Below are 60,948 nucleotides of genomic sequence, written 5' to 3'. Positions count from 1 at the left end.
CATCCCATTTTCCTTCCCTTCGTAAAAATAACATTAATTGGAGTAAAGTATTATAGCTTAAAGTGCCATTCACCGGCCATTTCTCTTTATCTTCTAACTTATACAGAGGCCACCATTGATTGCAATATTTAACCAATACCTTCTTACTTTCCGTTCCTTTCGTCGATCCTACTATATCCTTCCAATGCACAATACCTTCTTACTTTCTGTTCCTTTCGCCGATCCTACTATATCCTTCCAATGCACAATACCTTCTTACTTTCTGTTCCTTTCGCCGATCCTACTATATCCTTCCAATGCACAAGAATACATTTCAAAGGGGCTTCTTTGTGGGATTTCCACTGAGGCCCGCCCACCCATTTTCCAAATGTTGTGGTAACCGAGCTCTGGTTAACACACAACCCAAAAGGTATTTTACTTTATCAAATACCCCCAAATACAAAAGCACAAAAGCACAATTTCTTTTGTGCACCAAATAACCGGTTATACCCAAAAATAAAGAATATACTCACTTTACAACAATGGGGTCCTTGTCTGTCCCCGCAGTGATCCGGTGAGTTGAGGAGTCCCTCCGGGAAATCCCGGGGGTACCCTAGGGAGTCCTATCCATAGATAGCTATGGTTATATGCCTGGGTTTTTTTTGAAAGGCAAATCTATTGTTTTATTGTCAGTATGGGATGTTCTCAGCCGGTAAGAGCCGGCTTAGGTTGGGTCTTCAGGTCACATCGGTCCTGAGGTAAAAGCTCATAGTCTCAGATAGTGTTCATTCTTCTGAGCAAGTCATATTGCAGTTAGCACCTAGCCTTTCATACTAACCATCACAAAACAGCATTAGACTCATTGGACTCCCTGTTAGTGTATGATCAAACAATTGGACGGAGCTGTAGATTATTTTAAACGTGTGCGTGGAGGAGCAGAGCTGCCGACTCAGCGTGGCTTATCAGTGTTAGGGTCTAGTACCGAAACAGGCATTTCTCCATACACTCTGGACCCCCCCAGCGATATCCCGATATCGCAGGGAGGCAGCAGCGGGCAGCAGCCCGCAGGAGCCCACCAGCGGCTCCAAGCTCCCTGCTCTGCGTCCTCACAGGGCGCGACCACGCGCTTGCCGCTGCAGCGCCCCACAACGGCCACCGCGTGCCGCAATAACCGCGCTGCCGCAGCCTCCACAGCGCCTGTTCCGGGTCTCCCACCCTAAGCACATCTCGATGATGGCAGTAGCACATCCCGGTGGCAACTTCCCTCCGCTCCTCCCGCTGCTATGTGCAACCCTCAGCTACTCCCCACCTCTAGAGACGGAGTCGCGGCAGAAGACGATTTTTCCTTGCGATAGGGCGCAAATCCACACAGGCAATGAAATCTCAGCGCCTTCCGGGCGCTTTCTAGCATCTCTTCTGCATGACAAGCACCAATACCAGAGCGGTGGCCGACCCTTTAAACCCCATACGTGACGCGCCGCGTCCAGAACCAGGTGCGCCAGAGCTCCTCCACTAAGCGCCCAAACGGCGAAACAAAAACGTGCGCCAAGCTAGAGCGGACGAACAAGCCGTCCCCTGCTCGCCCGCCCGCCCTGGCAGGCCAATCAACAGCCAGGCTGTGCCTCCTCAGAGGAAATGAGTTATAGTGAGGCAAAACACTCCCAACAGTCCACCAGCCCAGTCAGTTTCGAATTCTACCAGTCGGCACCTGGCCAATAGAGCGGCAGAAGTGAAGCCGAGTTCCGCTCTGTCCCCTCCCACAGGGCAAAGTGGTTGGTGAGCGGGAACTGTTGCTCCATGATGTCAGCGCCTGGTTCGGTGATTGGTTACGCCCAGGCGCGAAATGTAACGCGGGAAAATATCGGGTTCGGCCTGGGTTGTGCAACAGTAGCTCTTCCTCAGGAGTCACCAGGACTGGGACTACAAGCGGGGACCAGCGCCGCTTCAGAAAGGTGTGGGGAGACTGTAGCCGTCGCAGATTTTGCGACAGTGGTAGCTAGGAAAGGGGGGTGAAGCCCTGAGAGGAGCCGCCGTCTCTGGCGATGAACAGCTAAAGCAGACCTGGGGGGTGACAAGCGGTGGTGGTTGCAGGCTTTCTATGCCTTCCCCGCCCTGGGACGTAGACTGGGAAAGGGGAGCTGAGCCGTTGTGGAGCTTCCCCATTCCCTCTTCCCTTTTCTGCGCTGGTGTCTGCGAGGGGGTGGCGATGGTGGAGAGGCCACCGCCGGGTCCCCCGGTGACTTTTTGCCAGGACTCCTCGAAGCGCGTCCTGGTTTCCGTTATCAAAACCACCTCGATCAAACCGCTCTCCCGAGGGAGAGGTGATGAGCCAGCACTCCCCCCGCCCGTCCCCATCAGCCCTGGCTTCAGCGACTTCATGGTTTACCCCTGGCGCTGGGGGGAGAACGCCCACAATGTGACCTTTAGCCCAGGTGGCTCTGCCGCCCCTTCATTCGTCCAACAGCCCCGTGGGGGGCCAGCCAGAGCCTGCAGCGGGGAAGAAGAGGAGGCGGGTAGCCCAGGCAGCAGTAGCAGCGGCAGCCACCTCAAGGTGAGTGTGGCCGGGACAGGCCAAGCAGCCGGGCGCGATGGGGTGAACTCCGCTGCCCCTGTGCGTGCAGCCCGGAGTCGGTGGGGTGGTAAGGTGCCTCACTACGGAAGGGCAGAGAAGCAAAATTAAAGGGTGACGCGCCGAGCACTCCTTCCCTATTCTCGGTGTCTAGCTCCTCCCGGCCACTTGAAGTGAAGTCACTTCCGATGACACCACGGCGCGCCCAACCGCATCGAGGGGGAGGGGAAAGAGGCGAGCCGCCCTTAACGGTCCCCGAGGGGTGGGATGGGGGCCGAGCCAGCTGCAGAGGGATGACAACCCGCCAACGGCCGGGCATCTACGCGCTGACCAACCCTCCAAACCCCTCGAAACATCAAAACCGCCCACACCCTAAAAGCTCCATGCCCCCAAAACAAAAAACCCGAACCCCCAACCCCTCAAAAAAACCCCAAACCCTGAAACCTTCCAATCCATAGAACCCCCCACAAATCCCAACCACCAAACCAAAAAAAGCCCTCCATGACCCCCAAACTTCGTGAATCCCACTCCCCCAAAGTACCCCAAAGCAGAACCCCTCAAAAACCCACCCCAAACAAACCCCCCTAAACTCCTAAATACAAGAAACCCTGAAACCTCCCCCCCCCTCCCCGAATGCTCACACTCCCTCCAAAAGCCCCAACCATGCACAATGTCCCAAACCCCAGAAGCCCCCACACCCAAAACCACCCCAAAACCCTGGACATCCCTCCCCCCGCAAAAAAAAAAAAAAAAAGCCCCAAATGCAAAAAAAAAAAAATCAAAAACCAAAACCAAAGCCCACAACCCCTCCATGAACCCTCCAAACCCAACCCCCTGCCTCCCAAAAACTTCAGAACTCCCAAAACTGGTAAACCATACCTTATACCCAAAAAACCCACAAATTACAACTGCCCCAACCCCTCCTGCCCAAAACACTTTAACCCTGCCAAAACCCCAACAAAACATCCCAACCTCCTGTAAAAAGCTCAAACCAATAACCCCCCCCCCCCCCAAAACTTAGACCCACCCAATATACCCCCCAACCCAATAAACCCACCCCTCTAAACACAAAAGCTTCCCTCAACCACAGAACCAGAAAATCCCCAAAATGAGCTGAAAGTAAAATGCTCCAACCCAGCCCCCCGAACCGGGAGAAGGCAACCCCCTCAAAACACACCACACAAAAAAGCATGCCAAACTCTGAACCCTGAGGAGGCAACTACGCTCCCCAAAACACACCACATGGAAAAAGCACACACACACCAGCCCCCTCAATCCCAAGAAGGCAAACACTCTCCCCAAACTGTGCCACATGAAAAAGCGTGCCACTCCCACCTCTTCTTCCCCCCCATCCTTGTGTTGGTATTCCGCCCCCCAAATGTGCAACATGAAAAAGTACACCAACCCAAGACCCCAAACACCAAGAAGGTACCCCCATCAAAATGTGCCACACTAAAAAAAAAAACGTACCAAACGAAGTTCTCCAAACCCTGAACATCAAACCCTCTCCCCAAAACGTATCATGCGAAAAGACGTTCCAAACCCAGCCCCTAAAACCCCAAGGCAACAACCTCCCTCCCCAAAAAGCACCATGAAAAAAATGCTCCAGCTCACCCCAAAATGTGCTGCACAAAAAAAGTGCCAAACCTAGCCCTCCCCAACCCCAAAAAGGCACCCTCATCACTAGAATGTGCCACACAAAAAGGTGCCAACCCCAGTCCCCTGAACCTTGAGAAGGCAACCTCCACAAAACTCCCCACAGGAAAAAGCATGCCAAACCCAGCTCCCCCCCCAAACCCCAAGAAGGTGACCACCTGTGCCATAACACACTACCCAAAAAAGTGCAGCAAATACAGCCCCCCAAAATCTCAGGAAGGCACGCTCACCCCCAGAACATGTCACATGAAAAAGTGCACCAACCCCAGCCCACCAAACCCTTAAAAGGCAATCCCCCCCAACTGAAAAAACATGCAACAGGAAAAAGTGCTCTAAACGCAGCCCCCAAACCCCAAGAAGGCAACCACCCCCAAAAACGCACCACAGGAAAAGGCGCTCTAAACGCAGCCCCCCAAACCCTGAGAAGGCAACCTCCTGCCCAAAAACGTGCCACATGAAAAAGTATGCCAAACCCTGCCCTCCGAACTCCAAGAAAGCAACCCCCCAACATGCGCCACACGAAAAGATGCGCCCAGCCCCCCGAAAACAGAAAAGGCAGCACGTCTCCCTAAAACACACTATAAGAAAAGACACGCCAACCTCAGCCTCTCAAACACCAAGAAGGCACTTTAACCCCACAAAACGCACCACGGGAAAAAGCATGCCAAACCCAGCCCCCGGAACCCCAAGAAGGCAACCTCCAGCCCAAAAATGCACCACAGGAAAAGATGCTCTAAATATAGCCCCCCAAATCCTGAGAAGGCAACTTCCTGCCCCAAAATGCACCACACAAAAAAGTGCGCCAAACCCTGCTCTCCAAACCACAGGAAGGCGACCCCCCCAAAACACACCGCGTGAAAAGGTGCACCAAGCCCAGCCCCCCCGAACCCCGTGAAGGCAACCTTCCGCCCCAAAACACGTCACATAAATAGTGTGCTAAACCAAGTTCCCCAAACCCCCTAGAAAGCAACCCCTATCCAAAATGCACCACACAAGAAAGCGCACCAAACATAGCCCCCCAAAATCTGGGAAGGAGTCCCCCCCCGCCAAATCAAGCCACACAAAAAAGCACCAGTCCTAGCCCATCAAACCCTGAGATGGCAACCCCACCACTGAAAACGCATCACATGAAAAAGTGTGCCAACCCCAGCTCCCCGAACCCTGAGAAGGCAACCTCCCACCCCAAAATGAGCCACAGGAAAAAGCATGCCAACCCCAGCCCCCCAAACCCCAAGAAGGTACCCCCCCCCAAACGTGCCAAATGAAAGTGTGACAAACCAAGCCCACCAAATCCTGAGAAGGCAACCTCCTACCCCAAAATGTGCCACAATAAAAAGCGTGCCAAAACCAGTGCCCCAAATCACCAAAATGAAAAAAAAAAACCCTAAAATGTGGCAAATGAAAAGACTAGCCACACCTAGCTCCCCAAGCCCCAAGAAGGCAAGCCCCCCCCCCCAAATGTGCCACACTAAACAACGCACCAAACCCAGTCCTCGGAATCCTGAAAAGGAATCCCTCTCCCCAAAACATGTCACACAAAAAGATGCTCCAAACCCAGCCCCTTGAACACTGAGAAGGCAACACCCCCACTCCACCCCCAAAACAAAAACTTGCCATGAATAAAGATGCCAACCCCAGCCCCCCAAATCCCGAGTAGGTAACTCGCCCTGCCAAAACACTCCACACAAAAAGACACACCAAACCCAGCCCCCGCTGAACCCTGAGAAGACAACCACACTCCCCAAAATGCGCCATGTGAAAAAGCATGCCAAGTCCAGCCCCCCAAACCCTGAGAAGGTAATACCTCTCCCCAAAATGTGCCACATGAGAAAGCGTGCCAAATCTAGCCCCCCAAACTTTGGGAAGAACTCCTTTCCCCCCCCCCAACAAACCACATGAAAAAAGCGCCAAACCCAGCCTCCTGAACCTCGAGAAGGCCAACACCCTTCTAAAACGTGCCACACAAAAAGACGCGCCAAACCCAGCCCCTCGAACACCAAGAAGGCAACCTCCTGCCCCAAAACACACTACATGAAAAAGCACACCAACCCAGCCCCCGAACCCCAGAAAAATCTCCCAAAACATGCCAAATTAAAAGACGTGTTAAACCGAGCCACCCAGTGCACCAAACATTAAAAAAACCCAAAACACCTAAAATGTGCCAAATGAAAAACATGCCAAACCTAGCCCCTCAAAATGCACCAAATGAAGAACACACTAACACCAGCCTCCCCAACCAAGAAATGTCCCAAAACACGCCAAAACTACAACATGCCAAACCCCGCTACATTCAACAAGCAAACCGAAAATCCCCCAAAATGTGCCAAAACAAAACCATACCAAACCTAGCCCCCCCAAACCACTGAACCAAAACAAAACCCCAAAGCATACCAAAAGAAAAATGTGCCAAATCTATCTCCCTCAACCACATAACCCCCAAAAAAATCCCAAGCCATGTCAAAAGTAAAAAGTGCCAAAACAAGTCCTCTGAGCCATTGAACCATAAAAAAACCCCTAAAACTCATGAAAAACCCTGAAAACCTCCCAAATTTGTACCAAACCCCCAAAAACTGCACCAAAAAAATTAGCCAAAACAAAAATGTGCCAAACCTAGCCCCTGAACTACTGAACCAAAAAAACCCCAAGACATACCAAAACAAAAACACGCCAAACCCCACCCCCAACCACCAGAGCAAAAAAAACCAAACCTCAACCCTTCAAAACCCCTAAACCCAATATTAACCCCCCAAAACATGCCAAATCCAGCCCCCTCAACCACCAAACCAAAAAGGCCCCCAAAACCATGCCAGAAGTGTGCCAAACCCATCCCCTCAACCATTAAACAAAAGAACCCCAATCCACGCCAAAACAAAGCCACGCCAAAACAAAGCCATGCCAAACAGCCCCCCAACCACTGAACCAAAAAAAACCCCAAATGCACCGAAACGAAAATGTGCCAAAACAAAAACCACCAAACCCAGCACCTCAAACCACTGAACCAAAAAAACCCCAAAACATGCCAAAACAAAAACACGCCAAACCAAGCCCACTGAACCACCAAACAAAAAAATCCCTAAGACATGCAACCCCCTCCCAAAACATGTTAAACCCAGCCCCCCCCAACCACTGAAACAAAAAACTCCCAAAACTTGCCAAAATAAAAGCACACCAAACCCAACTAGGTGGTTGGGGGGAACCACCAAACCAAAAACAGCCCCCAGAATGCACCAAAACAAAAATGGGACAAAACAAAATGTGCCAAAACAAGAACGTGCAAAACTCAGTCCTGCCAAACCCAGAACCAAAAAACCACCCAAAACATGCTGAAAGAGAAACAGCCTAAACTAAGCCAATCACCGAACCAAAAAATACCCCACAGCACGCAGAAAATGCTGAAAACATGGCAAAACACGCTAAGCCTCCCAAAACCACACCAAAACAAAAACGTGCCAAATCCAGCCCTCCAACCATCAAACAAAAAAAAACCCCAAACCCTAATGCTGAGTCCCGCAAACACAATATTAATCCCCCCAAACATGCCAAAACAAAACTGCGCCTAACCCAGCACTCCCAACCACCGATCTAAAAAACCCCCCAAAATGTACCAAAACAAAAACCATGCCAAACCTAGCACCTCCAGCCACCAAACCAAAAAACTCCCAAAACATGCTGAAATTCATACAAACCCAGCCCTCAATCACAAAACCCCCAAAAAAACCCAAACCCAACAAAATCACGCCAAACCAAAGACATGCCAAACCCAGCCCGCGCAACAACCCAACCACCCCCCCAAAACACGCCAAAATAAATAAAAAAAGCCAAACCCAGTACTCCCCATTAACAAACAAACAAAAATCCCCAAAAAGTGCCAAAACAGAAATGGGCCCAAAAAAATGCACCAAACCCAGCCTCCTGAACCAAACCAAACCAAAACAAGCCACCAAAACATGCCAAAAAAACACGGCTGCCAAAATAATAAAAAAACCAAACACCAACCGTTCAAAACCCCGAAACCCAATATTAACCCCCCAAAACATGCCAAACCCAGCCCCCCAACAACTGAAACAAAAAGCCCTGAAATCACGCCAAATATAAAAATACCCCAAACCCAGTCCTCCCATCCACTGAAAAAAACCCCAAATCACGCAAAAACTAAAATCCACCAATCACCAACTAAATAACCCCCCATAAAGTGCTAGAAGAAAAATGTGCTAAAACTATGCCAAACCCAGCTCCTCAAATCACTGAACCACAAAAAAACTAATGTGCCAAAAGAAAAATGCGCCAAAACAAAACCTAGCCAAACCGATCCCCCTCAACAAGAACCCCCCCAAAAGCCAAAAACATGCTGAAACAAAAATGTGCCCAAATAAATCCCCCAGAACCACTGAACCAAAAAACCCTCCAAAACACTGTCACCCGACACTAAGAGGACAGACAGGTTCTTTTAGGGATCCTTGGCAGAATGATGACAGCACTAAATCATAGTTACAATTAAAGCTTTATTTTCTTAACAGGATATTATTATTATAGCACAGAATTTATGATTAGAATGGCACAGGATTTCTACAAGCAGAATCAATATAGTACAATCTATAAGTAGCATAATACATACTTTATAATACAACTTAAATTATAATTTCTAATCACCTGGACCCTCTGCAGATCGGGTCGGATCTTAATACATGGTTTGCTGTCTCAATATAACAATCATAATCTAGACTTGAAAATCATATAAAAGAATACGAGTCACTCAGTCCTTGGAGGAAGCAGACGACGGTGGAGGCATCCCTGGCCACCAGGGGGTCATGGGTCTCACTGTCCAGCAGCAGTTCCGGTCCAAGTTCCCACATAGGACTTGTAACTGCTTGATTTTATAGACAGTGCTCTGTGTGCTGTTGCGCTTCCCTGTTCTGTGATGGGATCATCAACACCACCTGGTTGGCCGGGTGCCTGGGACCTTCAAGGCCAGTAAGGAAGGGAGTAATTGGCCTGGCGCCCAGGAATCTTGAGGCCGGTAGGGAGGGGAAGAAGAAATCTGTTTGGTTTGTCTACTTGGTTCACAGGACCTTCAGGGCCTGATAATGAGGGGAAAGGGAATGAATATGTGACTCGCTCGGTCACAGAGAATGTCTGCTTGCCTTATAAAATGGCGTTAGTTATGCTAACCACGTTACCAGGGGTCAGGAGCAGGGGGTACCGGTCACAAACACATGAAAAAAACCCAAAACACGCCACCCCACCCCAAACGACACAAAAAAATCCCTGTGCCAAACCTAGCCCTGCCAACCAGAGAACCACCCACCCCCAAAACAAGCCAAACCAAGACCACGCCAAACATAGCTCCCTGAACCACTGAACAAAAAACCCCACCCAAAATACACCAAAACTGTGTCAAACCCAGCCCCACGAACCACTGAATGGAAAAAAAAATGCAAAAAATCACCCAAAACATGCCAAATGCAGCCCCCCCCAAATACCAAACAACAAAAAAACCCCAAAACAAATGTGCCAAAACAAAAACATGCCAAACCCAGCCCCCCAAAAGCCCAGAACCAAAGAAAAACAGATAACCAATATCCTGGAACCAAAGAGAACGAGATATCTGATAGCCCAGAACCAAAATAAACCAAACCACCCAAATGCTCTGAACTGAAAAAACAGCGACGAACCCAAAGCTCGGAACGAAAAAGACCCAGATGATCCAAAAGCCTAGAACCCAAAATCCCAGACAAACCAAAAGCCCAGAAATAGGAGCACACAAACAACCAAGCCAGATGATCCAAAAGCCCAGAACCATAAAAAAAAAAAAAAGTGGACCCAAAAGCCCCAAACCAAGAAAAACACAAAATCCCAAAAGCCCAGATCCAAAAAAAACCCCAAATGACCCAAAAGCCTGGAAACAAAGAAAAAACCCCAACGCAAAACAAACGCTCCAAAAGGCTGAAAGTGACACCCCCCCCCCCCCCTCCAAACAGACGACCCAAAAGCCCAGAACCAAAAAAAAAAGTAGAAAAAATGCCCAAAGCCCTCAGGACCAAAAAATATTCCCAAACCTTCCCGGATCAAAAAAAATTCTCTAAACCCACTAGGATAAAAAAAAAAATCCCCAGAATACCCCCCAGCACCAAAAACAATCCCCAGAACAACCCCCAGGACTAAAAAAAACCCACCCCAGAACCCACAAAGCCCTAGAAATCCAAACCCCAGAACCCAAAAACTAAAAGCCCGGAACCAAACAAAAAACCCAGATGACCCAAAAGCCCGAACAAAAAAAAAAAAATCCCAGATGACTCAAAAGCCCAGAACCCCAAAATCCCAAAACTCCAGAATCCGAAAATCCCCAAACTAGAGAACCCAAAACCCTCGGAATCCAAAACCCTCAAAATTCAAGATCCAGAAGAAACCCCTGCAAAACTCCCAGACCCAAAATAAACCCCAACCCCATGCCGGAGCAGGTGGATATGCCCTAAAGGAAGCTGCAGCCCATGGAGAGCCTATGCTGGAGAAGCTCCTTGCAGGAACTGTGGCCTGTGGAGAGGAGCCCACACAGGAGGAAGTTTTCTGGCAGGACCTGTGGCCCCACGGGGGACCCATGCTGGAGCAGTCTGTTCCCGATGGACTGTACCCCATGGAAAGGACCCATGCTGGAGCAGCTCTTGAAGAGCTGCAGCCTGTGGGAAGGACCCATGTTGGAGAATCAGAGAATCATAGAACAGCCCAGGTTGGAAGGAACCCCGAAAGATCATCTGGTCCAACCTTTTGTGGGAAAGGGAGCCTAGATGAAATTATCTAGCACCCTGTCCAATCGCATCTTGAATACCTCCAGTGATGGGGACTCTGCCACGTCCCTGGGGAAGTTGTTCCAGTGTGTCGTGGTTTAACTAAGCACCACGCAGCCGCTCGCTCACTCCCCCCCACCCGGTGGGATGGGGGAGAGAATTGGAAGAGCACAAGTGAGAAAAACTTGTGGGTTGAGATAAAAACAGTTTAATAATTGAAATAAAATGATAATAATAATAATATGATAATAATAATAATACACAAAGCAAGTGATGCATAGTACAATTGCTCACCACCCGCCGACCGATGCCCAGCCAGTCCCCGAGCAGCGGCCCCCCCGGCCAGCTTTCCCCAGTTTATGTACTGAGCATGACATCACATGGTATGGAATGTCCCTTTGGCCAGTTTGGCTGTGCCCCCTCCCAGCTTCTTGTGCACCCCCAGCCTTCTTAGTCGGTAGAGCATGGGAAGCTGAAAAGTCCTTGGCTAGTGTAAGCATTACCTAGCAACAACTAAAACATCGGTGCGTTATCAACTTTGTTCTCATCCTAAATCCAAAACACAGCACTGTACCAGCTACTAGGAAGGAAACCAACTCTATCCCTGCCGAAACCAGGAAACAGTGATTGATTTTTCTCACTGTGAAAAATTTCTTTTTTAATATCAATATGAAACCTCTCCTGGTGCAACTTGTACCTGTTGCCCCTTGTCTATGGGGCTCCTTGTGAGGAGAGAGCCTCTGTCCTCTTTGTAGCTGCCCCTTAAGTACTGGAATACTGTGATGAGGTTCCCCCTGAGCCTTCTCTTCTCCAGGGAGAAAAGACCTAACTCCTTCAGTCTTTCTTCATAGGGCAGGTTCTCCAGCCCTTTGATGATCTTTGTGGCCCTCCTTTGGACTCTCTCCAGTCTGTCCGCATCTTTCTTGAATTGTGGGGACCAGAACTGGACACAGTACTCCAGGTGCGGCCTGACAAGTGCTGAGTAGAGTGGGATGATCACGTCTCTATCTCTCCTAGTAATGCCCCTGTGGATGCAGCCCGGGATCTGATTTGCCTTTGTTGCTGCAGCGGTGCACCACTGACTCACGTTCAGCTTGTCCACCAGGACCCCCAGGTCCCTTTAAACAAAGCTGCTCCCCAGACACACAAATCCTAGCCTGTACTGGGGTCTTTGGTTATTCTGGCCCAGGTGCAGGATTCTGCATTTGTCTTTGTTAAACTTCATACTGTTCTTGCTAGTCCACTCTTCCAGCCTGTCCAGGTCTCTCTGTAAGATGGCTCTCCCTTCTGACGTGTTCACCTTACCACCCAGTTTGGTGTCATCAACAAACTTGGTGAGGGTGCTTTCAATCCTATTGTCCAGATCATTTATGAAGATGTTGAACAGCATGGGGCTCAGTATCAACCCCTGGGGGACCCCACTTGTGACAGGCTGCCAGCCTGAGTAAAAACCGTTGATCACCACCCTCTGAGGGCGGCCTGTTAACCAATTTCCTACCCATCTCACAGACACCCATCCAATCTGTATCTTGCCAGTTTGTCCAGGAGAAGGCTGTGGGAAACACTGTCGAACACTGCTGAAGTCCAGGTAAACAACACCCACTGCTCTCCCCGTGTTGACAAAAGATGTTATTTTGTTGTAGAAGGTGATCAGGTTAGTCTGGCAAGATTTGCCTTTGGTAAATCCACGTTGGCTTTTCCCAATCACCTGCTTCATTAGGTTTGTGATAGTTTCTAGGAGGACTCGTTCCATTACTTTCCCAGGGATTTCCACGACTTTTCAAAGATTATAGACAGTGGCCTTGCAACAATGTCAGCCACTTCTCCTAACACCCTGGGGTGGATTCCATCCAGGCCCATAGATTTATGTGGGTTGAGCCCTTGCAAGAGGCTGCAGACCAGCCCTTCCTCCACTGCTGGTGGGTCGACACATGCGTTGTCGTAGCTACTTGATCTTGTGATCTGGGGTCCAGCTACACCAGTAAAGACAGAGGTAAAGAAGGTATTGAGAACCTCTGCCTTGTCAGCATTATTAGTAACTAGTTTCCCTGCCCTGTTTAGCAATGGGCCTATGTCTTCCCTGTGTAGTAGTAGTCCTTGATGGCTATTTGGCTGCCTTTCCATAGCCGGTATGCTTCTTTTTTGCCTTTAAGCACAGCCAAAAGCTCATTGTTAAGCCAGGGTGGCCTCTTGTTCTGCCTTCTTCCTTTCCCTTTGTAGGGGATGGACTGTTCTTGTGCTTCCAGGAGGCTGTTCTTGAATAACTCCCAGCACTCGCAAGCTCCTTTGCCCTCCATGGATGCTTCCCATGGAATCCCTTGCAGCTGGGCTCTGAATGTATTGAAGTTAGCTCTTCAGAAATCCAGGGTCTTTGTCCTACTACTGGTCTTCAGCGTGCTCAGCAGGATCTTAAACTCCACAATGTTGTGATTGCTGTATCCAAGGCTACCATTGGTAGTTATGTTGTCAAGTAAGTCTTCTTGGTTTGCGAGCATTAAATGTAGCAATGTGCTGTTCCTAGTCGGCATGTCCAGCATCTGTAGCAGGAGGCAGTCCTCAATGCATTCCAGGAACCTGATGGACGACTTGTGCACTGCTGTGTTGTTTTCCCAACAAACGTCCGGGTAATTGAAGTCACCCATGAGGACCAGGTTCTGTTGGCCCAAGACTTCCTTGAGCAGTAAGGTTTCGTCAGCCTCGTCATCCTCATTGGGAGATCAGTAACAGATACCTAACATAAGATTCCCCCTTGGTGATGATCCCTCCAATCTTGATCCAAAGGCATTTGATAGAACTTCTGTGGTCTCCAGAGCTCACCTCCATACACTCAAATTTCTCTTTTACATAAAGTGCAACTCCAGCTCCTCGTCTTCCCTTCCTATCTTTCCGAAAGAGCTTGTAGCCATCCATTGTGGTCTTCCAGTCGTGTGAGTTTGTGATGGGTTGACCTTGGCTGGATGCCAGGTGCTTACCAACCTGCTCTATCACTCCCCCTCCTCAGCAGGACACGGCAGGAGAAAATAAGATGGAAAAGAACTTGTGGGTCAAGATAAAGGCAGTTTAATAAAGCAAAAGCAAAGGCCGCGCACGGAAGCAAAGGAAAACAAAAGATTTATTCTCTGCTTCCCATCAGCAGGCGATGTCCAGCCACTTCCCAGGAAGTAGGGCTTCAGTACGCGTAGTGGTTGCTCCGGAAGACAAACGTCATAATAACGAATGCCCCCCCACTCCTCCTCCTTTCTCTTAGCTTTTATTTCTGAGCAGACGTCATATGGTATGGAATATCCATTTGGTCAGTTTGGGTTAGCTGTCCTGGCTATGTCCCCTCCCAAGATCCCAGCCTTCTGGCCTTTGGGAGTGAGGGGGGGAATGTTGGAGAGAGCCTTGATGCTGTGGGAGCACTGCTCAGCAGTAGCCAAAACACTGGTGTGTTATCAACACTTTTCTAGCTACCAATACAAAGCACAGCACTGAGGGCTGCTATGGGGAAAATTAACTCCATCTCAGCCAGACCCAATACAATCTCCACCCCTTATTCCATACCATTTGCATCATGCTCTGGTCTCACATAATTTAATACATTTATATATCTTCTAACCATCCCATTGTATTTAATTCTCATTACTGAAATCCCTTCTTACCAATACTTACAACTTATACTACATACTTAAACCATCTGTATAACCAACATACAGATTTATACAGTCTCATTATCTATTATCCCCTGTCCTTTAACAGATAGATATTATTCTCCCATTCCATGGGCTTCCTCCACTCCTCCAAATGTTCATAAGAACTGGCTATGACTTGGGCCCCATCTGTCAAGATGGGCGCTCAGGACAGGAGAAGCAGTATGTTCGATTGTTGGGCACCAACACCAGCTTGGTTTTGGGTCATCGTTGTACTCGCCCAGTTCCTTGTGAAACTTGCTCTTCGTCGGTTCAGGTCGTTCCTGCTACATTACTTCCTACAACATACAACTCGCATCACAGATTATTTTTCCCCCAAGGTTAAATCTCCTTGAGACACACACTGGGTCTCCCCATCCTTCCGCATTACCCACCAAGTACACCCAGGTCCTTGAGCAAAGACAATCCCACGAATGGGTTTGCCTTTTCCCATGGGAGGAGCAACCCACACTGCCTTCCCCAGCCACTTCCCTATGTCCATGCACTACGGGGACCTTATCTCCTCCCACAGTATGTAGGGGCTGTGTTTGGGCAGGACCAGGACAGTTAGCAGATCTTCTGGTGTTAACCAGCCAAGTGGCTTCTGCTAAATTTATATCCCAGTGCTTCCATGCCCCAGTGCCCAACACTCTCAACATAGTCTTTAGCAGTCCGTTATATCTCTCAGTCTTATCAGAGGATTGTGGGTGATAGGGGATGTGATACACCCACTCAATGCCGTGTTTCTTGGCCCAGGAGTTTATGAGGTTAATTTGGCAATGAGTCCCATTGTCTGATTCAATTCTTTCTGGGGTACCATGTCGCCACAAAATTTGCCTTTTAAGGCCTAAGATGGTATTTCGGGCAGTGGCATGGTTTACAGGGTATGTTTCTAGCTAACCGGTAGTTGCTTCCACCATGGTGAGTATGTAGCGCTTGCCTTGGCGTGTTCATGGCAGTGGTCCAACATAGTTGATCTGCTTGAGGGTAGGAAGGCTCTACAGAGGGATCTGGACAGGCTGGATCGATGGGCCGAGGCCAACTGTATGAGGTTCAACAAGGCCAAGTGCCGGGTCCTGCACTTGGGTCACAACAACCCCATGCAGCGCTACAGGCTTGGGGAAGAGTGGCTGGAAAGCTGCCTGGCGGAAAAGGACCTGGGGGTGCTGGTCGACAGCCGGCTGAATATGAGCCGGCAGTGTGCCCAGGCGGCCAAGAAGGCCAATGGCATCCTGGCTTGTATCAGAAAGAGTGTGGCCAGCAGGACTAGGGAAGTGATTGTCCCTTTGTACTCGGCACTGGTGAGGCCGCACCTGGAATACTGTGTTCGGTTTTGGGCCCCTCACTGCAAGAAAGACATTGAGGTGCTGGAGCGTGTCCAAAGAAGAGCAACGAAGCTGGTGAAGGGTCTAGAGCACAAGTCTTATGAGGAGCGGCTGAGGGAACTGGGACTGTTTAGTCTGGAGAAAAGGAGGCTGAGGGGAGACCTTTTCGCTCTCTACAACTACCTGAAAGGAGGTTGTAGCGAGGTGGGTGTCGGTCTCTTCTCCCAAGTAACGAGAGGAAACGGCCTCAAGTTGCCCCTGGGGATGTTTAGATTGGATATTAGGAAAAATGTCTTCACCGAAAGGGTTGTCAAGCACTGGAACAGGCTGCCCAGGGAAGTGGTTGAGTCACCATCCCTGGAGGTATTTAAAAGACGTGTAGACGTGGTGCTTAGGGCCATGGTTTAGTGGTGGACTTGGCAGTGCTAGGTTTGTGGTTGGACTCGATGATCTTAGAGGTCTTTTCCAACCTAAACGATTCTATGATTCTATGATAGTCAATTTGCCAGGCCTCGCCATATCAAAAACCCAGCCACCGCCCTCTATTCCAGGGAGACTTTACTCGTGTGGCTCGCTTCATTGCGGCACATGTTTCACATTCATGAGTGACCTGTGTGATGGCCTCCATGGTCGGGTCCACCCCTCGATCACGAGCCCATCTGTATGTTGCATCTCTCCCTAGATGTCCCAATGTTTCATGGGCCCATCAAGCTACAAATAGCTCACCCTTACTTTCCCAGTCCAGGTCCACCTGAGCCACTTCAATTTTGACAGCCTTGTCTACCTGTTCGTTGTTTCGATGTTCTTCAGTGGGGTGGTTTTTGGGCATGTGAGCATCTACATGGCGTACCTTTAGAACGATGTTTTCTACCCAGGCAGCGATGTTCTGCCACAATGCAGCAGCCCAGATGGGTTTACCCCTGCGCTGCCAATTGGTCATCTTCCAGTGCTGTAGCCACCCCCATAGGGCATTAGCCACCATCCGTGAATCAGTATAGAGATAAGAGTACTGGCCACTTTTCTCATTCAGCAATCTCCAGAGCTAGTTGGATGGCTTTCACTTCTGCAAACTGACTTGACTCACCTTCTCCTTCAGTGGCTTCAACGACTTGTCATGTGGGACTCCACACAGCAGCTTTCCCCTTCCAATGGTTTCCTACCACATGACAGGATCCATCAGTAAACAAAGCATAACACCTTTCATCTTCTGATAATTCATTATATGGTGGTGCCTCTTGGGCACGAGCCACCTCCTCAGGCAGTGCTCCAAAATCTCTGCCTTCTGGCCAGTCCATGATCTCTTCCAGGATTCCTGGGCGGTTGGGTTTCCCCAGTCGAGCCCATTGCGTGATCAACGCTACCCACTTACTCCATGTAGCGCTGGTTGCGTGATGCGTAGAGGGGATGTTTCCTTTGAACATCCAGTGTAGCACAGGCAATTGTGGTGCCAAGAGAAGGTGTGTTTCTGTACCAACAACTTCTGAAGCAGCTCGAACCCCCTCATATGCTGCTAGTATCTCATTTTCAGTTGGGGTGTAGTGGGCTTCTGACACTCGATACCCCCAGCTCCAAAACCCTAGAGGTTGATCTCAGGTTTCTCCTGGTGTTTTCTGCCAGAGGCTCCAGGTGAGACCATGCTCCCCAGCTGCAGTGTAGAGCACATTTTGCACAGCTGGTCCCATCCGGACACGCCCAAGAGCTACCTTACAAGCTATCTCCTGTTTGATCTGCTCAAAAGCTTGCTGTTGCTCAAGGCCCCACTCAAAATAGTCCTTCTTTCAGGTCACTCGATAGAGAGGGCTCACAAGCTGACTACAACCTGGAATATGCATTCTCCAGAATCCCACAAGGCCTAGGAAAGCTTGTTGAGCTCTCTCTAGCCCAGCTAGCTCAGTTGGTAGAGCATGAGACTCTTAATCTCAGGGTCGTGGGTTTGTGCCCCATATTGGGTGCCAAAAATTACTGTGGTGGGTTGACCCTGGCTGGATGCCAGGTGCCCACCAAGCTGCTCTATCATTCCCCCTCCTAAGCTGGACAGGGGGAGAAAAATATGACAAAAGGCTTGTGGGTCGAGATAAGGACAGGGAGATCACTCAGTAATTACCGTCATGGGCAAAACAGACTCCACTCAGGGAAATTAGTTTAATTTATTACCAATCAAATCAGAGTAGGATAATGAGAAATAAAACCAAATCTTAAAACGCTTTCCCCCCACCCCTCCCTTCTTCCCGGGCTCAACTTTACTCCCAATTTTCTCTGCCTCCTGCCCCCAAGCGGTGCAGGGGGACAGGGAATGGGGGTTGCGGTCAGTTCATCACATGTTGTCTCTGCCGCTCCTTCCTCCTCACCCTCTTCCTCTGCTCCAGCATGGGGTCCCTCCCACGGGAGACAGTCCTCCATGAACTTCTCCAACGTGAGTCCTTCCCATGGGCTGCAGTTCTTCATGAACTGCTCCAGCGTGGATCCTTTCCATGGGGTGCAGTCCTTCAGGAATGGACTGCTCCAGCGTGGGTCCCCCATGGGATCACAAGTCCTGCCAGCAAACCTGCTCCAGCGTGGGCTCCTCTCTCCACGGGGTCACAGGTCCTGCCAGGAGCCTGCTCCAGTGCGGGTTTCCCATGGGGTCACAGCCTCCTTTGGGCGCATCCACCTGCTCCAGCGTCCAGGTCTTCCAGGGGCTGCAGGTGGATATCTGCTCCACCATGGACCTCCATGGGCTGCAGGGGGACAACCTGCTTCACCATGGTCTTCACCACGGGCTGCAGGGGAATCTCTGCTCTGGTGCCTGGAGCACCTCCTCCCCCTCCTTCTTCACTGACCTTGGTGTCTGCAGAGTTGTTTCTCTCACATATTCTCACTCCTCTCTCCCGGCTGCTGTTGCGCAGCAGTTTTTTCCCCCTTCTTAAATATGTTATCACAGAGGCGCTACCAACATCACTGATTGGCTCATCTTTGGCCAGCAGCGGATCCGTCTTGGAGCCAGCTGGCATTGGCTCTATCGGACATAGGGGAAGCTTCTAGCAGCTTCTCACAGAAGCCACCCCATAGCCCCCCCGCTACCAAAACCTTGCCATGCAAACCAAATACAGAGTTTTCCCACCAAGTTTCTGTGAAGAGGAGGCTCAGGGGAGACCTTATCGCTCTCTACAACTACCTGAAAGGAGGTTGTAGCGAGGTGGGGGTCGGTCTCTTCTCCCAAGTAACTAGCGATAGGACGAGAGGAAATGGCCTCAAGTTGCGCCAGGGGAGGTTTAGATTGGACATGAGGAAAAATTTCTTTACTGAAAGAGTGGTTAAACATTGGAACAGGCTGCCCAGGGAAGTGGTTGAGTCACCATCCCTGGAGATATTTAAAAGACGTGTAGATGAGGTGCTTAGGGACATGGTTTAGTGGGCATGGTGGTGTTTGGTTGACGGTTGGACTCGATGATCTTAGAGGTCTTTTCCAACCTTAATGATTCTATGATTCTATGATTCCTATGACATCATAACTCTCAGACTGGGAACGGAGCTCCAGTTCCTCCTGTTTGTTGCTCAGACTATGTGCATTGGTATACATGCACTTGAGGTTGCTGGACTTAGGGTTCTTGCCTTTGGAGAGGGTTGGGGAGCATTCCTCACTACTCTGGTAGGTGTGCTCATCCACCCTGTTGCTTATGGATATACAGGTGTCACAGCTGTGGACCCCACTCCCCAAGTTCCCTAGTTTAAAGCACAATTCACTAAGTCAGCCAATCTGCTAGCGAAAGATTCCCCTGCCTCTTCTAGATAGGTGGATCCTATCTCTCCCCAATAGGCTGTATTTGTTGAAGAAAGTCCCATGATCATAGAAAGCAAAGCCCTGAGGCAACAACACCAGCCACCAAGCCAGGTGTTGATCTGCACGATGCGTCAACTTCTGCTTGCACCCCTATCCCTGACTTGCAAGACAGAGGAGAAGATCACTTGGGCCCCTGTCCCTTTCACTTGTGCCCCCAGGGCTCTGAAGTCCTGCTTGATCTTGCCCAGGCTATGCTTTACTGCGTCATTGGTGCCCACATGGAAGAGAAGTAGGGGATAGTAGTCTGCGCTTTTAACCAGTTGTGGCAGTCTCTCTGTGACATCCCAGATCTTGGCTCCTGGCAAGCAGCAAACTTCCCTTGACTGTGTATCAGGCCAACAGATGGGTGTGCCTTGGTGCCTCTCAGCAGTTGCCTACTACTAGCACTCGCCGCTTCCTTTTGCGGCTTTTAGTATGTGCTGCTGGTGCGGTTTCTCCCTGTGAGTCTTGCTCATTGGTTTTGTCTGCTGCCAAGACTTCATATCTGTTGCTGGTTGGTATATACGAGGAAATGGGGGGGAAGTGATATCCTGTTGCCACGAGTCACCAGAGACCATGGCGCCTCCTTCTCCAAGGTGCTGTCTGTTTGCTGTGGACACTCTTTGTCTGGTAGTTCTTGGAGGTCAGTGCCACGGGGCCCTAGTATTTCTTCTTGCAACGCCTCAAATAGTACTCTGTTTCTTGTTCCCCCTCCCTAATACAGCATAACCTGCTGACTTCCTCCTGCAGCTCCTCCACCTGCTGCCCAAGTGACTCCACCAGAGCACACCTTGCACAGGTGGAGCTTCCACCCTCCTCCACCCAGGAGTGTGGGGGTGCAGTCTTTGCAGCCCTCCACCTGGACAGCAACTTCCTCCACTCATCCCAGGCTAGCCTGGCTAGGTAGCTGATTCCTGTCTGCTGCAGAGTGCAGCCCTTGCCTAGTCTCTACCACTATGCTTCCGACAACTTCAAAGCACTGCCTAATAAGCCCTTCTAATTCCCTGGAGACCTTAAGCTGATGGGTAGGCTTGCACAGCCACCAGCTTGCAGGGGTGACCATCGGGGCTGCAGCCTAAGCCTGAGGGTGAGCAGAGCAGGCGGCAGCCCGATAACTGGCAGAATGCGCAGCCCTTCCCGTGAGAACTGCCGACGCAACTCCCAACAGACGCCGCTCCCTGTTTACACGCCCTGGTCGCTGGCGCTCCCTAGGGGCCAGTTATATGCGGCTTCCCGCGGCTTGAACTGGCTGCGGGGACAGCAACCACTCTCGCCCGCCCCTCTCGTGAGACTTACTGCCAGCTGGCCGGTCCCTCCCCCACACACAGCCCAAGGGTGTCAGGGGCCCAGAAACCCCCTCAGACACCACCAGGGACCTCAGAAGCCTCGCGCTCCTCTCAGCACGCAGCAACTGCTGCTGCTGCCGCTGCTAGCATTGGCTTCCCGCGGTTTGAACTGGCTGTGGGGACAGCTGCTGACAGGAGCAGTTTGTGAAGGGCTGTATCCCGTGGGAGGGACCCCATGCTGGAGCAGGGGAACAATGTGAGGAGGAAAGAGCAATCTCCCTGTCCTTATCTCGACCCATGAGCTTTTCATCTTATTTTTTCCCCCTGTCTTGCTGAGGAGGGGGAGTGAGAGAGTGGCTTGGTGAGCACCTGGCAGCCAGCCAAGGTTAACCAACCACAAAACCAAAGCCCCAGAATGAAAAAAAAAAAACATGCCCCAAAAGCCCGGAACTAAACCAAAAAACCCCAGATGATGCAAAAGCCTGGAACCAAAAGGAAAAAACAGATGCCCCAAAAGCCAGGAACAAAAAATAAACCCAACCCCTACGACCCAAATGGCTGGAACAAAAAAAAACCCCTATACAACCTAAAAGCCTAGAACCAAAAAAATAACCTGGACAACCCAGAAGCCTGGAAGCAACCAACCTCAAGACCCCAGAACTGCAAAATCCCAAAGCCCAAGAATCCAAAAGCCCCAAAATCGAAAAATACCTGAACAACCCAAAACCCCACAGTCGAACACCCCAAACAACCCAAAACTCCGGAACTAAAAAGAAAAACCCCAAAGAAACCAAGCAACCCAAAACACTGGAATCAAACACCACAAACAATCCAAGACCCCAGAACGAATAAAACCCCCAACAACCCAAGACCCCAGAATGAAAAAAAAAACCTCAGATGACCCAAAAAGCAGGAACCAAAATAAAAAAAAACCTCAAAGCAAGCTGGAAACCCAAAAGCTCGTAACCAAAAAAATCCCCAACAACCCAAAGCCATGGAATGAAAAAAACCCCTGATGACCCAAAACCGCAGAATCAAAAAAAATCCAGATGACTCAAGACCCTGGAGTGGAAAAAAAAAACCAAAACAGATGCCCCCAAAGCCCCCATATGCACACTTCCCCACCCCCTACCTAATCCTGACACGCCCCACACCTACCCACAACCCACCACATGTACCCCACAAATGCACCCCACACCCCATGCACACACACCCACACCACACACTGCGCATGCACATGCGCACCTCCCCACACACCTCACACTACTCCCACACACACCACATAACACCCCCACCCACCCACAGCACACACCCACCCACCCAACCATGCACCACACACACCACACTCACACACTGCTCTTGCCCACCACATACTGCCCACACAACATCCGCCCCACACACTACACCCCCGTGCACACACCACGAACCACATGCACACACACCATGCACCTCACGTGTACCATGCACACCATGCTGCACACACCTCACATATCCTGCGCACACACCCCCCACACAAAACCAACCTCCCACATACTGCTATTTGATGACTCCTGTGATAATATAAGCTATATTGTTGGATAGGCTTAGACTTGGTTCGCACAGTTCTGCTGTTTTACCCATCTTTGGATATATCTACATGTCGTGGTTTAACCTCAGTTGGCAACTGAGCACCACACAGCCGCTCGCTCACTCCCCCCTCCCCCGGTGGGATGGGGGAGAGAATCGGAAGAGTAAAAGTGAGAAAACTTGTGGGTTGAGATAAAAACAGTTTAATACTTGAAATATAATAATAATAATAATAATAATATAATAATAATACACAAAGCAAGTGATGCGCAGTACAATTGCTCACCACTTGCCGACCGATGCCCAGCCAGTCCCCGAGCAGCGGCCCCCCCGGCCAGCTTTCCCCCAGTTTATGTACTGAGCATGACGTCCCATGGTATGGAATGTCCCTTTGGCCAGTTTGGGTCAGCTGTCCTGGCTGTGCCCCCTCCCAGCTTCTTGTGCACCTCCAGCCTTCTCAGTCGGTAGAGCATTGGAAGCTGAAAAGTCCTTGACTAGTGTAAGCACTACTTAGCAACAAGTGTGTTATCAACATTATTCTCCTACTAAATCCAAAACACAGCACTGTACCAGCTACTAGGAAGGAAATTAACTCTATCCCAGCTGAAACCAGGACACTACATTATAGCTCTGTAAAATAATTTTTGGGGTAATTCTAAATGAGTTCTAGTGTCTTTTTTTCTTTTTTTTCCCCCATAAAAATACTTGTGGTTTCCTATGTATTATTTTAGCAGTCTTTCAATTTTGTTGAGCTTATGTAAGAATACTGTGTGTGTGGTTGCTTGTGGGTTGTGTTGTGGGTTTGTTTGTTGAGGGGGGATGTTCTTTGCTAAACTGCTTACATGGAAAAGTATGGCACTTCAGTTTCTTAATTATTTTAATACAGGATGGGATAAGACGTGGCCGACCAAGAGCAGACACAGTTCGTGACCTAATAAATGAAGGAGAGCATTCTTCTAGCAGAATACGTTGCAATATCTGCAACAGGGTGTTTCCACGAGAGAAATCACTACAGGCACACAAACGAACTCATACTGGTAAGTGAAGAGATTAAAAGAAAGATGTGAGTAGCTGACAAACACTTATGAAGCAGTTGGGAAGGCAAAAAAAAAAAAACCCTAAGCCTGTTAATATCTTATTGTAATTGTTAAATTAATCATACTTTTCTCCCAGGGCTTGTTAGTGCAATCAAAGGAAAGTCTTTCTGTAACTGTTTTTGTCACAGGGTAACCGGAGCAGTAATTTGGGCTATAATAGTAAAGGCATATAGTGGAAATATTTTATCTGCTGTTGTCAGACTTTCTTAATAAGAGGAAAAATTTTTCCTGACCTTGGTGTTCTGTACTTGGTAGTATTTTTCATTCTGACTACCTCTTCTCTGACTTCTGTTTCCTTCTTCTTTTGTGTAGTTTTTACACAGTAATTGAATCATAGAATCATAGAATCATTTAGGTTGGAAAAGACCTATAAGATAATCAAGTCCAACCGTTAACCTAACACTGCCAAGTCCACCACTAAACCATGGCCCTAAGTGCCACATCTACACGTCTTTTAAATACCTCCAGGGATGGTGACTCCACCACTTCCCTGGGCAGCCTGTTCCAATGTTTAACCACTCTTTCAGTAAAGAAATTTTTCCTCACGTCCAATCTAAACCTCCCCTGGCGCAACTTGAGGCCATTTCCTCTCATCCTATCGCTAGTTACTTGGGAGAAGAGACCGACACCCACCTCGCTACAGCCTCCTTTCAGGTAGTTGTAGAGAGCGAAAAGGTCTCCCCTCAGCCTCCTTTTCTCCAGACTAAACAGTCCCAGTTCCCTCAGCCGCTCCTCATAAGACTTGTGCTCCAGACCCTTCACCAGCCTCGTTGCCCTTCTCTGGACACGCTCCAGCACCTCAATGTCTTTCTTGTAGTGAGGGGCCCAAAACCGAACACAGTATTCCAGGTGTGGCCTCATCAGTGCTGAGTACAAAGGGACAATCACTTCCCTAGTCCTGCTGGCCACACTATTTCTGATACAAGCCAGGATGCTATTGGCCTTCTTGGCCACCTGGGCACATTGCTGGTTCATGTTCAGCTGGCTGTCAACCAACACCCCCAGGTCCTGAAGCATAGCTGTAAGAGGAAAAAGTATCTTAAAAAGTAGCTGATAACTTGGACAGTGTAATACATTAAAAGTATATCTTAAATGTTGAGAAAAGAGTTCAAATGCTTAAAATCATTGTCCAGTTGTCTCCCTTACCATTTCCTCATTTAGAACTCATTTTCTGGGGTGGAGGTTGTCATTTTAATTTACTGGACTATATATATAAAGCAGCTCTAGAAGACAACTCATTTAAGTTAAAATGCAGTGACAATTCACTCGATGTCCAACTGAGCTTGAACTGAAAGGGAGATGCTGTTTTTATACCAAGTAAATACACTTTTTGTTCATGTTCCTACAAGACTGTATTTTGCAATAAAGTATGAACTATTGTAGACACACAAAGCGTTGGCTCCTGTTGTCTCTTTTTCTGACTCAAATAAGACAAGTCTGTGGATACTAATATTAAACACCAGATTCTTCATGCCTTTTGGTCAAAAGATGTTTTTATTTCACTTGCTTGAATTAGGTGTTGAACTTGTGTATTAAACACGGACTACTTAATTGAGCAGAACTCACCTTGGTGTTACTCTTCTGACTTAGTAAGTCAGTGTTACCTTCTTTTAGTTGTCCTTTCTGAGGAGTGGTGGCATGGCACACCTTTGCAAACTTGCCACCCCATCATACTCTCTTGAGAGACAGAGAGAAAATACCCACTATCTCCATTCCTCTTGTTGCAGTTTGCATGGGGAAGTCGTTCTTGATGGTTGGCCTAAATTCTCTTGGCTTGAGTCTAGAATGAGTTTCTCTTCCTACCTCCATTTATTCATTACAACTTTTTTCAAATAGTCTAGTAAAACTCTAATAAGAGACTTCTGCAACTTTATACATCCCTATATTGTTAACCTCAGTTATTTTACCCTAGTTCAGTTTATATTAATGATAAAATGTATCTGGTTGCAACTGGAATTAAATTGTTTGCCTTTACTTTGTTCTACCTATACTATAGGATGCTATCTATACAATATACTGTGTATGTTTCATTCTACCTAACTACAAGCATCAGTTCTAGGACTTATCTCAGTGCTTTAGGAAAGTTTTATGTCCAAAAAAAAGTTCTTAAACAAACAAAACACTCTAAGCCCTCAGTCTTTCATGATACTCTCTGAAAGGCAGGATGCAGTGCTCAAAGGGAAAACATTGTCAAATTCTTCTCTTCTCTGGAACTGCCCTTTCTAATACCAAAGATGATGAGATGCTGCTAACACTGCAGAACTACAAAACTGTAGCCTTTCTGGAAACCTGGCCACTACTAAGTTCACACGTCTGTTTACATGCTGAAGCAGAAGTTTTCAAAGGAGAACAGTGTGTAACATTGCTTGCCACTGTCTCACATACCAAAATGAACAGAACTAAGGATGACTCCTTGCTAAGGAGTCATCTTATTTGCAGTTGCTGTAGTGCTCTGTCTGCCTCACTCAAATTCCTACTGCAGTCCAAAAAAATCTGGACAGTGACAGGGAGGAACGTCCAATCTTCTCATGGAGGGGGGGAAAAGCGAGGCCCATGATTTCTCTGAACTGCTGTCAGCCCATCCTTTTTATGCCTTCTAGAATTATCTTGTACTTCAACATACCAGAAGCTGACTTGAGTATAGATTATTTAAATAATGTGCAAGATTAGGAATATGATAAGGCAAAAATATAATTTTGTTATTTTTCTGGGGAAAAAATGTATTATCCAGTAGCATTTAATATGTACTTTAAAGATCCGTTTGGGGTAAAAGTGTATCTCTGCTGACCAGTGCACTAAGGCTTTCTGAGTAGATGCAAGTGTGAGTGCATAAAAGGAGAGCTTGCTTGTGTAAGTCTCAAGCCAAGGACCACCACTGGATAGTATGACTCTTCTATATTCAGCTTTCATAAATCTGTGTGTGTGGTTTTGGGTTTGGTTTGGGGGGGGGGCTTTTTTGTGTTTTTTTTGTTTGTTTTGGGTTTGTTTTGTTTTGTTTTTAAAGGTGAAAGACCTTATTTGTGTGACTACCCAGACTGCGGGAAAGCCTTTGTTCAGAGTGGGCAACTCAAAACTCACCAGCGTCTTCACACAGGGGAAAAGCCTTTCGTCTGCTCAGAGAATGGTGAGCCCTCAGAGAATAACTTGTGGCTTTCAGAATTAGTGTCAGTCTAGTACTGGAAATGTATGGACGGTCATGTGGCAGTGATCTATAAAAGCTTTGGATCTTAATTTTGGAGGAGCTTCTAGGGAAGGGAGAAGCCACACAGAATCTGTGCATAATCACACAAACTTAGATATAAGGATTGCATGCTTGATTATATAAGCCAGGTTATCCGTAATTGTATCAGTTGATACCAATGCATAAAATGATTGGGCATGTTATGGGCCTTGCGACTAGTGTGCTGTTTTCAACTGAATCCAGGTTTTTGTGGAGTAAGGAAGGTTGGATTCAGGAGCATCTTCATCCCACGGATGTTATGCTAACATGTCAGTTGACTGCTTTCCTTAATGTGTTCTCCATTGGTATTTTGTGGTTTTAAGGCTGTTTAAGCAGATTCACACATGCAAACCGTCATTGCCCCAAACACCCATATGCCCGGCTGAAGAGGGAAGAACTCACAGTCAGACTGAGTAAAAAACAGACGGCTGACAATAAAGCTGCAGCTGAGTGGCTAGCGAAGTAAGTTTCCTTATGGTGTGATCTCTCTCTAAACTTATAACACAGAGTGGCCTGAGCAAGTGTTTTATTCTTAGGGGCAAAAAAAAAAAGAAAAACAATAAACAAAACCCAGCTGTTCCTTTAGTATGATTCAGCCCAGCCTTGCCTTTTGTTTAAGTGCTGACTCCTGGTTAAGACAAAGTTCCTCATGAGGCTTTCTCATCTGTTTTTCCTTCTCTACTTAAATGTTTCTCTTTGCTTGAACAACACCTGCTAATACCATGTTAGTTAGTGCTACAGTCATACTGCTGAATTTGCATCTATGTGAGGAACAACAATCGTGTATGCACAGGGAGAGCTGACTGGTGGGAATACCATGTAGCAGAAAGATCTGCGTGAAAGATCAGATATCCCTTGGGCACTTCTACACTTAAAATGCTGAATAAAGGAGGCTTCTGACAGCTTAAATAGTGCCATAAAAGGGTTGAAAGAGAAAAAACAAATGCAGTGATTAGTCATGTGCAAGACAATACTTGGAAGGTCTTTGCTAGCTTTGAATGGTAGTTCTTACATAAACTGTACATAATTTAAAAGCATTCTCCACCTCTGATGTTGTAGATACTGGGAGACTAGAGAACAGCGTGCTCCCACTTTGAAAAGTAAAACAATCCAGAAAATGGATCAGGAACAGCAGGACCCGATGGGATATCTTCAATCTGATGAAGAGGATGATGAAGAGAAAAATAGCGCTCATTCAGCTGCTTGCAGCCGCCTCCAGGAACAGCGTGAACGCATGCATGGTGCATTGGCTCTTATTGAGCTTGCAAACCTAGCTGTGGCACCACTGTGACAGTAGCATAGGAATGGAGTCTGCCTTTACAAAATGGTGGTACTTGGTGGTCCTTAACCAGTTAGATCCTGGGCATAATCTAAGCACCTTATTTACTTATCATAGGCTGCTGTTCTGTAGAATTTATGAAGAATGTTGTCACCCCATAACATGGGGTGAGAGAGTTGCACTTTTTGTAAGGTAAAAGACAAATGTAAAGTTTAAGTATCTTGTAAATACGGAACTGCATAATGCAGGGTGGACAAACTTCATGTTGTGGGAAGCTAGATTTTTGCAAGGTTAACTCATTTATTTGAAGCAGTTTTCACAGGAAGCACTTTCTGAGCACAGTGTTTGTGGTTAGCAGAATGGTACATGTGGCCAAAGAAGGCTGAGAAAAGGGAAAGTATTTATCTCACTGTTTAAGCAAAACTATATTAAATGGTAGGTTTGAAGATACTGTAAGCAGCAATGGAACCAAGTTTTCTAATGTCAGTATATTTTTACCTATTATCACTAAGGCAGAAGGCAAAGCTTAGAGATATCAACTCGTAGAGGGGAAGAAACTGCTTCATGCAGGAAATTGTAAGATAGTTCAGGATCTTCACTGCGACTGCTCAAGATATGAGACTTGACTTTGCTATTTTATGTTTTTTTTATTTGATCTCAGCAGAATCTCTTGGTTTGAGTAGCACTTGTTATTCCTAATGTATAATGTTAGGAACTTTTGCACATTGTTGGGTTTATCTGAAAATGATTAGTCTTGCAAAGTCTAGACAAGGTAAACAATTGGTAATATTTTTTTAGATATTTTTGGACCCTTTAATGATTTGGCACTTGCTTTTGTTAATAAAGGGGGTATTGACAGAGTGGTACTGATTTGTACTAAACTATTTTAGATCTCCTATTAGCAAACACTAAGTTTTAAAGTATTGCTCTTATATGATTATTAGCAAATAGAAGCCTCCATACTTGCTGTGCATAAAGCTGCCTTATTGCTTTACTTCAGGATAACATGCCAATTTTGTGTTCGCTAACTGTAGCACAGCTATCAGTTAAACATGGCAAAAAAGTATTCACTATATAACCAGAAAATAGGCTTCCAAAGGTAGTTTTGAGTATGTTAACTGTGTGATTTCATATATTTCCCAAATAAATGAAGGTACAGAACACTGCCTAGTGCTCTAAGATGCAGATAAAAAGCATTCAGCACTACATCTTGTCACCTCATGAGTATTGTATACTTTCAAATACCATTGTCTCATGGTGATCTCTTTCTGTATTTTGCTTGGAAGGCAACCAGAGATTCCTAATATGCTACGGAAATTTTGTTTCCAAATTGGATAAACTCTTTAGTTGAGCTACTGCTTTAGGGGATGTTAATAAGTCATATTTACTGACCCGCTTGCTCTTAACTCCTCCCTCTCACCGAAGGTCAGGAAATTCAGATAAGAATTCAGACTTTCCCTCTTTCTTAAGCGAGAAGAAAAAAATTGTTCAATTACTTGATATAGACTGACTAGATGCATACAGCTGTTTCAGAAAAGTAGTCTAATTCTACAGCAGAAACTGCAATTGTTGGGTTATGTTCTCTGATAATTGATACCTGTTGTGGTAGAAAATTGTATTAACCCAGTTTGTTTAAAATAATGTATTAATGCACTTCGGTTTTGGTCTTTTGGGCTTAAAAAATGAAACACTTCATAGTCATTTCAGGCTTCTTAGCCTATGTAAAACTACCTGGCAATTCATGGGTATGGGTTTAGAATTTCTCAGTTACATGCTTTTGACTGTTCAGTTGGCTACATACAAATAGTCTGATCCCAAAATGAGCCTTGAGCATGAATCTGTTGTACTTGTGAGTTATAACTTGGAATTGCTTGTGAGTGGTATTTCACAGGGCACAAGACTAATCACCAGCCAGTTGCAGATCCAAGTCATAACTTAATTCAGTAGAACTGATTTTCCCAATCAGCTGTAATGCTTTTGACAACTTGCACAATACTTCTTTCGGTATGACAAGTACACTGAATTCTATGTAGCTGTAGAAAAAATTCAGACAGCTCAAGTACTTTTGTGTAAGTAACAAATTTTAGGTAAAATAACAAGTAAAAAACCTGAGGTGGAAGACTGCTTTTTGTTTTATTAAAAAGTGATTGCATACAAGAAATATTGAAGTGTTCTATGCTTCATAAGATTAAGCTGTAGTTTGGCATGACTTAACAGCAGAAGAGTAAATGTGTTGTCATTTTAATAGATGCTTTGAATAAAAAGTTGATTTAACTTTCAACTTTAGTTTACACGTGTGTGGTGTTGGGGAATTTTTATTGTACCCCTTGAGGCGAATTAAACATGTTTGTGCTTAAATAAAAAAAAAATTAATGAACATTGGACAGTCCTACCACCATAAGCAGTTCTACAAGGAGTCTGCAAAGATGCATCACGAGAAGATTCCTTATATACACTTGCACCAGTCCCAGTCCCATGAGTGTAGGCATGGGGTGCCTTGGCCCAGCACTGGGTTCATCCCCCAGAGCCAGTTCTGCTGCCCAAAGGTGGCTCCTGAGCACTTGCATTCCAGGATTGTTACAAAACAATACTGCAGCATTTCTTATCAGCAAACTTCACTCCCTTACAGGGAGTCCTTCTGTCTCTGGCATCCCTGCTTCCAGCCAGTTTAACCCCTTCTGCAATTAGGCCTTCTTGCCTTCCATGCCAGATCATTCCTTGGTCACAAATTACCACTGCTGAGCAGTTACAATGTGAATTTTCCCTTCAGCGGTGTTTGGTAATTCTTAATCCTTCTCTTCCTCATTGCTATAATCCTATCATTCTGACATATCACAGAACATACAGGTGTTTATGTTTCCTGTTTGTTGAAATTTGACATAAGTTAACCTTCTCAAGCATGTTGAGAGGCCAATTTTTTTAGTAGTTCTCTGACCAAAACTTTGAGAATTCCTTTAAAACAAAGGCCAGATCTGATGTGACGTGGCAGCCCAAAACAAGTAAGCAAGTAGCACCTAGAACTTCTTGAAGCAGCTTTAATCTAGAGATGGTGTGGTGGGTTGACCTTGGCTGGCTGCCAGACACCCAGTCAGCCACTCTCCCACTCCGCCTCCTCAGCAGGACAAGGGGAGAAAATAAGATGGAGAAGCTTGTGGGTCAAGATAAAGACAGGGAGATCACTTACCAATTACCATCACAGGCAAAACAGACTCGAGTTGGGGAAAATTAGTTTAATTTATTGCCAATTAAAAATGGAGTAGGATGGTGAAAAACAAAAACACCTTCCTGTACCCTCCCCATTTTTCCCAGGTTCAACTTTACTCCTTCATTCCTGACTCTTCTACCTCCCCCCCCAGTGGTGCAGGGGGAATGGGGGGTTGTGTTTAGTCCATAACAGTTCCTCTCTGTTGCTCCTTCCTCCTCACACTTTTCCCCTGCTGCATCGTGGGTCCTCTTCACGGGCTGCAGTCCTTAAGGAAAAAAATCTGCTCCAGCATGGGCTCTCCACAGGCTGCAGTTCTTTCAGAAAATATCCAACTGCTCCGGCGTGGGGTCCTCCATGGGCTGCAGGGGAATATCTGCTCCAGTGCCTAGAGCACCTCCTCCCCCTCCTTCGACTTTGGTGTTCACAGGGTTGTTTCTCACACTTTTTTTCCTCACTATTCACTGCCTGTGCAGCATTTTGCCCTTTCTTAAATATGTTTTCACAGGGGCATCGCCAACTACACTGACTGGCTCAGCTTTGGCCAGCGGTGGGTCCATTGACAAGCCGGCTGGAACCAGCTGTGTTCAACACAGGGCAGCCCCTGGTCTCTTCTCACAAGAGACCACCCCTGCAGCACCCCTGCTACCAAAACCTTGCCTTACAACCAATGCAGACCTGCAGCAAAAATTTTTTTTTCCATTTCTACAGTGCGAGTGCTTATAGATGCTGGAATTCCCATGTGCTCATAGTTGAGAACTTTTTTTCTGGTGAGACTGGTGTTTTGTGCCAGGAGGTGCTGGTTTGTTATGATCCCAGTAAGAAAGGCACTCACACTCTGTAAGGTATCATTTTAAAAGGCTATTAGAGCTAACACTATAAAGGAGAGGACAGTACAGATAACCTTATATCCCTTCAGGTTCTGGGAACCCTGAGCTGTAGCATTGAACATTGATGAGGGTGCAGCATGCCATGTAGATCCCATCCATGGAAGGGTTACTCCATTTTGGTCATTCAAGCTATTATAGGATTTTCTTAGAAGAAAACAACTTTGTTCATCATTTCTACTGTCAAACAGGAAGGGTGTTTGCATAAGAGCTTCTTGCTGCACTTTCAGATAAAGGCAAGGCCACACAGGTGATGTAATTGCAGTACTGAGCGGGAGCTGCCTGCAGGCTCCTCTGTTACAATCAACAGGCTAAGTTTATCCTGTGGCCAAGGGATATATATGCGCAGCCCAACACAGGCCTGAAGGCCAAGTTTTACATGCAGCACAGCACAGCATAGGCCTGGGCCTAAGTAGGTTAACTGTTAGGTGGTTCACTAACCCTTCAATGTACAATGGTCTTCTGGTCAGGATCACTACAGACTGGTTTAAAATAAACTGAGCCATGGTACCAGATTTTGAGAAAGAGTTCTTTGCTAAGATGATTGAGTGGGTACATAAAAAATCAATGGGTGGCAATATGTGGCAGGAGGAAAAGAGTGTTGTGAAAATTACCTTTTAAAAGTTTGGAGGTGCAAAGAAAAATGTGGCTAATAACTCCTGGACTTTACATAATTATCCAGCAACTTAATTCAAATAACAGCTGTAGGAAACCATTTAAAATCTGCTTTTAAAGCCCAAAGGTTTCTCTACTGCTAAACTCATTGTGAAACAGAGCCAAATGCCTGCCTGGGCAATTTCTCCGAGCGCGGACACCACCGTGCCCATGCCGCCAGGAAGCATCCTCCAGCAGCAGCTGGCGCCTGCTGCTTGGGTGGGCGGCCCTTCCTGCTGGGCCGAGGCCCTGCTGGTTGCACTTGTGTTGCCCAGGGTGGGGCTCTGCCTGCCCCTGTGCCGCTGCTCGCCATGAGCGCTGGGCCAGCCATGCCCTTGCTGCTGCCCAAGGTGCTCTCTGTCTTCTTCTATGGGATGTGCTCCTTCATCATTGTGCTGGTGAACAAGGCCCTGCTGAGTGCCTACAGGTGAGGGGGGTGCCTGGGGCATGGGGGGCCTACCAGAGACGGCTGTGGCAGCAGAAATTGTAGACATTGTGTATATTTACGCATATAACATACAGGATAACTGCAGGAATTATATGCACATAATAATGCATTTATTGTGGGGTAGCCCTGCAGTCGTATTTTCACCAGTCAAGGTGTGATAACCTCCTGTGGGGTTGATGACAGTGCCAAGTGGTTCACACTCTGCCAAAGCCTCCCCAGCACCAAAGGCTGAATGCAGCCTGCCCCTGCACAGCCTCAAGCAGTTAGCTGAAGGAGGCCTGCACTTTGTACTCACATGGGTTACTTAACTAAGCATGAGGTAAAAAAAAGAAGTGGTGTTTGGGTGTAGCTAGGAGTGTTAGTGCCCACTCTGCTACTAAGAGGTAATCAAACCAACATGTAGCCATATGTTTGGGTTAATACCTATCCTAGACTGTAGTCTTCATTTTTCTAGCCTGATTACCTTGTATAAACAATGCATGCCTCACAATGACTGTGCCCTTGAAGAAGAACTAGAAGACTGATAGAAGGGGAACATCCTGCCCTAGAAGGTGTCGGAGGCTAGATGATTGCCAGAAAAACCAAGAAGTCAGCAAGAAACTGCGGTAACTAGGGGAAAGGTAAAGGCGGCAGGGGGAGATCGCGACCACCGACTCGATTCAAGACTGGGAAGACTTGCCCCCCCACATCTGCAAGGAGCGTGCGTGCTAATTTACATGGCAAGCGAGGATAATTTGAACATAACTAACCAATGAGCATGAACTTAGGCGGGCTTTTACTAATCATGTAACAAGATAAATACGCTGTAGTTCTTGTGTGTGGTGTGCTAGCTTTGTGGAATTACCGCCTAGCACCCATCTTTGTGCAAACATGAGCTAAATAAATATACAGCTCTGTGTGTATGATTGGCAGGTACCGGACCCTGCTTGTGGGACAACAAACGCACTTGCCAAATTACTTATTTATATGGGCTTTGGTTGTGCTCTAAAGAAAGAGGGATGTTGCTTTCCAGTGCAAAGGCTTGTGGGGTGCAACTGGCTGAAGTGAGGCTCTGCTGAGATCCAAACAGCACAGCATTTTTTCTTTTCCTTAAGTTTCTCAAGGGAGACACTGATATCTGATGTCCCACAGATGGAATGGGCTACATAACCAAATAGAAACCTTTACCTCCTTTTGACTCTGCAGCTGCAGAAGAATTTCTAGCTGAGATGCAGATGCTATGTCAAGGAGTTCTGTTGTTCTTTTTATACCTGCAGGAGAATAGCTGTCAGGCTACACAATTCAAAGTGTTTTCCTAGTCAGGAGAAATCAGTGTTGCTCAAGAGCCACTTTTCTCATTGCAAAGGCATGTTTTCTTTTGTTCAAAATGAAAAACATGGGTGTACCTTCTGTCAGAGAAGTGTTTTCGTTAATGTTTTCATAACCCTAAAACATTTATTTGGTTTGAGTTGTATAGTATGGTAATTAACTGATAAACTGTCACAGACTTTTAAAAACCAGTAATTTCAAAGAATTTGTTGAGAATGGAGTCAGTCTCTTCAATTTAAGATCTGATTTATGTCTAATATATACTACTTCTGAAAAACAGTCTGATAGCAATGTTCTTTGCAGGCATATTTTGGAAATATGTAAATCTTTTCCCCTAAGATCTGTTATTATTTTGAATGTTGAGAGTGTTATTTTGCTGATCAAACCATTAAAACCCTTTAGCGAAGTGGAGGTTCCGCTAATAATTCCTGACAAAATAATGTACTTGAAGTCACAAGAAAGAATTTGTTGTCAGTGGAGAAGCTGGACTTCCCTTTATCCCCTGACTTGTAGCCCATGTTTTTGACTATGGGAATCTTCTAAATTCCTGCTTATATCCTGGACAATAATTCCACGCCATGCTGAAGGCCCCAGTCCTACAGAGCAGCTCATTAACATAGAACCCAGGGATACTGATTTATTTAGAAAGCAAGATCAAATGTGGAAGTAAATAGGCCTAATTTAAGTAAAAGAATCTAATATAAAGTGGCCCCAAGCAACCTGCTGTAGCTGACCCTGCTTTGAGCAGGGGGGCTGGACTAGATGATCTCCAAAGGTCCCTTCCTGCCTCAGCTGTTCTGCGAGTCTGTGAATTTAGTGTGTTTTTGTTAGCATAGTAATCTTTACACCAGTGATAACATAGGAAGATCATCACAGCTGTTATCTTCTATATGGAAAGGAAGGATTAGTACCATGATTTGAAGAGCCTTCAGATCTCGTGGGCAAAACCTCTGCTCAGTCAGACATAAAAGTAGTTCTTTCTTAATAAAAAGGTATTTGTTAAAAGCTAGTTAATGTTTACTTACTGATAGACTAGATGGGCAGTCACTTGCATAACAGGAATTTTCTTCCATCATGGACCACAACAATGTGCCGAATTCCAAGGAGTAAATTCAAAGTTTAAGCATGCTGCACTCTAAAGTAATTAACTTGGGCTCACTCATGGTATATGGCTTCCAATTCCAGAAGTCAGACAATGACAACTTGAGGGTCTCTGTATACTCCACTGAATGGTGTAGACATGCTTTTAGCTTGGCAGTTGGTAACTGAATGTGTCAGTTCATGCTGCTAATACTGACAATCTTGGTATCTTCTTGCAAGCACCTTTTTGTTCTAAGGTAGTCAAAAATAAAACCTGAAACCGAGAAAACTTCTAATCGTAAAACCACTGAAGATACTACATCTTTGATTTGATGTGGAGTCCCATATGGAATCATAGTCTTGTAGCTGTGATCTTCTGAAGATTAATATTCTTCAGTTAAAGTTCGCTATATTTTTGCTATATTTTAGCTCTAGCATGGGTCCTTTCCATGGGGTGCAGTCCTTTAGGAACAGACTGCTTCAGTGTGGGTCCTCCACGAGGTCACAGGTCCTGCCAGAAAACCTGCTCCAGCGTGGGCTCTCCACAGGCTGCAGCTTCCTTCAGGGCACGTCCACCTGCTCTGGCATGGGGTCCTCCATGGGCTGCAGGGTGGATATCTGCTCCACCGTGGACCTCCGTGGGCTGCAGGGGGACAACCTGTGTCACCATGGTCTTCACCACGGGCTGCAGGGGAATCTGCTCTGGCGCCTGGAGCACCTCCTCCCTCTCCTTCTTCACTGGCCTTGGTGTCTGCAGAGTTGTTTCTCTCACATATTCTCACTCCTCTCTCCCAGCTGCTGTTGCGCAGCGTTTTTTACCCTTTCTTAAACACATTATCACAGAGGCACTACCAACATCGCTGATTGGCTCAGCTTTGGCCAGCGGTGGGTCAATCTTGGAGCCGGCTGGAACTTGCTCTGTCCGACATAGGGCAGCTCCTGGTGTCTTCTCACAGAAGCCACGCCTGCAGCCCCCCCCGCTACCAAAACCTTGCCACTTAAACCCAATACAATGGTGTAAGTATAAGTACAAGCTAAAGCACAGTTTAGGTGTCACATGATTATAAATGGAAGCTCTGTTTCCTGCTCTTTTTTTCCAAGTACCTCTATTTCCTGGAATCTTGTTTTACTATTGGCCTTTCCTAACTCTTTATCTGTGTTATGGCTCTAGTGTCCTTATGACCTTCCTGCTGCTGTTCAGAGCGTTTCTTTCTTCTGCTAATACTACATTCCTATGCCAGTGGCACTTGCTTGAGAAGTGCAGTTCTCAGCACACCAAGTAGCCTTATAGCAGTCCTGGTGACCTCTGTGATACATAGCCACAGCCTCAAGGAGTTTGTGATAATGGAAAATTACAGAGTTTGTCAAGAAGGCAGACACTTCTTAAGGTATTTCTTTGTACAGGCGTGTGTGGAGAATAAAATGGGTTCTGTTTCAGATTCCCTGAATGCAAGTTCATGTGTGACCATCCCCAAGAATGCAGTCCAGAAAAATGCTGTGTGTTTCTTGTGAGGCAGTGACTGTTATATTTAGGAAGCTCCTCAACACCTAAGGTAAAGGTCAGAGAGGCTCCAAACACTACTGGTTATGGCGTAAAACAGCCATCCATAGTAAATAATTTCTTTGCTTGTATCTCAATATGCACATAGATAATTAGCACTTACTACCACAGTTTTATTGTTGTTTTAACTTGATGTGGATTTAGGTGAAAAAAATGGAGGCTCTGGGGTTCTTCAAGTGTCCTGCTAAAGCTTCTGCTTTCTTATCGTTCAAGTATCCATGCTTTCAGCTGAAGCTAACTGAAAGGGAATGGTAGGAATTTAGCCTTTTTAGCAGACTGGTGTTTCTACAACATTTACATATGTACTTTCCTTTTACAAAAACATTGCTAGCATGTTTTGGCTGTGAGGATAAGCTTTCAAGTGAGGACAAATACAAGAGATTTAACTGACTTACAGTCATACAATACAGTCTTAGGATGCATATTGTATAGGTGAGGCCACTAAAAATTATGCTTTGTTACAGTTCTCCAAATATGAAACTTTCACTTACAATTATACCAAAAACAGTTGGCTCTTTAAAATTGGTCAACTGCGTATATGCTATATTATTTGGATGTGGCTTGTATTTTGCTGCAGCAGTACAATACTAGGACTTCAGTAAGTGTAGCAGTTCCACAGCTCTTCTGAAAGACTGGCCAGTCATCCACATGTCCAGTTGTGGAATTTTGTGCTAGTTTTAAACTCCTCTTTTTTTTTCTTTTTTCTTTCCTCTGTATTAAATGTCTGTTTATACTTTTCAGCTTCCCATCACCAATGTTTCTTGGAATTGGATAGGTATGTTCATAATAAAGCATACCAAGCATACTCATTATGTTGAGATTAAACTAATGTTAGCATAGAGAGATAGCATAGAGGACAGGAGGGTCTGTGCTGGTGCTCGGGGGATCCGCGAATATGCATGTGCTTGTGAATCTAGAGTAGAGTATGTGTGTGTGCATGTGTGCTTTCACTAGTGAACTTATATCCCTACCAGCCAAAGAGGAGGAAGGGGACTTGGCTGTCTGTGTTTATGTTGTATGTGAATCCTATACATGGGTGTTGTTGACAACAGTGCCTTGTCTGTGGCAGTCTGTGTGACCAGCTGTGTCAGTGTTCTGTGTATGTCCTGTGTGTCTTTGGGATACATGCTCAGCTTTGCTACTGGTTGAACCTGCAACTGGGAAAGCAGCAGCCGTGTCCCTCAGTCTGGGCAGAGACCCCGGGGCACAGGGCTGGGCAGGAGGGTCCTGGCTGGGGCTGCTGGAGGCAGTGGCCACGCTCCTAACATCCCTTAACAGTTTCGTAGCCAGCAGGCTGTCACCTCATGAGATTTTAATGGGCAGACCCATGTGACTGTCTTACACAGCACCCTTAACTCCCATGCAGTCAAACTTAAAACTGACAAATAACAGTCTTCTAAAATATTGTCAAGTATTAATGAAATGTTTAAGGACTTTCCACACACAGCTGAAAGAAGCTTTGCCAGAACCCGCCACTGAAGTCTGTCATTCCTTGAAACTGTCACCGAAAATCAGGAATAAAACTCCTTAACACTGGGTGTATTAAAGAGCAGGCATTACTTTATTCAGCCGGGTGCATGGGGGATCTCTCCGCCTAGCATGCACACTGTATGTTGCATCAACTGTCCCTTATATGGTTCTGCGATATACATATTCATAATAATTTCTTGGAAAAATCATGCATATTCATTATATTTCTAGGAACTAATTATAATATTTGCATAGTCCTTCACGCATGCGTTATGAGTCCTTAGGAGCATCTTCAGGTGTCTTAGGTGGTCTCTGGAGGTCTCTCGTGGTCTCTTGTGGTCTTTGCAGGAGGTGAACTTTTCTTGAACCTTTGGGCCCTTCTCCTTATATGGTCACAAATTGGCTCATCACTGCCATTTGCCACAGTTTTGGTTGTCCTCGTCCAGTTTCTGCTAGTACTTATCTGTCTCTCATTATGTGCTCGTTAGCTGTGGCCTTGTATGCGATGTACTCATTAGCTTTGGCCTTGTATGTTTGACGCACGCTTGATTAGTCCAGCATTTTATCTTACAACTATTTACAACAAAACCAGGAGACTGGCTCTACGTTAAGGTATACCAGTGAAAATATGCACTTCAGCTGTGCTGGAAGGGACCTTATCAGGTACTGGTAATTATTAATACTGCAGTAAAGAGCAAGGGCCTGCTCAACTGAATCCACGTTTCCCAGTGTAAAAGGGTCACACCATCTTCAGACACTATGCAGAGCGTATCACCTGTCACATCAGAGCAGAATGATCTGGATGAACTTCCTTTGATCAAATATCAACAGAAGAACAACCTACAACCCTGCAAATAGTCTTTTGTTACCCTATTGTTATCATCTGGACCCGTCAATTGTTTCTGGAAATTGTTTCCTTTGTTTGCTCTGGGATTTTGCATGTGGCTCTAAGGCCCATAAGATTCAGCCTGTTAATTGGACTGGCACTTGTACATTAGGATGGGTTTTTCCTGGCATCTCAAGACCTCTTCTGGGATGATGGGCACAACTTACCCCAATGTACCAAACTGTCCTGGTTTCGGCAGGGATAGAGTTAATTTCCTTTCTAGTAGCTGGTACAGTGTTTTGGATTTAGGATGAGAACAAAGTTGATAACGCACCGATGTTTTAGTTGCTGCTAGGTAATGCTTACACTAGCCAAGGACTTTTCAGCTTCCCATGCTCTACTGACTGAGAAGGCTGGAGGTGCACAAGAAGCTGGGAGGGGGCACAGCCAAACTGGCCAAAGGGACATTCCATACCATGTGACGTCATGCGCAGTACATAAACTGGGGAAAGCTGGCTGGGGGGGCCGCTGCTCGGGGACTGGCTGGGCATCGGTCAGCGGGTGGTGAGCAATTGTACTGTGCATCACTTGTTTTGTGTATTATTATTATTATCATATTATTATTATCATTTTATTTCAATTATTAAACTGTTTTTATCTCAACCCACGAGTTTTTCTAACTTGTGCTCTTCCAATTCTCTCCCCCATCCCACCGGGGGAGGGGGGAGTGAGCGAGCGGCTGCGTGGTGCTTAGTTGCCGACTGAAATTAAACCACGACACAAACAAAATACAAAATGCTCTGTGCAAAATCCACTTGTTATTTGACAAACTGGTTTCCACCAGTTTGCACGAACATCCCTTCCTGGCTAGGAGTATCAGAATTAAAAAGGACTATTGCAAATATATCTGCTGTAATAGAAGAGATGGGTAATGCTACTGATAACACTATTTCAGCCTTACAGTTAGAGGTAAAACAAGCATCTCGGGTAGCCCTGCAAAACAGAATGGCATTAGATTATGTGCTTGTCGCTCAAGGAAGATACGTGTGTATTAGTTAACACCACTTGTTGTACATATGCAGACCAACATCAGAGAATAGAAATGGACGTACATAGAATTTGAGGTAAACTTCAGATACTGCATGCAATACCTGGAGGAAAAAAAAACCTTTTTGACTGGTGGGGATGGCTCCCAGACATGGAAGGATGGTTAGGAAAAAACTGCTTAAGACAGCATTCAGGTATATTTTGTTTGGATTATTAACTTTGGTGATTGTGTATGTATTGGTTCAGTTGATCTTCTGTTGTAGCAAATTGGTATCTAAAAGAATAGAACGAGGCATAACTCAAGCAGAGGCCAGAACAATGATGCTGAATATATTAAAAGATAAGGAAGAAGAAAAGGAAGAAGTGCTTGGACTCATGACTATAAATGATTATAAAATCTAGAGGCAAGAACGGATGATGGGACAGCACGGCTCACGCGGTGATTGATCCTGGGCTCCCAGGAGTCGTGAGCAGGGCGTCTGCGGCCCTTCTACCATACTCTAGATCTTTAAGAGAAAGATGGTGTGAGACTATAAGTCTCAGAAAGTCTCATAGGCCTTTGCAGGCCTCACTAGTTAAGAAACATTTGCAGCTAATGGTCTTGCCAGTCAGCACAATGTACTTAAAAAAAGGAGTGGATTATTTGTAAGAGGATGTACTGTCTAGAGCTTCCTTATCTGAAGGTGCCTGAAAATGGGCTGTAAACAAATGAAGAAGGGAGCAAAGGGAATAACCCGGAAGCGAGGTGAAACAAATGTTTTTGGAAATGGAAATAGATAAGAAGCATAAGGAGGAATTTGAAAGACTTGCAATGATGAATGTGTGTGAGTAATAACTACTCACAAAAGGGGGGAATGAAGGGGAAATTCAAATTGTAACTGCTCAGCAGCGGTAATTTGTGACCAAGGAATGATCTGGCATGGAAGGCAAGAAGGCCTAACTGCAGAAGGGGTTAAACTGGCTGGAAGCAGGGATGCCAGAGACAGAAGGACTCCCTGTAAGGGAGTGAAGTTTCCCTGGTGATGAGATAAGAAACAGTCGAAGCATTGTCTTGTAGCCATCCTGGAATGCAAGTGCTCAGGGGCCACCTTTGGGCAGCAGAGCTGGGCTGGGGGATGGACCCAAGGCCAGCTTAAGGCACCCCAAGATGACGCTCACATGATCAGTGCAGGTGCAAGTGTATATAAGGAATCTGCTCCTGCCGCACCTTTGCAGACTCCTTGTAGAACCGCTTATGGCAGTAGGACTCTGTCCAATACATTGTTCATTAAATCTTTTTATATTTAAGCACAAACGTGCGTTTAATTCACCTCAAGGGGTACAATACAAATTCCCCAACAAGAGTCAGTCTCATTATGCTAGAAGCTGAAAATGCTAAAGTTTAATTTAGCCCTAAATGCTTATCTTTCCTTTCCAGTATCTCGCATAGCATAATTGATTAGGTAGATTTAAAATGATGCCTCTTCCAAGCCTAATAATATATGTGGAGTACCCAGAGAAGCATAGCATAATTACAGTTTATTCATTCTTGTATTCTACCTGTTCTCTTGCTTGTTTTATTACTATTAATATTATTTTAATACCTAAATCCAGATATTACAATGGGTATTAATCTCAGGATTATAGTAATTAGAATAAAATTGAAATAATTTACTCTAAATGGAGCCTGTGTCTCTTTAGAGGTAAACCACTAATGTTCCACTGAAATTAGTGAGGCTTGGGTCATGAATGGTCCCATGAACAAGGGCTGCAGATCAGTTTGCAGCATAGTTATGTTTGTTTCATTTACAAAAAGAAAAAAATGCTTTCTTGCTAAAAAATACATCTAATATTACAGATATCAAATTCTATCAAGCAAAGTTTTTCAACAGCACTTCAAAACATAGATCTAATCTGAGTTGTGCTTTTAATTTTATCACAGTTGTTTCCTCTGTGTTGTGGGTTAACCCGGGTAGGCAGCTAAGCACCACACAGCCACTCGCTCACTCCCCCCCTCCCCCGGTGGGATGGGGGGAGAGAATCGGAAGGGTAAAAGTGAGAAAACTCGTGGGTTGAGATAAAGACAGTTTAAATAGGTAAAGTAAAGCTGTGTGCGCAAGCAGAGCAAAATAAGGAATTCATTCACTACTTCCTATCCGCAGGCAGGTGTTTAGCTGTTTCCAGGAAAACAGGGCTCCATCACACATAATGGTTACTTGGGAAGACAAATGCCATAACTCCAAATATCCCCCCCTTCCTCCTTCTTCCCCCCAGCTTTTATTGCTGAGCAATGTGCCTACAAGCAAAGAACCTGGTCCGCCTAATCCTAAACCATGCAAGGCTACCAGGAAGAAGCGGCAAGTGATTATAATGGGTGTCCTTCTCTGCAGGGCTGCTCTCAATCCATTCATCCCCCAGTCTGTATTAATACTGGGGATTGCCCCAACCCAGCTGCAGGGTCACCTATCCTTGCTGTGTCCCCTCCCAGCTTCTTGTGCACCCCCAGCCTACTTGCTGGCGGGGCAGCATGAGAAACAGAAAAAGCCTTGATGCTGTGCAAACACTGTTCAGCAATAGCTAAAATATAGGTGTGCTATCAATGCTGTTTTGGTCACAAATCTAAAACATAGTACCATACAAAGTACTATGAAGAAAATCAGCTCCATCCCAGCCAAAACCAGTACGCTCTGCTTGTGATTTATATTGGAAGCCACATAAGTGGCTTATCAAGTACCAGCAGACTCAGGTACAGTAAGTGGAAGTTATAAGTAGAAGGTCTGGCTTTTTCCTTTTTCTTTTGTGGGGGTAAAAAATAAACACTAAAGAAAAGCGTTGATTGCATAGGGACTTAAGTGCATATTCATTTCACCGGATGATGTCTGTCTATCTAAAGCCCTGATACTACTATGAAACTCTTACCCAAACATTTGATCTGTTTCAAGTTATATGCTTCTCTTAAGGGGGGCTTAGCCTGGCCTGTACTGAGAGAAACTCATAACATGCTTCTGTGACAGTGAAAGTGCTTTCAACGTTTTCAGGCTTTTTTTCCTCTCTTACCCAAGTGTCCACCTTTTCCTGGGTGACCTAACCAGAGGGATGAAAGCTGTAAGAAAAGACATTTTTTGAAGGAAGAAGAATATGTGAAAGATTTGTACTGTGATATTGATGCAAGTTATTTAGGACACTCCGAGAGATGGAAAAACTCCTGTGTAGTGGGGCTGGGGGTCGGGGTGGGGGTGTAGCCCTGCTGAGCATAAAGAGCAGGCTGTGGGGAAACTGCTAAAGAGCTTGTGGGTTCCTGTATGCCCATAAGCACAGATCTGTGAGAGTTGTTTCCATGCCAGTACTGTAAATGTATAAATGATGTAGAGGACCTGCTATAATAGACTGAATGACCAAATTTTCCATGGAAGACGAGTACAGAAGCATGACAGCTGTAGCAGTATTTGAGGTTACAGTGATGCCATTGGGCCAATTTCTTGTATGTTATTACAGACTCCTGAGGATTTGATAGTAAACCAAACTAAAACTGAGAATTTTGTAGGTTTGCAGCATTTCATAACTTTGAGAGGCTGGGGGAGAAAATATATTGCTTTTTATTTAACAAATGAATTTCCTCTGACTAGCAACATTAGATACCTGATTCTGCAACTGTCATACACATTCACATATCATCCCACTGAAGTGACTGTTTAAGCAGATATAAGGACTTCAGCAGTACTGTTCCTAATAACACTTTAGCCAATGTGAAAAGTAAGAATGGCTGCAGCGTTTATATCATTAACTTTTTGTTACACTGTATTTTGTTACATTATGTGACATTTGTTGGCATTATGGAATTTTCCACCTTGTATGAAGTATCTACAATGTGTAGATGATCTATGCATAAGTTCAAAATATCTGTTTGTTGTAAGGTAATTAAACTCAGTGTTAGGATTTGTATCGTTTATCGATGCAGTTGCTAACAGTTATCTTAAACAGAGGATTAATTGATTTTTTTTTCTTTTTCATTTGAAGATACTTTTATTTTAGATCATATCAAGTGGAGTACTTGTGGCATATCATCAGGTTATTGACTGACTGACTTTTACTGTCAAAGAGAGAAACAAAGTGGATTTTTTTTTGAAGCTTTTTTTTTTAAGACAGATACATGCACTTTAGTGAATACAGGAAAAACATTCTGATTGCTCTCATTTACACAACTCATTCTCTTGATTGTTACACAGGAATCAGGAATCAGCAGAGTATGACTCAGACTTCTTTTAGTGGTTATGGTTTGCTGTTTTAAATCTTGGGGGTCCCTATGCTGCAAACTGCTTCAAGAAGACAGATCCTTATGTCTCAAAACAGTGATGATAGTATGGCAGTCTGCTTATGCAGAGTAGCTTTCTGGGTCAAGTCTTAAAGCATGCCAGTTTAATGAAGCAAAGTGGTATCTAGCAGTATGCTAGATGAGAAATTAATTAATGAGAAATTAAAATGTTTAAAATATTGCAACTTGGGATCTTTAGTTTCAGTGTTAGAATGACTTGGAAGAACAGGAATATAAATACGTAATGCTTTCTGTTACCGTCATAGTTCTATTGAGATGGTCTGTGATTAGATAAAATTAGGTCACAAGGAAAAAAACAGTTTGCTGAAGCTGAACCCAGGCAAAATGAGTGACGGTCAGAGGAAAAGCTCTTTGAAAAGCATGCAATTAGATTGTTGTCTTATTTTGGATGAAGCAGCAGTTGGTCAATTTGATTCATATTTTGGGGTGCTACTGGATTCCTTGCTGATTATAAGTTCTCACAGGGAAAGCAGATGTTGGTATTTTTACCTGTTGGTCTGAGGAGTCCCTACCAAGTGAGGAAAATGTGACTCAGGCTGTCATCAGTTCTCAGCTGGACTACAGCAATGTGGTATTGTCGTGGTTTAATCTCAGTCAGCAATTAAGCACCACGCAGCCGCTCGCTCACTCCCCCCCACCCGGTGGGATGGGGGAGAGAATTGGAAGAGCACAAGTTAGAAAGACTCGTGGGTTGAGATAAAAACAGTTTAATAATTGAAATAAAATGATAATAATAATATGATAATAATAATAATAATACACAAAACAAGTGATGCACAGCACAATTGCTCACCACCCGCTGACTGATGCCCAGCCAGTCCCCGAGCAGCGGCCCCCCCGGCCAGCTTTCCCCAGTTTATGTACTGAGCATGACGTCACATGGTATGGAATGTCCCTTTGGCCAGTTTGGCTGTGCCCCCTCCCAGCTTCTTGTGCACCTCCAGCCTTCTCAGTCGGCAGAGCATGGGAAGCTGAAAAGTCCTTGGCTAGTGTAAGCATTACCTAGCAACAACTAAAACACCGGTGTGTTATCAACTTTGTTCTCATCCTAAATCCAAAACACTGTACCAGCTACTAGAAAGGAAATTAACTCTATCCCTGCCGAAACCAGGACAATATCCACCCCTTATTCTATACCATTTGCATCATGCTCAAGTCTCACATTTTCCAGTACATTTTCATTAATCACCACCCCCTTTTATATATATATATACACACATACACAGATATCATTCCCTTCATCTGTGGGCCATCCCTCTAAAATGTTCGGTGAGTTCATTTAGTCCATGACTTCAGGCTCCATCTGTCATAATAATCTTTCAGGGTAGGAAAAATGGAGATGGTATGTGGTGTTGGATTGTTTCATGTTGAAGTCAGTTCTGGTACCATCATCACTGTGCTTTGCTTGGTTTCACTGAAGTTATTCTTCATTAATCTGGGTGATTCTTATTATAATAACATTAGTATGGCATATAATATTATTAGTATTATTAGTATATCTGTGTATTATTAGTATAACTATTATAACTATAATTAGTACTTAACATCACATAATTCAGATCATTGGCTATTCTCACCCAAAATCAAATCCCCTTGAGGCACACATCGGACTTCCCCATCCTTCCGCATTATCCACCAAGTGCACCCAGGTCCTTGAGCAAAAGCAATCCCACGGATGGGTCTGCCTCTGCCCGAGGCAGGAATAACCCAGACTGTCTTCCCCAGCATATTTTTTATGTGCACTACAGGGACTTTATTCCCATCTACAGTACGTAAAAGTTCTGACTGGGCAGGGCCTGCTCGATTGGCAGATCCCCGAGTGTTGACTAACCAGGTGGCCTTTGCTAAATGCGTATCCCAATGTTTGAACGTCCCACCACCCATTGCTCTCAGCGTAGTCTTTAACAGTCCATTGTATCGTTCAATTTTCCCAGAAGCTGGTGCATGATAGGGGATGTGATACACCCACTCAATGCCGTGCTCTTTGGCCCAGGTGTCTATGAGGTTGTTTCGGAAATGAGTCCCATTGTCTGACTCAATTCTTTCTGGGGTGCCATGTCGCCATAGGACTTGCTTTTCAAGGCCCAGGATAGTGTTCCGGGCAGTGGCATGGGGCACGGGATATGTTTCCAGCCATCCGGTGGTTGCCTCCACCATTGTAAGCACGTGGCGCTTGCCTTGGCGGGTTTGTGGGAGTGTGATATAATCGATCTGCCAGGCCTCCCCATATTTATATTTCAACCATCGTCCTCCATACCAAAAAGGCTTTAACCGTTTGGCTTGCTTGATTGCAGCACATGTTTCGCATTCATGGATAACCTGGGCTATAGTGTCCATGGTCAAGTCCACCCCTCGATCACGAGCCCATCTGTATGTTGCATCTCTTCCTTGGTGACCTGAGGTGTCATGGGCCCACCGAGCTAGAAATAATTCACCCTTATGTTGCCAGTCCAGATCCACCTGAGCCACTTCAATCTTAGCAGCTTGATCCACCTGCTGGTTGTTTTGATGTTCTTCAGTGGCCCGACTCTTGGGTACGTGAGCATCTACGTGACGGACTTTTACAACCAGGTTCTCCACCCGGGCAGCAATATCTTGCCACAATGCGGCAGCCCAGATGGGTTTGCCTCTGCGCTGCCAGTTGCTCTGCTTCCATTGCTGCAACCACCCCCACAGGGCATTTGCCACCATCCATGAGTCAGTATAGAGACAGAGCACTGGCCACTTTTCTCGATCAGCAATGTCTAAAGCCAGCTGGATGGCCTTTACTTCTGCAAATTGGCTTGATTCACCTTCTCCTTCAGCAGTTTCTACAACTTGTCGCATAGGACTCCATACAGCAGCTTTCCACCTCCGACGTTTTCCCACAAGACGACAGGACCCATCAGTGAACAGGGCATATTGCTTCTCATTTTCTGGTAGTTCATTATACATTGGGGCCTCTTCAGCACGCGTTACCTCCTCCTCTGGCAATATTCCAAAATCTTTGCCCTCTGGCCAATCCATGATCACTTCCAGGATTCCTGGGCGACTGGGGTTTCCTATTCGAGCCCGTTGTGTGATTAGTGCGACCCACTTACTCCATGTAGCATCAGTTGCATGATGTGTACAGGGGACCCTCCCTCTGAACATCCAGCCCAGCACCGGCAGTCGGGGTGCCAGGAGGAGCTGTGCTTCAGTGCCGATCACTTCTGAAGCAGCTCGAACCCCTTCATATGCTGCTAATATCTCTTTTTCAGTTGGAGTATAGCGGGCCTCGGATCCTCTGTATCCCCGACTCCAAAACCCTAGGGGTCGACCTCGAGTCTCCCCTGGTGCTTTCTGCCAGAGGCTCCAGGTAGGGCCATTCTCCCCGGCTGCGGTGTAGAGCACATTTTTTACCTCTTGTCCTGCCCGGACTGGCCCCAGGGCTACTGCGTGAACTATCTCCCGTTTAATTTATTCAAAGGCTTGTCGTTGCTCAGGGCCCCATTTGAAATTGTTCTTCGTTCGGGTCACTTGATAGAGAGGGTTTACGATCAGACTGTAATTTGGAATATGCATTCTCCAAAAACCCACGACGCCTAAGAAAGCTTGTGTTTCCTTTTTGCTAGTTGGTGGAGACATGGCTGTTATTTTGTTGATCACATCTATTGGGATCTGACGACGTCCATCTTGCCATTTTATTCCTAAAAACTGGATCTCCTGTGCAGGTCCCTTGACCTTACTTTGTTTTATGGCAAAACCGGCCTTCAGCAGGATTTGGACTATTTCCTTCCCTTTTTCAAAAACTTCTTCTGCTGTGTTGCCCCACACGATGATATCATCAATGTATTGCAGGTGTTCTGGAGCTCCACCCTGTTCTAGTGCAGTCTGGATCAGTCCATGGCAAATGGTAGGGCTGTGTTTCCACCCCTGGGGCAGTCGGTTCCAGGTGTACTGAACGCCCCTCCAAGTGAAAGCAAACTGTGGCCTGCACTCTGCTGCCAAAGGGATTGAGAAAAATGCATTAGTGATATCAGTTGTGGCATACCACTTGGCTGCGTTTGATTCCAATTCATATTGAAGTTCTAGCATGTCTGGCACAGCAGCACTCAGCAGTGGCGTGACTTCATTTAGGCCACGATAGTCTACTGTTAGTCTCCACTCTCCATTAGACTTCCGCACTGGCCATATGGGACTGTTAAAGGGTGAGCGAGTCTTGCTGATCACTCCTTGGCTCTCCAGTCGACGAATCAGCTCATGAATGGGAATCAGGGAGTCTCGGTTGGTGCGATATTGCCGCCGGTGCACTGTGGTGGTAGCGATTGGCACCTGTTGGTCTTCGACCTTCAGCAACCCCACAACAGAAGGGTCCTCCGAGAGACCAGGCAAGGTGGACAGCTGTTTAATCTCCTCCGTCTCCAAGGCAGCTATACCAAAAGCCCACCTGTACCCTTTTGGGTCCTTGAAATACCCTCTCCTGAGGTAGTCTATGCCAAGGATGCACGGAGCCTCTGGGCCAGTCACAATGGGGTGCTTCTGCCACCCATTCCCCGTTAGACTCACTTCGGCTTCCAATACAGATAGCTGTTGGGATCCCCCCGTCACCCCAGAAATATAGATGGGTTCTGTTCCTATATATCTTGATGGCATTAGGGTACACTGTGCACCGGTGTCTACCAGAGCCTTATACTCCTGTGGGTCTGATGTGCCAGGCCACCGAATCCACACAGTCCAGTAAACCCGGTTGTCCCTTTCCTCCCCCTGGCTGGAGGCAGGGCCCCTCTAATCCTCATCACAGTACTCGTTTCTCATTTCTTGTACGTATGAGTCAGAAGTTTCTTCATTAAGATCAAGAGTAAGATCAGCCCTTCTACTCTGTCTGGGGAACTGCCCGCTGGAAACTGGAGCAGCAATTTTCCTGGAAGAACCTCTTTCTGTGATTGTTTTCCCTTGTAATTCACGTACCCGTGCCCCTAGGGCTGCAGTAGGTTTCCCATCCCACTTCCTCATGTCCTCTCCGTGGTCACGCAGGTAAAACCATAGGGTGCCCCGTGGTGTGTACCCTTTATATTCTCTCTCTTGAGCAAAAGAACGCTTACTTCTAATAGCTGAGATACTGGTCCGTACAGGTGAGGAGTAGGACCTATCCTCTCTGAGTTGCTGGATCTCCTGGGACAGTTTCTCCACAGCCGAGACGAGGGAGGAAGAAAGACTTTCCTCGTATTGCCGGAGTTGACTAGCCAATTCATCCACTGTTTGTTCCTCTCCATCTTTCCAGGTTATCACTGCCAATGAATTGGCGTATGACGATGGTGCGCTCCTTATAAACTTCCGCCACATGGGTCATGTGCACTTGACTTCGTCTGGATCTTTGGATAGTTGTTCATTGTTCAGGTCATCATAAATCACCTCCAGCACAGCTAATTCCCTCAGAAACTGGATACCCTTCTCCATGGTGGCCCACTTGCTTGGGCGACATATGACATCTTCCTTAAAGGGATACCTTTCCTTCACGCTTGACAGGAGTCGCCTCCAAAGGCTGAGGATACGTGTCCCTTTTCCAATTGCTTTGTCAATGCCCCCTTCCCTAGAAAGGGATCCCAGCTGCTTGGCTTCCCTACCCTCTAATTCCAGGCTACTGGCCCCATTATCCCAGCATCGGAGCAGCCAGGTGACAATATGCTCACCTGGACGGCGGCTGAAATCTTTTCGTATATCTCGCAGCTCACTCAGGGATAGAGATCGGGTGGTCACTGTCTCGTTTATGAGTTCTTCCTCTTCCTCCTCCCCGATCAGCGGCCGGCTTTCCTCCTCCCGTTCTCGTGATGGTCCTTCTCTAGGGTCATCTGTCTCGTATACTTCTTCCTCCGGTTCCCTTTTAGAAGAAGCTTCTTCCTCCCTTACTAAACGAGCCGACTTCCGCTTCCAAGATTTCTTCTTGTGTACAGGGGCGACTGATACCGGCACAGGCTGGTTCTTTGGTTCAGCCACAGGGCGTGTTGCTGGGGTTGGAGTGGCCGCAGTGCAAGTGTATGTCACCGGAGTCTGAGTGGCCGCAGGGCCTGTTGCCGGGGTTGGAGTGGCCACAGTGCATGTCGCTGGGGTTGGAGTGGCCGCAGTGCATGTCGCCGGGGTTGGGGTGGCCGCAGTGCATGTCGCCGGGGTTGGAGTGGCCGCAGTGCAAGTGCATGTCACCGGAGTCTGAGTGGCCGCAGGGCCTGTCGCCGGGGTTGGAGTGGCCACAGTGCATGTCGCTGGGGTTGGAGTGGCCGCAGTGCATGTCGCCGAGGTTGGAGTGGCCGCAGTGCATGTCGCCGGGGTTGGAGTGGCCGCAGTGCAAGTGCATGTCACCGGAGTCTGAGTGGCCGCAGGGCCTGTTGCCGGGGTTGGAGTGGCCGCAGTGCAAGTGCATGTCACCGGAGTCTGAGTGGCCGCAGGGCCTGTTGCTGGGGTTGGAGTGGCCGCAGTGCAAGTGCATGTCACCGGAATCTGAGTGGCCGCAGGGTCTGTCGCCGGGGTTGGAGTGGCCGCAGTGCATGTCGCCGGGGTTGGAGTGGCCGCAGGGCCTGTCGCCGGGGTTGGAGTGGCCGCAGGGCCTGTCGCCGGGGTCTGAGTGGCCGCAGGGCCTGTCGCCGGGGTTGGAGTGGCCGCAGTGCAAGTGCATGTCACCGGAATCTGAGTGGCCGCAGGGTCTGTCGCCGGGGTTGGAGTGGCCGTAGTGCGTGTTGCCCGGGTTTGAGTGGCTGCACGGCCTGTTGCCCGGGTCTGAGTGGCCGCAGTGCGTGTCGTTTTACTGTCAGAGCCAGAGACCTTCTCTTCCCTTTGAGGGTACTGAATGGTGTTGAACAGGGCTCGGTAGGCATGGGCCAGGCCCCAGCACGTTGCAATGAGTTGCATCTCTCTGGAGTTGCCAGGGTGACAGCATACTTTTTCCAAATATTCTACTAACTTTTCAGGATTCTGCATTTGCTCAGGTTCCAAAACACTGGGGGTGCCCATTGGCCTAGGTACTTGCCCATCTTGTCCCACACACCCTGCCACTCATAATTATTCACCCTTGGGGCAGATCTCTGGATGATATTCTTAAATTGCTTACCAACTTTAGACAAAACCGAAACAATATTCCCAAGAAGTATTAATAGAAGTATCTTAACTGCCCAAGGATGCTCAAAATACTGAAAAATTACTGTAATGAAGGAGGAAACATCATAGAAGAAGGTAGTGACCCTGCCATTCTGTATTTCCTCCGTAAAAAAACTCTCAGAAAAGTTACTGCAATTGCTAGTTGTCTCCACGATATGGTATCCATGGTACAGTAACGGCTTCATTGCGAAGTTTACATACCACAGAAACGTCAAGGTCAATGTTCTAAAAACAAACCTCACAAGCGAGACATTACTATTCACTGCAGACCACAGCAAACTGCAAAACCCAACACCAATCTTTAACATGTACAGCAGGAAAAAGAGCGCGATGCAGATTATACAAATCAATATCGAGAACAGAGAAACCAACATTGTGACCCTCAACTATTAACAGATATAAGTTCCTTAATACACTCCGGTTAATCTGTTATTATCTCAAACACTTCGTGCCCCACGTTGGGCGCCAAAAAGGACTGTCGTGGTTTAATCTCAGTCGGCAACTGAGCACCACGCAGCTGCTCGCTCACTCCCCCCTCCCCCGGTGGGATGGGGGAGAGAATTGGAAGAGCACAAGTGAGAAAAAAACTCGTGGGTTGAGATAAAAAACAGTTTAATAATTGAAATAAAATGATAATAATAATAATATGATAATAATGATAATACACAAAGCAAGTGATGCACAGTATAATTGCTCACCACCCGCCAACCGATGCCCAGCCAGTCCCCGAGCAGCGGCCCCCCCGGCCAGCTTTCCCCAGTTTATGTACTGAGCATGACGTCACATGGTATGGAATGTCCCTTTGGCCAGTTTGGCTGTGCCCCCTCCCAGCTTCTTGTGCACCTCCAGCCTCCTCAGTCAGTAGAGCATGGGAAGCTGAAAAGTCCTTGGCTAGTGTAAGCATTACCTAGCAACAACTAAAACATCGGTGTGTTATCAACTTTGTTCTCATCCTAAATCCAAAACACTGTACCAGCTACTAGAAAGGAAATTAACTCTATCCCTGCCGAAACCAGGACAGGTATATGAACACAGGCAACTTCCTAACCTGAGAGAGGTTTAAGAGCAGAATGCTGTACTTGTACAGGCTGTTACAGTATATTTTCTCAGGGCTGGTGTCGTGGTTTAACCTCAGCCGGCAACTGAGCACCACACAGCCACTCGCTCACTCTCCCCCCGCCCCAGTGGGATGGGGGAGAGAATTGGAAGAGCACAAGTCAGAAAAACTCATGGGTTGAGATAAGAACAGTTTAATAATTGAAATAAATTAAAACATAATAAATAATAATAACAATAATAATAATAATAATAATAAATTGTAATGAAAACAACAAGGGAAAGAGAGGAGCAAAACCCAGGAAAAATAAGTGATGCAACCGCTCACCACCTACCGACCAATGCCCAGCCAGTCCCCGAGCAGCGGCATCCCCGGCCAGCTTTCCCCAGTTTATGTACTGAGCATGACGTCACATGGTATGGAATAGCCCTTTCGCCAGTTTGGGTCAGCTGTCCTGGCTGTGCCCCCTCCCAGCTTCTTGTGCACCTCCAGCCTTCTCAGTCGGTAGAGCATGGGAAGCTGAAAAGTCCTTGGCTAGTGTAAGCATTACCTAGCAACAACTAAACCATCCGTGTGTTATCAACATTATTCTCATCCTAAATCCAAACCACAGCACTGTACCAGCTACTAGGAAGGAAATTAACTCTATCCCTGCCGAAACCAGGACAGCTGGAAATGAGAGGACACTAGAGAGTCTATATTGGCTTATTTCAGGATTTCAAAAGAAGTCAAGGTTTGGGTTGTTACCTTCAAGGTTCATTATGATTGGAGCGTAATATATCTAGAGCTTGCATATAGCTTTGTTGTTGAGACAGTAGTTCACAGATCTGTTCCTTTCATAGAATCATAGAATAGTTTAGGTTGGAAGGGACCTCTAAAGGTCATCTAGTCCAACCCCCCTGCCGTGGGCAGGGACATCTTCAACTAGGTCAGGTTGCTCAGAGCCCCATCCAACCTGACCTGGAATGTTTCCAGGGATGGGGCATCCACCACCTCTCTGGGCAACCTGTGCCGGTGTTTCACCACCCTCAGCGTAAAACATTTCTTCCTTATATCTAGTCTAAATCTACCCCCCTTTAGTTTAAAGCCATTCCCCCTTGTCCTGTCACAACAGGCCCTGCTAAAGAGTTTGCCGCCATCTTTTTTATAAGCCCCCTTTAAATATTGATAAGGCTGCAAAAGGTCTCCCTGAAGCCTTCTCTTCTCTAGACTGAACAACCCCAACTCTCTCAGCCTTTCTTCAGAGGAGAGGGGTTCCATCCCCCTGATCATTTTCATGGCCCGTCACCGATCTCCATCTGGACATTGAGCCGTTGACCACTACCCTCTGGATGCGACCATCTAACCAATTCCTCACCCACCGGACAGTCCACCCACCAAATCCATACCTCTCCAGTTTAGGGAGAAGGATGTTGTTGGGGACCGTGTCAAAGGCCTTACAGAGGTCCAGATAGACGACATCTGTAGCCCTTCCCGTGTCCACTGATGTAGTCACTCCATCATAGAAGGCCACTAGGTTGGTCAGGCAGGACTTGCCCTTGGTGAAGCCATGCTGGCTGTCTCGAATCCTCTCCCTGTCCTCCATGTGCCTTAGCATAGCTTCCAGGAGGATCTGTTCCACGATCTTCCCAGGCACAGACGTGAGACTGACTGGCCTGTAGCTCCCCGGGTCTTCCTTTTTTCCCTTCTTAAAAATGGGGGTTATGTTTCCCCTTTTCCAGTCAGTGGGAGCTTCACCGGACTGCCACGACTTCACAAATACGATGGATAGTGGCTTAGCAACTTCATCTGCCAGTTCCTTCAGGACCCGCGGGTGGATCTCATCGGGTCCCATGGACTTGTGCACCTTCAGGTGCCTTAGATGGTCTCGAACCTGATGTTCTCCCACAGTGGGCGGCTCTTCATTCTCCCAGGCCCCGCCTTTGCCTTCTGCGGCTTGGGCGGTGAGGCTCGAGCACTTGCTGGTGAAGACCAAGGCAAAAAAGCCATTGAGTACCTCCGCCTTGTCTGTATCCCGGGTAACCAGGTCTCCCGTTTCGTTCCGGAGAGGGCCCACATTTTCCCTCGTCTTCCTTTTATCCCCGACGTACCTATAGAATCTTTCCTTGTTGCCCTTGACGTCCCTGGCCAGGTTTAATTCTCTCAGGGCTTTAGCTTTCCTAACCTGATCCCTGGCTGCTTGGACAATTTCTCTGTATTCCTCGCAGGCTACCTGTCCTTGCTTCCACCCTCTGTAGGCTTCCTTTTTGTGTTTGAGTTTGTCCAGGAGCTCCTTGTTCATCCACACAGGCCTCCTGGCATTTTTGCCTGACTTCCTCTTTGTTGGGATGCATCGCTCCTGAGCTTGGAGGAGGTGATCCTTGAATATTACCCAGGTTTCTTGGGCCCCTCTTCCCTCCAGGGCTTTGTCCCATGGCACTCTACCAAGCAGATCCCTGCAGAGGCCAAAGTCTGCTCTCCTGAAGTCCAGGGTAGTGAGCTTGCTGTGCGCCCTCCTCGGTGCCCTAAGGATCTTGAACTCCACCATTTTGTGGTCACTGCAGCCCAGGCTGCCCTTGAGCTTCACATTCCCCACCAGCCCCTCCTTGTTGGTGAGAACAAGGTCCAGCGTAGCACCTCTCCTCGTTGGCTCCTCTACCACTTGGAGAAGGAAGTTGTCATCGACGCATTCCAGGAACTGCCCAGATTGCTTATGCCCTGTGCATAAGAAAGAACTTGTAAAGAACTTGTGCTTTGTAATATTACAGGTCTTTTTACATTTCTCCCCAGTCTTAAATCTTTTTTTAACCTCTTTTTGTTGTTAAAATAACTTACACAGCTTCTCTTTTTGCTCCCCTCTCTACAAATTTCCTCTGAATATGAATGCCATCTTAGTCTGATTGCTTCTCTCTTCGTATTCAAATGCTGCTATAATTACTTCAAGACAGTCTCACATTCCTACAAAGATCAGTTCTTGTGTCACTCAGGAATTCATTATTTTGCTTCCTCAGGTTTTCAGACGATTTTAATAACTCTCATGGAAGAAAGTAAGTTTCTGGCAGAGTGCATCTTCTGACCAACTTCATGCTTCTGCCTGATTTATTCTCTTAGTAAAATTCAAAAGGCAGCACATCAGTACATTGTCCTAACTGATAAGTAGGATTCCCAAGTGGTCTGAGATCAGGAGTTAGATGTATCCTTCTTAATGATGCGTTTTATAATACATCAGATTAAACACCTCAGTTCAGGTTTTAAATTTTCATTGTTTTCTCTTCGTTGTAAAAAAGGTGTATAACCTGTCATGATGTTTGCAATCCTAGGCTCTTTGCCTCTGGCATACTTAGGACTTTTTTAAAAAGTTGGAATGGTTTGAGTCTTCAAAGACAGTCATAAATAGGTGTCACAGAGAGGGAGAGACATGAGAAATATTGGAAAGGATTTTTTTGCTTTCTCCTTTACAGAATTATTATCACTTTCTAAAAAGCTATCCGTGGATACTTCATTTATCAGCATGATAGTTTTATTGATTTTTAATATAGTGTTGCATTGTTAAATGAGAAAGAGTAAAGCCATCTGGAGTACTTGTTTGTTGGCTGACAGCGCTGGCTGCAGCAGTACAGTTCTCTGCAGAAAAAGGGATGCAAAGAAAGGCCAAATGGTTTGTTTGAGCCTAATTTTTACGTTACTATAGCTTTGGCTGCCCTTCTGATTGTCCGCAAGAAAGATGGCCACAACATCACTACAGTTTTTAAGACCATCTCACTTTGTTTATAGAGCTCTTCAATCAGAAGGTCACTGTAGGTGTATGCTCCAACTGTAGCTCTGTTCTTTCCCTTCACTGCGCTTACACTCACAATGTCCTTATTCTTTGTAGTTGTACCATTTCCCCAGTCTGGGACCACTAGGGGGTCATTTGCTAGCAGAGGTGCTTTTATAGGTTGAAGGTTCAAAGGGCAGGTTTTGTCCCTTTCACATGCACAACCACAGCCTGGAAAGAGGGCCAGAAAAAGGGCACTTCTTCCCCCTCACCCCTGTCATGGAGAAAGATGTCCTCTAAAATTGCACACAATGCGCAGCTCACTTTACAGATCTGGAGACAAAGTCTGCTGTTTCCTCAGGTTGCTTGTGTTACTTGAGTACTGGTTGTCTTACTTGAGATGCTTGAGACTCACAGTATATCCAGGGGCAAGGAGGGAACAGCATCCTCTGATCCTCTGACACAGGTCCTGTTTCGGTGCAAACTGGCCTGCTGGATCCGAAGCCACAACTGGCTGCCTGCCTGCCTTGCTGTCCTTCAGGAGCTGACACAAGGAATAACTGGTCTTTTCCTAAATCTGAATGTACACATAGAATCATAGAATCGTTTAGGTTGGAAAAGACCTTTAAGATCATCAAGTCCAACCGTTAACCTAACACTGCCAAGTCCACCACTAAACCATGGCCCTAAGCGCCACATCTACACGTCTTTTAAATACCTCCAGGGATGGTGACTCAACCACTTCCCTGGGCAGCCTGTTCCAATGTTTAACCACTCTTTCAGTAAAGAAATTTTTCCTCACGTCCAGTCTAAACCTCCCCTGGCGCAACTTGAGGCCATTTCCTCTCATCCTATCGCTAGTTACTTGGGAGAAGAGACTGACCCCCACCTCGCTACAACCTCCTTTCAGGTAGTTGTAGAGAGCGATAAGGTCTCCCCTCAGCCTCCTTTTCTCCAGGCTAAACAACCCCAGTTCCCTCAGCCGCTCCTCATAAGACTTGTGCTCCAGACCCTTCACCAGCTTCGTTGCCCTTCTCTGGACACGCTCCAGCACCTCAATGTCCTTCTTGTAGTGAGGGGCCCAAAACCAAACACAGTATTCCAGCTGCCGCCTCACCAGGGCCGAGTACAGGGGCACGATCACTTCCCTACTCCTGCTGGCCACACTATTTCTGATACAGGCCAGGATGCCATTGGCCTTCTTGGCCGCCTGGGCACACTGCCGGCTCATGTTCAGCCCTGGGGAACACCGCTTGTGACCGGCCGCCAACTGGATTTAACTCCATTCACCACAACTCTTTGGGCCCGGCCAGCCAGCCAGTTTTTTACCCAGCGAACAGTACACCCGTCCAAGCCATGAGCAGCCAGTTCCTCCAGGAGAATGCTGTGGGAAACGGTGTCAAAGGCTTTACTAAAGTCCAGGTAAACACCATCCACAGCCTTTCCCTCATCCACTAAGCAGGTCACCTTGTCATAGAAGGAGATCAGGTTAGTCAAGCAGGACCTGCCTTTCATAAACCCATGCTGACCGGGCCTGATCACCTGGGTGTCCTGTACGTGCTGTGTGATGGCACTCAAGATGAGCTGCTCCATAACCTTCCCTGGCACCGAGGTCAGGCTGACAGGCCTGTAGTTCCCCGGATCCTCCTTCCGGCCCTTCTTGTAGATGGGCGTCACATTTGCTAACCTCCAGTCAACTGGGACCTCCCCGGTTAGCCAGGACTGCTGATAAAGGATTGAAAGTGGCTTGGTGAGCACTTCCACCAGCTCCCTCAGTACCCTTGGGTGGACCCCATCCGGCCCCATAGACTTGTGTGTGTCTAAGTGGTGTAGCAGGTCGCTAACCATTTCCCCTTGGATTATGGGGGCTTCATTCTGCTCCCCATCCCTGTCTTCCAGCTCAGGGGGCTGGGTACCTGGAGAACAAGTGGTCTTACTATTAAAGACTGAGGCAAAGAAGGCATTAAGTACCTCAGCCTTTTCCTCAGCCTTTGTCACTGTTTCCCCCCGCATCCAATAAAGGATGGAGATTCTCCTTAGCCCTCCTTTTGTCGTTAATGTATTTAGAGAAACATTTTTTTTGTCTTTTATGGCAGTAGCCAGATTAAGTTCTAATTGGGCTTTGGCCCTTCTAATTTTCTCCCTGCATAACCTCACGACATCCTTGTAGTCCTCCTGAGTTGCCTGCCCCTTCTTCCAAAGGTCATAAACTCCCTTTTTTTTCCTGAGTTCCAGCCAAAGCTCTCTGTTCAGCCAGGCCGGTCTTCTTCCCCACCGGCTCGTCTTTCGGCACATGGGGACGGCCTGCTCCTGCGCCTTTAAGATTTCCTTCTTGAAGAATGTCCAGCCTTCCTGGACTCCTTTGCCCTTCAGGACTGCCTCCCAAGGGACTCTGTCAACCAGGCCCCTAAACAGGCCAAAGTCTGCCCTCCGGAAGTCCAAGGTGGCAGTTCTGCTGACCCCTCTCCTTACTTCTCCGAGAATCGAAAACTCTATCATTTTGTGATTGCTGTGCCCAAGACAGCCTCCAATCATCACATCACCCACAAAGTCCTTCTCTGTTTGCAAACAACAGGTCCAGCGGGGCGCCTTCCCTAGTTGGCTCACTCACCAGCTGTGTCAGGAAGTTATATCTTCCACACACTCCAGGAACCTCCTAGACTGTTTCCTCTCTGCTGTATTGTATTTCCAGCAGACATCTGGGAAGTTGAAGTCCCCCATGAGAACAAGGGCTAGCGATTGTGAGACTTCTCCCAGCTGCTTATAGAATATTTTGTCTGCCTCTTCATCCTGGTTGGGTGGTCTATAACAGACTCTATAACAGACTCCCACTATGATATCTGCCTTGTTGGCCTTCCCCCTGATTCTTACCCATAAACACTCAACCCCTTCATCACCATCGTCAAGCTCTAGACAGTCAAAACACTCCCTAACATACAGGGCTACCCCACCCCCTTTCCTTCCTTGCCTATCCCTTCTGAAGAGCTTATAGCCATCCATTGCAGCACTTCAACAATCTTCTGTTGTTATTAAGAACAATAACCATTCTTGTTATTTAGTAGTTCCCAGTACACTTGCACAACAGCCTGCAGCTGGGGCACCTTATCCTTGTCCCCAAGTTAACTGCACAGTCATGAGACAAGCAGAGCCAGCAATAATATCTATAGCTGTGGCCATGGTTATACAATGTATGACAAAATTTACAGAAGTTTCTCACCCCAAATACCTTCCTGACTTCCTTAAAAGGAGGAAACAGGTCTTGGGATATCTAAGACAGTTGTTTGAATTAAAAATCCCCCAAACCTTTTTCCCCTCAGACAGGCGGATGATGCATATATTAACATGCAGCAGATCCTCAAACAAGGGGATGTCACTCAGCATGACCTTCCTGTGTACAGGCTATTCCAGTTTGTCATGTAGCTGTCGCAGGTGAATTATTAAGAGAAGTCATCATTATGGGGTTAACTAAAAGGGTTTTATTAATGACCAAACGATGATCAAATGGTAATTGATGACTGAATGAAAATCAAATAGCAATCAAATGGTGATTAAGTAATAATTGAATGTTAAACAGTGATTTAACAATGATTTGACAATGATTTGACAATGATTTAAATGATGATTTAAATTATAATTTAGACGGTGATTAGACGATAGTTTAGATGATGATTTAGACAGTAGTCAAACACTACTACTTACTACACTTCTAATAATTAAGCTGTAGCTTGATATATAAAAATGTTGCTAGCATACAACATATTTTTAAGCCTAATGTAAAATGTTGCTTACCTCGTCATAGATATCAGATGCCGGGTAAGGGGTCTCTCAACTTCAAGGAGTAACCTTGAGAGGCGTCCCTGCTCAAGGGGGAGATCACCGCCGTGCAGCCTGCTGCTGTACAGGCAGCTCAATGGGCTCGGAGGGGGCTACAAATATTTATAGCGTAAAGTGATTGACTCCTAGTCAAACCCCCCCTTTGGTGTATGTGCAGGTGTGCAGCTGTAGCAGTTTTAGTTTTGTCTAGTCC

At 46.6% G+C, this 60,948-nt stretch overlaps 1 protein-coding gene and 1 non-coding gene across 2 annotated transcripts; both read left to right on the top strand.

Moving 5' to 3' along the window:
• Positions 1 to 2,077: 2,077 nt before the first annotated feature.
• Positions 2,078 to 28,238, top strand: LOC143172086 (zinc finger protein 367-like). The gene is made up of 5 exons (XM_076361329.1): positions 2,078 to 2,530; positions 23,517 to 23,667; positions 26,732 to 26,851; positions 27,271 to 27,409; positions 28,007 to 28,238. Exons 1-5 carry the CDS (start codon positions 2,078 to 2,080, stop codon positions 28,236 to 28,238), a joined length of 1,095 nt encoding a protein of 364 aa, XP_076217444.1.
• TRNAK-CUU (transfer RNA lysine (anticodon CUU)) lies at positions 17,859 to 17,931 on the top strand. Its single transcript has one exon. It is a non-coding gene; the product is annotated as a tRNA-Lys (tRNA).
• Positions 28,239 to 60,948: the final 32,710 nt, after the last annotated feature.

The sequence above is a fragment of the Aptenodytes patagonicus genome, chromosome W (assembly GCF_965638725.1).
Source record: "Aptenodytes patagonicus chromosome W, bAptPat1.pri.cur, whole genome shotgun sequence".
NCBI lineage: Eukaryota > Metazoa > Chordata > Aves > Sphenisciformes > Spheniscidae > Aptenodytes > Aptenodytes patagonicus.
The sequence above is the reverse complement of the archived record's forward strand: the minus strand, read 5'-3'. Positions and strand labels throughout refer to the sequence as shown.

Excerpts from the sequence above, each read along its gene's own strand:
- LOC143172086 (XM_076361329.1), top strand. The coding sequence starts at position 2,078 with ATGCCTTCCCCGCCCTGGGACGTAGACTGGGAAAGGGGAGCTGAGCCG. Across the intron at positions 2,531-23,516 it reads GCAGCGGCAGCCACCTCAAG|GATGGGATAAGACGTGGCCG; the intron begins GTGAGTGTGGCC and ends ATTTTAATACAG. Across the intron at positions 27,410-28,006 it reads GCAGCTGAGTGGCTAGCGAA|ATACTGGGAGACTAGAGAAC; the intron begins GTAAGTTTCCTT and ends CTGATGTTGTAG.